Genomic DNA, 72,089 nt, shown 5'->3' on the forward strand with positions numbered 1-72,089 from the left:
TCATTAGTTGCAATGCTTGCAAGGCTTATAGTGATGTGCATTACCGAGTGGGCCCAGAGATACCTCTCCGACAATCGGAGTGACAAATCCTAATCTCAAAATACGCCAACCCAACCAGTACCTTTGGAGACACCTGTAGAGCACCTTTATAATAACCCAGTTACGTTGTGACGTTTGGTAGCACACAAAGTGTTCCTCCGGTAAACGGGAGTTGCATAATCTCATAGTTATAGGAACATGTATAAGTCATGAAGAAAGCAATAACAACAAACTAAACGATCATCGTGCTAAGCTAACAGATGGGTCAAGTCAATCACATCATTCTCTAATGATGTGATCCCGTTAATCAAATGACAACTCTTTGTCTATGGTTAGGAAACATAACCATCTTTGATCAAAGAGCTAGTCAAGTAGAGGCATACTAGTGACACTATGTGTGTCTATCTATTCACACATGTATTATGTTTCCGGTTAATACAATTCTAGCATGAATAATAAACATTTATCATGAAATAAGGAAATAAATAATAACTTTATTATTGCCTCTAGGGCATATTTCCTTCAAACACCTCGCTGATGCCCGATGCGCCTCAGCCTAGTCAAAGGCGTGGAAAGTATACTCCGGGAAAATACGCAAGGAAGGCACGTAAGGACCCGGTGATCGAGGCCGCCTCAGAGGAGGAGGAGGAAGAGGAGGTGGATGTGCCACTGCAGAGGAGAAGGCGCTTAGTGAAGGGGAAGGATGCTGCACCGGCTAAGAGGGGGAAAGGAAGGAAATAATGCATTTGTCTTCAACTTTGTGGTGAACTATGTATGAAACTAGATGCATTTGTGGTGAACTATGTATGAAACTAGATGCATTGGTGTATGAAAACTTGGTGTATGAAACTATGTATAAGTTGGTGTATGAAAACTCCAGCAGCAAAACTTGGTGTATGAAAACTCCAGCAGCAAAACTTGCCAGCACGACGCCCTGGGCTGGGGCGCCATGCCTGTTGCGAGCACGACGCCCTGGGTCAGGGCGCCATGCCTGTTGCTAGCACGGCGCCCCAGCCCAGGGCGCCATGGTCGGCGAAAATGGCTAAGTCTAGATGAAAATTGCTTCTGATGTTGGGGGCGCCATGAAATTTTTCTTGGCACCATGTATGATGCCCTAGCCTAGGGCACCATACTTACTAACATGGTGCCTTAAGCTAGGGCACCGTGACCTGCACTTCTCTGTTTTTTGCCAGTTATGTGGTTTCTGTTTTTTTGTAACTAACATGGTTTCAGTTTTCAACCACATAAGTTAGCGACATACATTCAAAAGGTTCACGACATACATCCATTCCACACATACATTACTTCATGACTTACATAGTTCAACCACCCAAAAGGTTCACGACATACATAAGTTCGACCACCCAAAAGATTCACGACATACATAAGTTTGACACATCATTAGTTTCACACCCCAAGCCAATAAGCGAAGCCTCGACCACCACCATCAGCACGGCCACGTCCTCGAGCACCACCGTCACCACGGCCACGTCCTCGAGCTCCACCGTCACCACGGCCATGTCCTCGAGCACCACCGTCACCACGGCCATGTCCTCGAGCACCATCATCACCATGGCCACGTCCTCGAGCTCCACCGTCACCACGGCCACATCCTCGAGCTCCACCGTCACCACGGCCACGTCCTCGAGCACCACCGTCACCACGGCCACGTCCTTGAGCTCCACCATCACCATGGCTGACACCACCATCACCATCTCGTTTTGATCTCTTTATTTTTCCCCTTGAGCTACAACCTCTACTATTGTGCCCCTCGTTGTTACATTCACTGCAACGGCTGATATCACGAGGCTCTGTGAAATTTTGGCTGCCCCATTCCTTACGGAATCCACCACCCCAATCATCCATGTCACCCAAGAAACGCTTTGTCTTCCGTCTTCCACGTGTCACCGCCTTCATTTCCAAATCAGGGTATAGTGGGGGTCCATGGTATTCCGGCCATTTAGATTGGTCTAGATAGGGATGAAACCACGCAGCCCATGTATTTTTGACCGCATTGATCAAATACTCCTCCAATCTTACATTGTTGGTCATGTTGACACTCACATTTCTAGTGTGAGATGCAGCCAACAAGTGAGAGCACGGGAGATGATACAATGTAGGCCTCTCGCATGAACACGCGCCCATCTTAAGATAAACCTTGAAGGATCCACCTCCATATGGCACGCCGTCACGCGACATTCCACCATGCTCATCAACTTGGTAAATCAATTCTATGTTATCAAAGGATTGGATTTTTTTTGAATCCGCCTTCCTTGCTTGGTATTCCATCCAATCGTCGATCTTCGGTGGATACTTGTACATCTTTTTGGCCTTGTTTTTCCCGGACATCAAGTTGGATGTTTCTTCACTATACTTTTGAAAATAGACATTAACTTCTGGAATGTATACTCTACTATTGCTGTCACCGGCAATGCACGGACACCCTTTAGCACCATGTTGAAACATTCAGCCATGTTGTTTGTCATGTCACTGTACCTCACTCCATCGTTGTCAAAAGCTCGTGCCCACTTTCCTTTATCGGCAAGATTCCTATTTAGGAAATCTTTGCCACCATTGTTTGCTTTGGCATACACTTTCTCCCATAATTTCTCAAAATGTCTAGTGGTGAATGCGAGACAACAATCATGAAGAAGGTCAGACAATTCCTTGTCTCCACATGCTCGGTAAAAGTTGGAAACAAAATGCCTCATGCACCACCTATGGTGCACGCGAGGATGTCCTGGAATGTCAATCTCCACTGCATTGAGTATCCCTGGGTGGCGGTCTGAGATGATGCAAACCTCTCTTTCAGGTCCAATTACCTTGCTCCTCACTAGATTAAGAAAGCTCTCCCAGTTGTCATTGTTCTCCGCCGACACCAAAGCAAACGCCAATGGAACCAATTTGTCACCACCATCATTAGCCACGGCGATCAACAATGTGCCCTTGAACTGGCCAGTCAGAAATGTGCCATCCACAGACATAATCGGCCTACAATGCTTGAAGGCCCTAATGCATGGCTCAAAAGTCCAGAATGCATGTCCAAATGTACGAACGTTTGCATCGTTGTATATCCTTGTTCTCACGCCATCTGGCTCCACCATATAGTACATGCCAGGATTTTCCGCCGCCATCGCTTTCAACACCATTGCGAGGCGGTTGTACGATTCTTCCCAACCACCATACAATATCTCAAAGGCAGCTTGTTTGGCCTTCCATGCCTTCCCATACTTCACCTCGTACCCAAAAACCTCCTTCACCATCTCCATCAAAGCCTGAATGGGATATGTCGGGAGTATCTTTATGGAGGCTGAAAATCGATATGCAATGAATTTGGAGGTCAATTAACGGTGCTCATCCTTTACATTAGCATCATCAATATCCTTGCCACTACATCGATGGTGAAACACGGAACTTGTAATCTTCCATTGTGGCCCGCCTTTGACACATCTTGCATGGATAACCCAAGGGCAATGATTCTTGTGTTCCTCACATTTGACCACATAACGCACTTTCAAGTTTGACTTATCCACAATGAATGGCCGATGAAACTTAACCGCGTAGTCCTTGGCCCACATTTGAAGTTCTGTCAAGCTTTCAAAGATTGTTCCTTCACTAACACCATACACACTTGCTTTGGTATCTCGCTTTGAAGTTAACCTTGGTGCAAGAATTTTACTTGTGCCACCATCAACAATCGCCTTGTCGGCTAGGCTTAGATCACAAAACAATGATGTCTTGTGACTACGGCCTATTACCTTCTTGAAAGCATTGGCTTCTTTAGCCGTCAAACCATCCTCATCTATTTCTTCATCCGGGCCTTCATCCTCCGAGTCCCACGCATAGGACCTACTATATGGAATCTCATGGTCCATGTCCTCTTCCATGCAATTTGCCTCAACATCTCCAACATAATGGTCATGAAGATAAGCCTCCGATTCATCACCCTCAAACTCACCACCATCCATGTGCAAGTCTTCATTATGAACTTGGTCATTCCCGCCGGGGCTCAAACATTGGGTCATTGGAGCTTGGCCATTGTTGTGGCATGCACATCCGGAGTGACATGTGTTGAATCTTGAACTGGGCTTCTAACATTATATGAAGATGCACACCGATTCAAATCAACGTGCAGCCGAGCACGAACAACCTTTGTGGCAAATAACTCAAATGATTTATCTTGTGAGGCCAACACACTCTCTTTATATGCTTCCAATGAAACTCGGAGTCAAGAGGCATTATCTTCCAACGAATATGTTGCCCATCCCCAACATTATACCTTTCGATTAAGTCTATTCCATCGCTTTCTTCCATCCAATTCAACCTTCTTCGAAGCTCAACCAAAACCTCCTCAAGGCTAGGACTTGTGGGAAACATCATCACTACTGGCTTCTTCTTCGGGTCACCATACTCCGCATCTCCCTTATCAAAGGAGATAAAGTCCACATGATGCACATTGACGATCCTCGCCATCTAGAATCATAAACAACAAAATGCATCAACAAAAATAGCAAAATTGGATGACCTAGGGTTTCCCCAAATCCTCACAATGTGGAGATTTCAACCAACAAAAAGAGGAGGAATGATGGAGAATACCTTGAGGGGTCGAAGGGAAGGATAAATCACCGATTTGGAGCTCCGATCCACGAAATTTTGTGGGCATTAGGTAGGGGATTGAGTGGGGCGGCCAGGGTGGAGAAGGGGGAAAGTGAGGGTATGTGGAGGGGACGACAGGGGAGACTCTGTTTTGTTCACGCAAGGGGCATGGCGCCCTGAGCAGGGGCGTCATGACCATCAGCACGGCACCCTGGCCTAGGGGCCATGGTGGCATGCCCTGCCAACGTGGCAAGTAAGCGCTGACCAGTATGGCGCCCTTGACCGAGGTGTTATGCTATCTAGCATGGCGCCCCGGGTGCGGGCGTCATGCGTGTAGGGCCATTTTGTGAAATATTTTCAAAAGAGGGCCATTTTGTGCTGAACTTCGGCCAAAGGGCCAGTTTTGAAATTTTTCACGAGGTTTGGCGGTTGTTGCTGCTCTCTTACCTGAGGTTGCTGGCCCGGTGGCGTCTGTTGGTGCTGAGTTTGATGAGGTAGGTGCTTTGACACCTGTTTCTAAGGCGCTGAAGCTCGTCCAGTCTCTCATCTTTGACCGCGACGCTATGTTGGCACGTATTAACAAGGTGGTCTTCGCGAAAAAGATTGGTCGCTTGCTCACCGGCTTGGATGCAGCTTGTCCTTGGTCTGCCAAGACGATTGCTTGCCTCCTAGCAGAGGAGGTTTCTACGGGCAAAATGAAGAAGGTGAAGAAGGCTATCAGGAGCATAGGCAAAAAGACTGACGTCATTAGGAAGGCGTCCGCGGCTGCTTAATGGAGGATGCTCAGTCTTTTTGTCATCCATCTTCGATTGACTCGCCTCTGTGGATTTGGTGGCGTTCGGTGGTTTCGTTGCGATGTCATTTTGTGAGGGTTTGTGGTTTTTGCATGTTATGTATGTTTGTTCGGTTTGATACGTCTCCAACGTATCTATAATTTTTGATTGCTCCATGCTATATTATCTACTGTTCTGGACAATATTGGGCTTTATTATCCACTTTTATATTATTTTTGGGACTAACCTATTAACCGGAGGCCCAGCCCAGAATTGTTGTTTTTTGCCTATTTTCGAGTTTCGAAGAAACGGAATATCAAACAGAGTCCAAACAGAATGAAACCTTCGGGGACGTGATTTTCTCACCGAATATGATCCAGGAGACTTGGACCCTACGTCAAGAAAGAAAGGAGGTGGCCACGAGGTAGGGGGGCGCGCCCTCCACCTTCGTGGGCCCCACGTTGCTCCACCGACGTACTTCTTCCTCCTATATATACCTACGTACCCCCCCCCAAACGATCAGATACGGAGCCAAGAACCTAATTCCACCGCCGCAACCTTCTGTACCCACGAGATCCCATCTTGGGGCCTGTTCCGGAGCTCCGCCGGAGAGGGCATCCACCACGGAAGGCTTCTACATCATCATAGCCCCTCCGATGAAGTGTGAGTAGTTTACCTCAGACCTTCGGGTCCATAGTTAGTAGCTAGATGGCTTGTTCTCTCTTTTTGGATCTCAATACAATGTTCTCCCCCTCTCTCGTGGAGATCTATTCGATGTAATCTTCTTTTTGCGGTGTGTTTGTTGAGACCGATGAATTGTGGGTTTATGATCAAGATTATCTATGAACAATATTTGAATCTTCTCTGAATTCTTTTATGTATGATTCGTTATCTTTGCAAGTCTCTTCGAATTATCATTTTGGTTTGGCCTACTAGATTGATCTTTCTTGCAATGGGAGAAGTGCTTAGCTTTGGGTTCAATCTTGCGGTGTCCTTTCCCAGTGACAGTAGGGGCAGCAAGGCACGTATTGTATTGTTGCCATCGAGGATAACAAGATGGGGTTTTTATCATATTGCATGAATTTATCCCTCTACATCATGTCATCTTGCTTAAGGCGTTACTCTGTTTTCTTGAACTTACTACTCTAGATGCATGCTGGATAGCAGTCGATGAGTGGAGTAATAGTAGTAGATGCAGGCAGGAGTCGGTCTACTTGTCTCGAACATGATGCCTATATACATGATCATACCTAGATATTCTCATAACTATGCTCAATTCTGTCAATTGCTCAACAGTAATTCATTCACCCACCGTAAAATACTTATGCTCTTGAGAGAAGCCACTAGTGAAATCTATGGCCCCTGAGTCTATCTTCATCAAATTAATCTTCCATCACTTTATTATTGCCTTTGCTTTTTTACTTTGCTTTTATTTTACTTTGCATCTTTATTATAAAAATACCAAAAATATTATCTATCATATCTATCAGATCTCACTCTCGTAAGTGACCGTGAAGGGATTGACAACCCCTTATCATGTTGGTTGCGAGGAGTTATTTGCTTTGTGCAGGTACGAGGGACTCGCGCGTAGCCTCCTACTGGATTGATACCTTGGTTCTCAAAAACTGAGGGAAATGCTTACGCTACTTTGCTGCATCATCCTTTCCTCTTCAAGGAAATCCAACACAGTGCTCAAGAGGTAGCAAGAAGAATTTCTGGCGCCGTTGCCGGGGAGTCTACGCAAAAGTCAGCATACCAAGTACCCATCACAATCCCTTATCTCCCACATTACATTATTTGCCATTTGCCTCTCGTTTTCCTCTCCCCCACTTCACCCTTGCTGTTTTATTCGCCCTCTCTTTTCCGTTCGCCTTTTTGTCGCTTGCCTTTTTGTTTGCTTGTGTGTTGGATTGCTTGCTTGTCACGATGGCTCAAGATAATACCAAATTATGTGACTTTACCAATACCAACAATAATGATTTCCTTAGCACTCCGATTACTCCTCTTACCAACACTGAATCTTGTGAAATCAATACCACTTTGTTGAATCTTGTTATGAAAGATCAATTTGCCGGCCTTCCTAGTGAAGATGCCGCTACTCATCTAAATAGCTTAGTGGATTTGTGTGATATGCAAAAGAAGAAAGATGTTGATAATGATATTGTTAAATTGAAGCTATTTCCTTTTTCGCTTAGAGATCGTGCTAAATCTTGGTTTTCGTGTTTGCCTAAAAATAGTATTGATTCTTGGAACAAGTGCAAAGATGCTTTTATCTCTAAGTATTTTCCTCCCGCTAAGATTATCTCTCTTAGAAACGATATTATGAATTTTAAGCAAGTTGATCATGAACATGTTGCACAATCTTGGGAGAGAATGAAATTAATGATACGTAATTGCCCTACTCATGGTTTGAATTTGTGGATGATTATACAAAACTTTTATGCCGGATTGAATTTTGCCTCTAGAAATCTTTTAGATTCGGCCACGGGAGGCACTTTTATGGAAATCACTTTAGGAGAAGCTACTAAACTCCTAGATAATATTATGGTTAATTATTCTCAATGGCACACTGAAAGATCTACTAATAAAAAAGTGCATGCGATAGAAGAAATTAATGTTTTGAGTGGAAAGATGGATGAACTTATGAAATTATTTGCTACTAAGAGTGTCTCTTCTGATCCTAATGATATGCCTTTGTCTACTTTAATTGAGAATAATAATGAATCTATGGATGTGAATTTTGTTGGTAGGAATAATTTTGGTAACAACGCGTATAGAGAAACTTTAATCCTAGGCCTTATCCTAGTAATCCCTCTAATAATTATGGTAATTCCTACAACAACTGTTATGGAAATTTTAGTAAGATACCTTCTGAATTTGAGACTAGTGTTAAAGAATTTATGAATTCGCAAAAGAATTTCAATGCTTTGCTTGAAGAGAAATTGCTTAAAGTTGATGAATTGGCTAGGAATGTTGATAGAATTTCTCTTGATGTTGATTATTTAAAGCTTAGATCTATTCCTCCTAAGCATGATATCAATGAGTCTCTCAAAGCCATGAGAATTTCCATTGATGAGTGCAAGGAAAGAACCGCTAGGATGCGTGCTACGAAAGATGCCTTTATTAAAGCGTGTTCTTCCAATTTCTATGAAAATAAAGATGAAGATCTAAAAGTTATTGATGTGTCCCCTATTAAATCTTTGTTTTGAAATATGAATCTTGATAATGATGGGATTGAATATGATCCACCATTACCTAGAAGGCGTTCCAAAAATTCGGAGTTTTTAGATCTGGATGTTAAAACTGATAAAAGTGGGATTGAAAAAAGTGAAGCCATAGATGTTATTAAACCCACTATTTTGGATTTCAAGGAATTTAATTATGAAAGTTGCTCTTTAATTGATTGTATTTCCTTGTTGCAATCCGTGCTATATTCTCCTCATGCTTATAGTCAAAATAAAGCCTTTACCAAACATATCGTTGATGCCTTGATGCAATCTTATGAAGAAAAACTTGAGTTGGAAATTTCTATCCCTAGAAAACTTTATGATGAGTGGGAACCTACTATTAAAATTAAAATTAAGGATCATGAGTTTTATGCTTTGTGTGATTTGGGTGCTAGTGTTTCTACTATTCCCAAAACTTTGTGCGATTTGCTAGATTTCTGTGATTTTGATGATTGCTCTCTAAACTTGCACCTTGCGGATTCCACTACTAAGAAACCTATGGGAAGAATTAATGATGTTCTTATTGTTGCAAATAGGAATTATGTGCCCGTAGATTTTATCGTTCTTGATATAGATTGCAATCCTTCATGCCCTATTATTCTTGGTAGACCTTTCCTTGGAACGGTTGGTGCAATTATTGATATGAAGGAAGGGAATATTAGATTCCAATTTCATTAAAGAAAGGCATGGAACACTTCCCTAGGAAGAAAATAAAATTACCATATGAATCTATCATGAGAGCCACTTATGGATTGCCTACCAAAGATAGCAATACCTAGATCTATCCTTGCTATTATGCCTAGCTAGGGGCGTTAAACGATAGCGCTTGTTGGGAGGCAACCCAATTTTCTTTTTAGTTTTTTGCTTTTTGCTTCTGTTTAGGAATAAATATTTGATCTAGCCTCTGGTTAGATGTGTTTTTATGTTTTAATTAGTGTTTGTGCCAAGTTAAACCTATAGGATCTTCTTGGATGATAGTTATTTGATCTTGCTGTAATTTCCAGAATCTTTCTGTTCACGGAAACAATTGTTAAAAATCACCAGAACGTGATAAAATACTGATTCCAATTTCCTCTGATCAATAAACAAATTGCCTAGGTCGTCCAAGTTTTGTAGATTTTTTGGAGTTCCAGAAGTTTGCGTTAGTTACAGATTACTACAGACTGTTCTGTTTTTGGCAGACTCTGTTTTTCGTGTGTTGTTTGCTTATTTTGATGAATCTATGGCTAGTAAAATAGTTTATAATCCATATAGAAGTTGGAATACAGTAGGTTTAACACCAATATAAATAAAGAATGAGTTCATTACAGTACCTTTAAGTGGTCCTTTGTTTTCTTTCGCTAACGGAGCTCACGAGATTTCTATTGAGTTTTGTGTTGTGAAGTTTTCAAGTTTTGGGTGAAATCTTTTGATGGATTATGGAACAAGGAGTGGCAAGAGCCTATGCTTGGGGATGCCCGTGGAACCCCCAAGATAATCTAAGGACACCAAAAAGCCAAAGCTTGGGGATGCCCCGGAAGGCATCCCCTCTTTCGTCTACTTTCATCGGTAACTTTACTTGGAGCTATATTTTTATTCACCACATGATATGTGTTTTGCTTGGAGCATCTTGTATTATTTTAGTATTTTTTTTGTTAGTTTACCACGATCATCATTGCTGTAGACACCTTTTGAGAGAGCCATACATGATTTGGAATTTGTTAGAATACTCTATGTGCTTCACTTATATCTTTTTAGCTATATAGTTTTGCTCTAGTGCTTCACTTATATATTTTAGAGCACGGTGGTGGATTTGTTTTATAGAAACTATTGATCTCTCATGCTTCACTTAGATTATTTTGAGAGTCTTAAATAGCATGGTAATTTTCTTAAAAAATTAATATGCTTGGTATTCAAGATTTGTAGAACTTTCTTTTGAGTGCGTTGAATACTAAGAAAAGTTTGATGCTTGATAATTGTTTTGAGATATGAAGATGGTGATATTAGAGTCATGCTAGTTGAGTAGTTTTGAATTTGAGAAATACTTGTGTTAAAGTTTGTGATTCCCGTAGCATGCACATATGGTGAACCGTTATGTGATGAAGTCGGAGCATGATTTATTTATTGATTGTCTTCCTTATGAGTGGCGGTTGGGGACGAGCGATGGTCTTTTCCTACCAATCTATCCCCCTAGGAGCATGCGCGTAATACTTTGCTTTGATAACTTGTAGATTTTTGCAATAAGTATATGAGTTCTTCATGATTAATGTTGAGTCCATGGATTATACGCACTTTCCTTCCTTCCACCTTTGCTAGCCTCTCTAATGAGCAAAAGGATGATGGAGACTATGATTCCCCCATAAGTCGGGATGAGACTCCGGAAGAAAAAAAAAGAGGCCATAAAAAAAGAGAAAAGGCCCAAATAAAAAAATGAGAGAAAAATAGAGAAGGGACAATGTTACTATCCTTTTACCACACTTGTGCTTCAAAGTAGCACCATGATCTTCATGATAAAGAGTCTCTCATTTTGTCACTTTTATATACTAGTGGGAATTTTTTTATTATAGAACTTGGCTTGTATATTCCAATGATGGGCTTCCTCAAAATGCCCTAGGTCTTCGTGAGCAAGCGAGTTGGATGCACACCCACTTAGGTTCTTTTGTTGAGCTTTCATATACTTTTAGCTTTAGTGCATCTGTTGCATGGCAATCCGTACTCACTCACATTGATATCTATTGATGGGAATCTCCATAGCTCGTTGATACGCCTAGTTGATGTGAGACTATCTTCTCCTTTTTTGTCTTCTCCACAACCACCATTCTATTCCACATATAGTGCTATATCCATGGCTCACGCTCATGTATTGCGTGAAGATCGAAAAAGTCTTGAGAATGTCAAAAGTATGAAACAATTGCTTGGCTTGTCATCGGGGTTGTGCATGATTTAAATACTTTGTGTGGTGAAGATAGAGCATAGCCAGACTATATGATTTTGTAGGGATAACTTTCTTTGGCCATGTTATTTTGAGAAGACATGATTGCTTTGTTAGTATGCTTGTAGTATTATTATTTTTATGTCAATATTAAACTTTTGTCTTGAATCTTTCGGATCTGAATATTCATACCACAATTAAGAAGAATTACATTGAAATTATGCCAAGTAGCACTCCACATCAAAAAATTTGTTCCTATCATTTACCTACTCGAGGACGAGCAGAAATTAAGCTTGGGGATGCCTGATACGTCTCCAACGTATCTATAATTTTTGATTGCTCCATGCTATATTATCTACTATTTTGGACAATATTGGGCTTTATTATCCACTTTTATATTATTTTTGGGACTAACCTATTAACCGGAGGCCCAGCCCAGAATTGCTGTTTTTTGCCTATTTCAGAGTTTCGAAGAAACGGAATATCAAACGGAGTCAAAACGGAATGAAACCTTCGGGAACATGATTTTCTCACCGAATATGATCCGGGAGACTTGGATCCTATGTCAGGAAAGAAAGGTGGTGGCCAGGAGGTAGGGGGTGCGCCCACCCCCAAGGGGCGCCCTCCACCCTCGGGGGCCCCACGTTGCTCCACCGACGTACTTCTTCCTCCTATATATACCTACGTACCCCCAAACGATCAGATACGGAGCCAAAAACCTAATTCCACCGCCGCAACCTTCTGTACCCACGAGATCCCATCTTAGGGCCTGTTCTGGAGCTCCGCCGGAGAGGGCATCCACCACGGAGGGCTTCTATATCATCATAGCCCCTTCGATGAAGTGTGAGTAGTTTACCTCAGACCTTCGGGTCCATAGTTAGTAGCTAGATGGCTTGTTCTCTCTTTTTGGATCTCAATACAATGTTCTCCCCCTCTCTTGTGGAGATCTATTCGATGTAATCTTCTTTTTGTGGTGTGTTTGTTGAGACCGATGAATTGTGGGTTTATGATCAAGTCTATCTATGAATAATATTTGAATCTTCTCTGAATTCTTTTATGTATGATTGGTTATCTTTGCAAGTCTCTTCGAATTATCAGTTTGGTTTGGCCTACTAGATTGGTTTTTCTTGCCATGGGAGATGTGCTTAGCTTTGGGTTCGATGTTGCGGTGTCCTTTCCCAGTGACAGAAGAGGCAGCAAGACACGTATTGCATCATTTCCATCGAGGATAACAAGATGGGATTTTTATCATATTGCATGAAACTATCCCTCTACATCATGGCATCTTGCTTAAAGCGTTACTCTGTTTTTAACTTAATACTCTAGATGCATGCTGGATAGCGGTCGATGAGTGGAGTAATAGTAGTAGATGCAGGCAGGAGTCGGTCTACTTGTCTCGGACGTGACGCCTATATACATGATCATACCTAGATATTCTCATAACTATGCTCAATTCTGTCAATTGCTCAACAGTAATTTGTTCACCCACCGTAGAATACTTATGCTCTTGAGAGAAGCCACTAGTGAAACCTATGGCCCCCGGGTCTACTCTCATCATATCAATCTCCATCACTTTAAACTTGCTTTGCTTTTTTACTTTGCTTTTTAATTTTCACTTTGCATCTCTATACCAAAAATACCGAAAATATTATCTATCATCTCTATCAGATCTCACTCTCGTAAGTGACCGTGAAGGGATTGACAACCCCTAATCGCGTTGGTTGCGAGTAGCTATCGTTTTGTGCAGGTACAAGGGACTTGAGCGTGGCCTCCTACTGGATTGATACCTTGGTTCTCAAAAACTAAGGGAAATACTTATGCTACTTTGCTGCATCATCCTCTCCTCTTTGGGGAAAACCAACGCAGTGCTCAAGAGGTAGCAAGAAGAATTTCTGACACCGTTGCTGGGGAGTCTACGCAAAAAGTCAACATACCAAGTACCCATCACAATCCCTATCTCTCGCATTACATTAGTTGCCATTTGCCTCTCGTTTTCCTCTCCCCCACTTCACCTTGCCGTTTCATTCGCCCTCTCTTTCCCAATCTCCTTCTCCTTCTCTTTTTCCGTTTGCCCTTTCTAGCTTGCCTTTTGTTTGCTCGTGTGTTGGATCGTTTGTTTGTCGCTATGTCTGAAATTGGGGAAGTTATCGCCGATATGGGCGATAACAATATCATAGAAAATTCTGATGCTCCTGCTAAAGAACCCCCTACCTATCATACAAAAAGATTTCGTGACGGTAGTGGTAATATTATTGGAAAAGGGGTTATTCAAGATTTCTTTACTTGTGCCGGTGCTTTGCCTTCTATGGGCAGTTCTATTCTTCATAGAACTAGTAGTGTTGCGGATGCTATTGCCATGCTTATAGTTGAACTTGAAAGACAATTTATGCACATGCATCCTTGCATACAACGAATCTTCTTAGAATTCTCTAATATTGAGCATTCTTCTGTTAAGCGTGCCGCCACTATCTTTTTGGCTCATGAGTTTAGATTTATAATAAAAGAGGCCAAAGAAATCTTTGCGCATTATAGGGTAGATGCTAGTCATCCTCCCATTGAAGCTATCATTTTTAATCAAGAAGACATGATGCGTTTACAATCTTTAGATCATATTGCTTATAATGAAAATCTTAGGAAAAAGGTTCCTGCCGATGTTCTAGTTGATAAAATTTCCGAGCTTAATGATGATTTTGCTATTCAGAATAATGGACTAGGTTTTCCTCTTGAACGAAGGCTTGTAGCTTTTTGCCAAAAGAATGCTCTTAATGATGAATTGATTGTGCAATACAAAGGGCCTAGGGAGGAACCCATACCTCCCGAGATTGATCTTGGGGACTTTTGTCCCATTAAATTTAGCCCTTTTGATTATTTTTGCTTGGATCAAAGAAAACTTGCTGCTGAACGTAGAGAATATGAGAGAAGTTTTCATGATTTGCCATACCACTATTATGGCAATACCTAGATCTATCCTCGCTTTTATTCCTAGCTACGGGCGTTAAACGATAGCGCTTGTTGGGAGGCAACCCAATTTTATTTTAGTTTTTTTGTTTTTGCTTCTGTTTAGGAATAAATAATCCATCTACCCTCTGTTTAGATGTGGTTTTGTGTTTTAATTAGTGTTTGTGCCAAGTTAGACCTATAGGATCTTCTTGGATGATAGTTATTTGATCTTGCTGTAATTTCCAGAATCTTTCTGTTCATGAAAACAATTGTTAAAAATCACCAGAACGTGATAAAATACTGATTCCAATTGCTGCTGATCAATACAAAAAAATTTCCAGGTCGTCCTATTTTGGTAGATTTTTTGGAGTTCCAGAAGTTTGCGTTAGTTACAGATTACTACAGACTGATCTGTTTTTGACAGATTCTGTTTTTCGTGTGTTGTTTACTTATTTTGATGAATCTATGGCTAGTAAAATAGTTTATAATCCATAGAGAAGTTGGAATACAGTAGGTTTAACACCAATATAAATAAAGAATGAGTTCATTACAGTACCTTGAAGTGGTTTTTTGTTTTCTTTCTCTAACGGAGCTCACGAGATTTCTATTGAGTTTTGTGTTGTGAAGTTTTCAAGTTTTGGGTAAAATCTTTTGATGGACACCAAAAATTCAAAGCTTGGGGATGCCCCGGAAGGCATCCCCTCTTTCGTCTACTTCCATCGGTAATTTTACTTGGAGCTATATTTTTATTCACCACATGATATGTGTTTTGCTTGGAGCGTCTTGTGTCTTTGTGTCTTTGTTTGTTAGTGTGCCACAATCATCCTTGCTGTACACACCTTTTGAGAGAGCCATATATGAATTAAAATTTGATAGAATACTCTATGTGCTTCACTTATATCTTTTGAGCGTTATAGTTTTGCTCTATGTGCTTCACTTAGATCTTTTAGAGCACGGTGGTGGATTTGTTTTAATGAAACTATTGATCTATCATGCTTCACTTAGATCATTTTGAGAGTCTTAATATCATGGTAAATTGCTTAATAATAATATGCTTGGTATTCAAGATATGTGAAACCTTCTTTTGAGTGCGTTGAATACTAAGAAAAGATTGAAGCATGATAATTGTTTTGAGATATGAAGATGGTGATATTAGAGTCATGCTAGTTGAGTAGTTGGGAATTTATAGAATACATGCGTTGAAGTTTGTGATTCACGTAGCATGCACGTATGGTGAACCGTTATGTGATGAAGTCGGAGCATGATTTATTTATTGATTGTCCTCCTTATGAGTGGCGGTCGGGGACGAGCGATGGTCTTTTCCTACCAATCTATCCCCCTAGGAGCATGCGCGTAATATTTTGCTTTGATAGCTTCTAAATTTTTGCAGTAAGTATATGAGTTCTTTATGACTAATGTTGAGTCCATGGATTATACGCACTTTTCCCTTCCTTCCACCATTGCTAGCCTCTTTAATACCGCGCACTTTTCGCCGGTATCATACACCCACCATATACCTTCCTCAAAACAGCCACCATACCTACCTATCATGGCATTTCCATAGCCATTCTGAGATATATTGCCACGCAACTTTCCACCGTTCCGTTTATTATGAGACGCTCCATCATTGTCATATTGCTAGCATGATCATGTAGTTGACATCGTATTTGTGGCAAAGCCACCATTCATAATTCTTTCATACATGTCACTCTTGATTCATTGCATATCCCAGTACACCGCCGGAGTCATTCATATAGAGTCATATTTGTTCTAAGTATCGAGTTGTAATTGTTGAGTTGTAAGAAAAATAAAAGTGTGATGATCATCATTTTTAGAGCATTGTCCCAAGTGAGGAAAGGATGATGGAGACTATGATTCCCCCATAAGTCAGGATGAGACTCCGGACGAAAAATAAAAAAAGAAAAAAAGAAAATAAAATAGGCCATAAAAAAAGGCCCAAATAAAAAAATGAGAGAAAAAGAGAGAAGGGACAATGTTACTATCCTTTTACCACACTTGTGCTTCAAAGTAGCACCATGATCTTCATGATAGAGAGTCTCCTATGATATCACTTTCATATACTAGTGGGAATTTTTCATTATAGAACTTGGCTTGTATATTCCAATGATGGGCTCCCTCAAATTTCCCTAGGTCTTCGTGAGCAAGCAAGTTGGATGCACACCCACTTAGTTTCTTTTGTTGAGCTTTCATATACTTATAGCTCTAGTGCATCCGTTGCATGGCAATCCCTACTCACTTACATTGATATCTATTAATGAGCATCTCCATAGCCCGTTGATACGCCTAGTTGATGTGAGACTATCTTCCCCTCTTTTTGTCTTCTCCACAACCACCATTCTATTCCACCTATAGTGCTATATCCATGGCTCACGCTCAGGTATTGTGTGAAGATTGAAAAAGTTTTGAAAATGTTAAAGTATGAAACAATTGCTTGGCTTGTCATCGGGGTTGTGCATGATTTAAATACTTTGTGTGGTGAAGATAGAGCATAGCCAGACTATATGATTTTTGTAGGGATAACTTTCTTTGGCCATGTTATTTTGAGAAGACATAATTGCTTTATTAGTATGCTTGAAGTATTATTATTTTTGTGTCAATATAAACTTTTGTCTTGAATCTTTCGAATCTGAATGTTCATACCACAACTAAGAAGATTTGCATTGAAATTATGCCAAGTAGCACTCCGCATCAAAAATTCTCTTTTTATCATTTACCTACTCAAGGACGAGCAGGAATTAAGCTTGGGGATGCCTGATACGTCTCCAATGTATCTATAATTTTTGATTGCTCCATGCTATATTATCTACTGTTTTGGACTATATTGGGCTTTATTTTCCACTTTTATATTATTTTTGGGACTAACCTATTAACCGGATGCCCATCCCAGAATTGTTGTTTTCGCCTATTTCAGAGTTTCGGAGAAACAGAATATCAAAAGGAGTCCAAACGGAATAAAATCTTCGGGAACATGATTTTCTCACCGAACGTGATCCAGGAGACTTGGGCCCTAGTCCAAGTGAGCCAAGAGGCGGTCACGAGGGTGGGGGCGCCCCCCCCCCTTAGGGCGCGCCCCCCTGCCTCGAGGGCCCCTCGGAGCTCCACCGACGTACTCCTTCCTCCTATATATACCTACGTTCCCCCAAACTACCAGATACGGAGCCAAAAACCTAATTCCACCGCCGCAACTTTCTGTATCCACGAGATCCCATCTTGGGGCCTGTTCCGGAGCTCCGCCGGAGAGGGCCGTCATCACGGAGGGCTTCTACATCATCATAGCCCCTCCGATGAAGTGTGAGTAGTTTACCTCAGACCTTCGGGTCCATAGTTAGTAGCTAGATGGCTTCTTCTCTCTTTTTGGATCTCAATACAATGTTCTCCCCCTCTTTTGTGGAGATCTATTCGATGTAATCTTCTTTTCGTGGTGTGTTTGTTGAGACCGATGAATTGTGGGTTTATAATCAAGTCTATCTATGAATAATATTTAATCTTCTCTGAATTCTTTTATGTATGATTGGTTATCTTTGCAAGTCTCTTCGAATTATCAGTTTGGTTTGGCCTACTAGATTGGTTTTTCTTGCCATGGGAGAAGTGCTTAGCTTTGGGTTCGATCTTGCGGTGTCCTTTCCCAGTGATAGAAGAGGCAGCAAGGCACGTATTGCATCGTTTCCATCGAGGATAACAATATGGGGTTTTTATCATATTGCATGAAACTATCCCTCTACATCATGTCATCTTGCTTAAAGCGTTACTCTGTTTTTAACTTAATACTCTAGATGCATGCTGGATAGCGGTCGATGAGTAGAGTAATAGTAGTAGATGCAGGCAGGAGTCGGTCTACTTGTCTCGGACGTGATGCCTATATACATGATCATACCTAGATATTCTCATAACTATGCTCAATTCTGTCAATTGCTCAACAGTAATTTGTTCACCCACCATAGAATACTTATGCTCTTGAGAGAAGCCACTAGTGAACCCTATGGCCCCCGGGTCTATTCTCATCATATCAATCTCCATCACTTTAATCTTGCTTTGCTTTTTACTTTTCACTTTGCATCTCTATACCAAAAGTACCAAAAATATTATCTATCATCTCTATCAGATCTCACTCTCGTAAGTTACCGTGAAGGGATTGACAACCCCTAATCGCGTTGGTTGCGAGTAGCTATCGTTTTGTGCAGGTACGAGGGACTTGAGCGTGGTCTCCTACTGGATTGATACCTTGGTTCTCAAAAACTGAGGGAAATACTAACACTACTTTGCTGCATCATCCTCTCCTCTTCGGGGAAAACCAACGCAGTGCTCAAGAGGTAGCAGCTGCCGCCACCCACTCGAGCTCCTCTCTATTGCAGGCTTACGGGCCTAATCTCTACTTTGCCATGGCTGTTGGGCCTATTGGGCCTTCTGTGGGCCTGAATCCTGGCCCATTGTAGGGTTTCTAGTCGTATTCAGGCCGTGGATGTCTAGTAGGTGGCATTTTTTACTTTTTTTCTTTTTTCTTTTTTATTTCTACTTAAAACTAAATACTTATAGTTTTTTAGTGATTTCTTTTTGCTTTTAGGTCACAAAAATTATAAACTTTCTGTTAGTGCCATTAGTTTTAAAATTTGAATTTTTTAAATGTATGTGAATCACTAGTTTTATGAATAAATTTACTATAAAAATAAATGCTATTAATGTTTTGAACAAAAAAATACTTTGTTAATATAAGTTGCATAAATTTTATATAATTTTAGTTTCAAAAATACTAGAGGTTTATATAAGCTTTTTAGTTCATTCCTTTTGCTATTATAGTTTTATAAAAGCTTTTTAGTTGATTCTTTTTGCTATTGAAGAATATTATAGTTTTATTTTAGTTCATCATAACAGAATATTTTAATTGATTTTAGTTTTTTAGTTGATCATAACAAATATTATAGTTTTATGCATTTTATTATTTTTCATACATTTACTACTTTTTTGAGCTATATGACCCGGAAATTGAGAAGCATTTCAAATGAACACCGAAAAGGTTGAAAATTGGCATGGTATCATCATTTCACCCACATAGCATGTGCAAGAAAGTTGAGAGGGTTACGGCAAAAACTAGATGCACTTCGTGTACAAAACGAACAATCTCTTTCGAAGTATCAGGGTTTTGGACGAAAGCTCATCTGTTATAAAGGGATTTCATTTTTTCCATGCATTTACTGATTATTTTGAGCTATAAGACCATGAAATTGAAAAGCACTACAAATGAACTCTGAAAAGCACTACAAATGGACAATCTGTTTCAACAGGCACTTCAAATGAACTACCAAAAGGTTGAGCGTTGGCATGGTATCATCATAATAGTTGTGGAGAGAAAGTCTTCACTTTTTTCGCTTGTGTGCTTCGCTTATTGCGCCGTAACCATGAATAATATTCATTGTTTATCAGGATGCTTGGGTCAGCCTTGACTTTGAAGGGAGAAATTTCATGAAACTTTTCATAATCTTCAGACATGTCTGTCTTGCCCTCCACTCCCACTATGTCGCTTTTTCCTGAAAGAACTATGTGGCGCTTTGGCTCATCATATGATGTATTCGCTTTCTTATCTTTTCTTTTTCTCGGTTTGGTAGACATGTCCTTCACATAGATAACATGTGCCACATCATTGTCTAGGACGAACGGTTTGTCAGTGTACCCAAGATTGTTCAGATCCACTGTTGTCATTCTGTACTGTGGGTCTACCTGTACCCCGTCTCCTGACAGATTAACCCATTTGCACTTAAACAAAGGGAACTTAAAATCATGTCCGTAGTCAAGTTCCCATATGTCCGTTATGTAACCGTGATAACCCACAAGTATAGGGGATCGCAACAGTTTTCGAGGGTAGAGTATTCAACCCAAATTTATTGATTCGACACAAAGGGAGCCAAAGAATATTCTCAAGTATTAGCAGTTGAGTTGTCAATTCAACCACACCTGGATAACTTAGTATCTGCAGCAAGGTATTTAGTAGCAAAGTAATATGACAGTAGTGGTAGCGGTAACAAAAGTAAAGATAGCAAAAGTAATATTTTTGGTGTTTTGTAGTGATTGTAACAGTAGCAACGGAAAAGTAAATAAGCGAGAACCAATATACGAAAAGCTCGTAGGCATTGGATCAGTGATGGAGAATTATGACAGATGTGGTTCATCATGTAACAAGCATAACATAGGGTGACATAGAACTAGCTCCAATTCGACAATGTAATGTAGGCATGTATTCCGAATATAGTCATACGTGCTTATGGAAAAGAACTTGCATGACATCTTTTGTCCTACCCTCCCGTGACAGCGGGGTCCTAATGGAAACTAAGGGATATTAAGGCCTCCTTTTAATAGAGAACCGGAACAAAGCATTAGCACATAGTGAATACATGAACTCCTCAAACTATGGTCATCACCGGGAGTGGTTCCGATTATTGTCACTTCGGGGTTGCCGGATCATAACACATAGTAGGTGACTATAGACTTGCAAGATAGGATCAAGAACACACATATATTCATGAAAACATAATAGGTTCAGATCTGAAATCATGGCACTCGGGCCCTAGTGACAAGCATTAAGCATAGCAAAGTCATAGCAACATCAATCTTAGAACATAGTGGATACTAGGGATCAAACCCTAACAAAACTAACTCGATTACATGATAGATCTCATCCAACCCATCACCGTCTAGCAAGCCTACGATGGAATTACTCACGCACGGCGGTGAGCATCATGAAATTGGTGATGGAGGATGGTTGATGATGACGACGGCGACAAATCCCCCTCTCCGGAGCCCCGAACGGACTCTAGATCAGCCCTCCCGAGAGGTTTTAGGGCTTGGCGGCGGCTCCGTATCGTAAAACGCGATTATTTCTTCTCCTTGATTTTTTTCTCCCCGAAAGCAAATATATAGAGTTGGAGTTGGCGTCGGAGGAGCCTCAGGGGGCCCACGAGCTAGGGGGCGCGCCCTAGGGGGGAGGGCGCGCCCCCACCCTCGTGGACAGGGTGTGGGCCCCCTGGTCTTCATATTTGGCAAGGATTTTTTATTATTTCCGAAAAGATGTTCCGTGAAGTTTCAGGTCATTCCGAGAACTTTTGTTTTTGCACATAAATTACACCATGGCAATTCTGCTGAAAACAGCGTCAATCCGGGTTAGTTCCATTCAAATCATGCAAGTTAGAGTCCAAAACAAGGGCGAAAGTGTTTGGAAAAGTAGATACGACAGAGACGTATCAACTCCCCCAAGCTTAAACCTTTGCTTGTCCTCAAGCAATTCAGTTGATAAACTGAAAGATAAAGAAAAACTTTTACAAACTCTGTTTGCTCTTGTTGTTGTAAATATGTAAAGCCAGCATTCAAGTTTTCAGCAAAGATTATGACTAACCACATTTGCAATAATTCTCAGGTCTCATATTTACTCATATCAATAGCATAATCAACTAGCGAGCCATAATGATAAATCTCGGATGACAGCACTTTCTCAAAACAACCATAATATGATATAACAAGATGGTATCTCGCTAGCCCTTTCTGAGACCGCAAAACATAAATGCAGAGCACCTTTAAAGATCAAGGACTGACTAGCAATTGTAATTCATGGTAAAAGAGATCCAATCATAGTCATACCCAATATAAATTAACAATAATGGAAGAAAATGACAGCTGCGCTCTCCAGCTAGTGCTTTTAATAAGAGGGTGACGACTCAACATCAAAGTAAATAGATAGGCCCTTCGCAGAGGGAAGCAGGGATTTGTAGAGGTGCCAGAGCTCGGTTTTGAAATAGAGATAAATAATATTTTGAGCGGCATACTTTCATTGTCAACATAACAACTAAGAGATGGCGATATCTTCCATGCTACACACATTATAGGCGGTTCCCAAACAGAATGGTAAAGTTTATACTCCCCCTCCACCAACAAGCATCAATCCATGGCTTGCTTGAAACAACGAGTGCCTCCAACTAACAAGAGTCCCAGGGGGAGTTTTGTTTGCAATTAATTTGATTTAGTTTGCATAAAGCATTGGACTGGGCATCCAGGTGACCAGCCATTTTCTCGTGAGTGAGGACGGAGTCCACTCCTCTTGAGAATAACCCGCCTAACATGGAAGATAAGGGCAGCCCTAGTTGATACATGAGCTATTCGAGCATACAAAACAGAATGTTTATTTGAAGGTTTAGAGTTTGGCACATACAAATTTACTTGGAACGGCAGGTAAATACCGCATATAGGAAGGTATGGTGGACTGATATGGAATAACTTTGGGGTTCAAGGGATTGGATGCACAAGCAGTATTCCCGCTTAGTACAAGTGAGGGCTAGCAAAAGACTGAGAAGCGACCAACTAGAGAGCAACAACAGCCATGAACATGCATTAAAATTAATAAACATTGGATGCAATCATGAGTAGGATATAATCCACCATGAACATAAATATCATGAAGGCTATGTTGATTTTGTTTCAACTACATGTGTGAACATGTGCCAAGTCAAGTCACTTAAATCATTCAAAGGAGGATACCACCCCATCATACCACATCACAACCATTTTAATAGCATGTTGGCACGCAAGGTAAACCATTATAACTCATAGATAATCAAGCATGGCATAAGCAACTATGATCTCTAATTGTCATTGCAAACATGTTTATTCATAATAAGCTGAATCAAGAACGATGAACTCATCATATTTACAAAAACAAGAGAGGTCGAGTTCATACCGGCTTTTCTCATCTCAGTCAGTCCATCATATATCATCATAATTGTCTTTCACTTGCACGACCGAACGAAGTGAATAATAATAAGAGTGCACGTGCATTGGACAAAGCTGGAATCTGCGAGCATTCAATAAACAGGAGAAGACAAGGCAATATGGGCTCTTAGTTAAATCAACAATAATGCATATAAGAGCCACTTCAACAATTTAATTATGCTCTTCTCCTATCGACCCCTAAAGAAAAGAAAAGAAATAAAACTATTTACACGGGAAAGCTCCCAACAAGCAAAAGAAGAACGAGAAACATTTTTTTGGGTTTTCTTTTTAATTATTACTACTACAGCAAGAAAGTAAACTAGCTAGGAGCTATTACTATTTTTTTGTTTTTCTTAAGGTTTATCAAACACACAAGAAGAAAGCAAGAAAAAGAAAATAAACTAGCATGAATATTACAGTGAAAGAGTATGAGCACCGACATCTAGCAATGAGTGTGTGTGTAAACATAAATGTAATGTCGGTGGGAAATATGTACTCCCCCAAGCTTAGGCTTTTGGCCTAAGTGGGTTCATTGCCAGGGATGGCCTGGCTGATATCCGTAGGTGTAGCTAGGGTCATACTGTGATGAAGAGGCTATCGCCTCCTGAGCTGCAGCGTGGCGTCGAGCTGCCTTTGCCCTCCTCTCGTACTCGTCTGCCTCCTCTCTGGTAATAATATATCTTCCTTTTGCCTGAGGATCAAAGAAGGCAGGAGCAGGGAGAGTAATATGGACAGCACGCCGTTTGTCAAAGATTAGTCGATACTGAAGAGGTGATTCATTCCTCTCAACAAACTGGTGATAGACCATAGAATTAAAATCTAAATAAGTAGGAGTCAACTCCATATCATACTCACGAACGTCCACATCAGGAAAATCAGCTAAGTGGGTTGCATAAATTCCTCCAAAGAAATATCCATTAAATCTATTACGATGCAACCTACGTGCAACAATAGCTCCCAAATTATAAGATTGGTCTCCTAATACAGCACTCCTAAGAATACTGAGGTCAGGCACACACATATGGCATGCTTCATCCTTACCATTTATGCACCTACCTATGAAGAGAGCAAAATAATGTATAGCAGGAAAGTGAATGCTCCCTATGGTAGCTTGTGCTATATCTCTAGATTCCCCTACAGTTATATCAGCAAGAAAGCCTCTAAATTCAGATTTACGGGGATCACTAACACTACCCCATTGTGGAAGTTTGCAAGCAGAAGTAAAATCCTCTAAGTCCATGGTATAAGATTTTTCATAAAGATCAAACATGACTGTTGGAGAATTATGTGAAGATGAAAATTCAAACCTCCTCACAAATGAACTAGTGAGATGATGGTACTGCGGGCATTTGTTTGCCTCAAAGCTCACAAGATCGGCGCTACGCAAATATGCGTTAAATTCCTCTTTGATTCCCGCTCGATCCATAAAATTTTCTGAAGGCCACTCACAAGGCCGCACTGGGGCGTCTCTTGGTGACTCGTCATCAGCATCACGCATTGCAAGCCTGGGTCCTTGCTTCGTTGAAGAACCACCTTGGAACATTTTCCTAAGCATATTTCTTCCTCTGAAAAATTTCTGAAATTTTTAGTAACTTCAAACAAAAGTGAACCAAGCTCAACAAAATTGATAGCAACTACTCCTACAAGAGCCTAGAGACTACATCAAGCATTAGAACTACTTGGAACCATATAAATTTGACATGCAAGCTCAAGAACATGGTCACCTAGGCAGCACAAATTTGCAATGAATAAAGCACTAGAACAAAAACTAATTGGACCAATGGAGGAGTCACATACCAAGGAACAATCTCCCCAAGCAGTTTTGTGAGAGGTGCTTTGAGCAAGGAGATCGAAAATCATAGCAAAGTGAGCTATAACTCGTGCTTGAGCTAGATATTCGTGTTTGTGGGAGGAAGAAGAACTGTATGGGTGCAAGAATAAGTGGAGGAGGGCCACCGTGGGCCCATGAGGCAGGGGGCACACCCTGAGGGGTAGGGCGCGCCCTCCACCCTCGTGCCCAGGTGGTTGACCCCCCTGCTGTGTTCTCAGTTCCATAAATCCTCAAATATTCCAGAAAAAATCATATTAAATTGGCAGTGCATTTGGAGGACTTTTATTTTCGGGGTATTTTTATATTGCACGGATAAATCAGAAAGCAGACATAAAAATACTATTTTTCTTTATTTCATCTAAATAACAGAAAGTAGACAGAGGGTATAGAAGGTTGTGCCTTCCAGTTTCATCCATCTCATGCTCATCAAAAGGAATCCACTAACAAGGTTGATCAAGTCTTTTTAACAAACTCATTCCGAATAACATGGAACCGGAGAAATTTCGAATAACACTATGTTACCTCAACGGGGATATGCACATCCCCAATAATAAGAATATCATATTTCTTTTTGACAGTAGGAAGAGGAAATTCAAAACCTCCAATAATAATCGATGGAATTTTTCCAATAGAGTTGATACTATGAACTTGAGGTTGTTTCCTCGGAAAGTGTACCGTATGCTCATTACCATTAACATGAAAAGTGACATTGCCTTTGTTGCAATCAATAACAGCACCTGCAATATTCAGAAAAGGTCTTCCAAGAATAATAGACATACTATCGTCCTCGGGAATATCAAGAATAACAAAGTACGTTAAAATAGTAACGTTTGCAACCACAACAGGCACATCCTCACAAATACCAACAGGTATAGCAGTTGATTTATCAGCCATTTGCAAAGATATTTCAGTAGGTGTCAACTTATTCAAGTCAAGTCTATGATACATGAAGGAAATATGCCCTAGAGGCAATAATAAAGATATTATTTATTTCCTTATTTCATGATAAATGTTTATTATTCATGCTAGAATTGTATTAACCGGAAACATAATACATGTGTGAATACATAGGCAAACAGAGTGTCACTAGTATGCCCCTACTTGACTAGCTCGTCGATCAAAGATGGTTATGTTTCCTAACCATAGACATGAGTTGTCATTTGATTAACGGGATCACATCATTAGGAGAATGATGTGATTGACTTGACCCATTCCGTTAGCTTAGCACTTGATCGTTTAGTATGTTGCTATTGCTTTCTTCATGACTTATACATGTTCCTATGACTATGAGATTATGCAACTCCCGTTTACCGGAGGAACACTTTGTGTGTTACCAAACGTCACAACTTAACTGGGTGATTATAAAGGTGCTCTACAGGTGTCTCCGAAGGTACTTGTTGGGTTGGCGTATTTCGAGATTAGGATTTGTCACTCCGATTGTCGGAGAGGTGTCTCTGGGCCCACTCGGTAATGCACATCACTTAAGCCTTGCAAGCATTGCAACTAATGAGTTAGTTGCGGGATGATGTATTACGGAACGAGTAAAGAGACTTGCCAGTAACGAGATTGAACTAGGTATTGAGATACCGACGATCGAATCTCGGGCAAGTAACATACCGACGACAAAGGGAACAACATATGTTGTTATGCGGTCTAACCGATAAAGATCTTCGTAGAATATGTGGGAGACAATATGAGCATCCAGGTTCCGCTATTGGTTATTGACCGGAGACGTGTCTCGGTCATGTCTACATAGTTCTTGAACCCGTAGGGTCCGCACGCTTAAAGTTTCGATGACGGTTATATTATGAGTTTATGTGATTGGATGTACCGTAGGTAGTTCGAAGTCCCGGATGAGATCGGGGACATGACGAGGAGTCTCGAAATGGTCGAGACGTAAAGATCGATATATTGGACAACTATATTCGGACATCGGAAAGGTTCCGAGTGATTCGGGTATTTTACGGAGTACCGGGGAGTTACGGGAATTCGTCGGGAGAAGTAATGGGCCTTATTGGGCCATACGGGAATAGAGGAGGCAGGCCAAAGGGAAGGAGGCGCGCAGCCCCCCATGGGTCCGAATTGGACAAGGGGTGCAGCCCCCTTTTCCTTCTCCCTCTCCTCCTCTTTCCCTCTTCTCCTACTCCTACTTGGAAGGGGGGAATCCTACTCCCGGTGGGAGTAGGACTCCCTAGGGCGCGCCATAGAGAGGGCCGGCCCTCCCCCTCCTCCACTCCTTTATATACGGGGGCAGGGGGCACCCCAAAGACATAACAATTGATCGTTTGATTTTTAGCCGTCTGCGGTGCCCCCCTCCACCATAGCCCACCTCGATAATACTGTAGCGGTGCTTAGGCGAAGCCCTGCATCGGTAGAACATCATTATCGTCACCAAGCCATCGTGCTGATGAAACTCTCCCTCAACACTCGGCTGGATCGGAGTTTGAGGGACTTCATCGGGCTGAACGTGTGCTGAACTCGGAGGTGTCGTGTGATGACCCACAAGTATAGGGGATCTATCGTAGTCCTTTCGATAAGTAAGAGTGTCGAACCCAATGAGGAGCAGAAGGAAATGATAAGCGGTTTTCAGCAAGGTATTCTCTGCAAGCACTGAAATAAGTGGTAACAGATAGTTTTGTGACAAGATAAATTATAACGAGCAACGAGTAACAAAAGTAAATAAAGTGCAGCAAGGTGGCCCAATCCTTTTTGTAGCAAAGGACAAGCCGGAACAAACTCTTATATAAGGAAAAGTGCTCCCGAGGACACATGGGAATATCGCCAAGCTAGTTTTCATCGCGTTCATATGATTCGCGTTCGGTACTTTGATAATTTGGTATGTGGGTGGACCGGTGCTTGGGTGCTGTTCTTACTTGAACAAGCATCCCAGTTATGATTAACCTCTATTGCAAGCATCCGCAACTACAACAAAAGTATTAAGGTAAACCTAACCATAGCATGAAACATGTGGATCCAAATCAGCCCCTTACGAAGCAACGCATAAACTAGGGTTTAAGCTTCTGTCACTCTAGCAACCCATCATCTACTTATTACTTCCCAATGCCTTCCTCTAGGCCCAAATAATGGTGAAGTGTTATGTAGTCGACGTTCACATAACACCACTAGAGGCTAGACAACATATATCTTATCAAAATATCGAACGAATACCAAATTCACACGACTACTAATAGCAAGACTTCTCCCTTGTCCTCGGGAACAAACGTAACTACTCACAAAGCATATTCATGTTCATAATCAGAGGGGTAATAATATGCATAAAGGATCTGAACATATGATCTTCCACCAAATAAACCAACTAGCATCAACTACAAGGAGTAATCAACACTACTAGCAACCTACTAGCACCAATCCCGGACTTGGAGACAAGAATTGGATACAAGAGATGAACTAGGGTTTGGAGATGAGATGGTGCTGGTGAAGATATTGATGGAGATTGCCCTCATCCCATGAGAGGAGCGTTGGTGATGACGATGGCGATGATTTCCCCCTCCCGGAGGGAAGTATCCCTGGCAGAACAGCTCTGCCGGAGCCCTAGATTGGTTCCGCCAAGGTTCCGCCTCATGGCGGCGGAGTCTCGTCCCGAAAGGTTCCTTCTGGTTTTTTCTTGACGAAAGACTTCATATAGGAGAAGATGGACGTCGGAGGGCCACCAGGGGGCCCATGAGGTAGGGGGCGCCCTAGGAGGGGGGGCGCCCCCCACCCTCGTGAGTAGGGTGTGGGCCCCCTGGCCTTCATCTTTGGCGAGGATTTTTCTTTATTTCTTTTAAGATATTCCGTGGAGTTTCAGGACTTTTGGAGTTGCACAGAATAGGTCTCTAATATTTGATCCTTTTCCATCCCAGAATTCCAGCTACCGGCATTCTCCCTCTTCATGTAAACCTTGTAAAATAAGAGAGAATAGCCATAAGTATTGTGACATAACGTGAAATAACAGCCCATAATGCAATAATTATCGATATAAAAGCATGATGCAAAATGGACGTATCATCGTGCGTTCGGTACTTGATCGGTCGGATCGTGAAGACGTACGACTACATCAACCGCGTTGTGCTAACGCTTCCGCTTTCGGTCTACGAGGGTACGTGGACAACACTCTCCCCTATCGTTGCTATGCATCACCATGATCTTGCGTGTGCGTAGGAAATTTTTGAAATTACTACGTTCCCCAACAATATAAAGAGAGGCATAACACTAACGCCGGCTCCAAGATCACATAAAGCAGTTTTAACATAATTTCTTTTAATGGAGCATGGTATAGTAGGTACTCCTGGATCTGCAAGTTTCTTTGGTATTCCACCCTTAAAAGTATAATTAGCAAGCATGGTGGAAATTTCAGCTTCCGGTATCTTTCTTTTATTAGTGACAATATCTTTCATATATTTAGCATAAGGATTCATTTTGAGCATATCAGTCAATCGCATACGCAAAAAGATAGGTCTAATCATTTCAGCAAAGCGCTCAAAATCCTCATCATCCTTTTTCTTGGATGGTTTGGGAGGAAAAGGCATGGGTTTCTGAATCCATGGTTCTCTTTCTTTACCATGTTTCCTAGCAACAAAGTCTCTCTTATCATAACGTTGATTCTTTGATTGTGGGTTATCAAGATCAACAGCAGGTTCAATTTCTACATCATTATCATTACTAGGTTGAGCATTATCATGAACATCATCATTAACATTTTCATTAGGTTCATGTTCATTACCAGATTGTGTTTCAGTATCAGACATAGATATATCATTTGGATTCTCAGGTGGTTCAGCAATAGGTTCACTAGAAGTTTGCAAAGTCCTATCATTTTTCTTTTTCTTCTTTTTAGAAGGACTGGGTATATCAATATTATTTCTCTAAGAATCTTGCTCAATTCTCTTAGGGTGGCCTTCAGGATACAAAGGTTCCTGAGTCATTCTACCAGTTCTAGTAGCCACTCTAACAGGATGATCATTTTGTTTACTATTCATTTCATTGAGCAAATCATTTTGAGCCTGAAGTACTTGTTCTACTTGAGTCGTGACCATGGAAGCATGTTTGCTAACGAGTTTAAGTTCACCTCTAATATTAGCCATATAATCACCCAAGTGTTTAAGCAAATTTGAATTGTATTTCAATTGTCTACCAAAATAAGCATTAAAATTTTCTTGTTTGATAATAAAATTATCAAACTCTTCTAAGCATTGTCTAGCAGACTTATAGTGAGGAATATCACCTTCATCAAATCTATAGAGAGAATTTACCTTTACTACCTGTGTCGGGTTATCAAGACCAGAAGGTTCTTCAATAGCTAATGGATTAGAATAATATGTTTCTTCAACAGGCGGTAGATTAAAACCATGTATTTCTTCAATAGGAGGTAAATTCTTAACGTCTTCAGCTTTAATATCTTTTTCTTTCATAGATTTCTTTGCCTCTTGCATATCTTCAGGACTGAGAAATAGAACACCTCTCTTCTTCGGAGTTGGTTTAGGAATAGGCTCATTAATTGGAGCAGGAGCTGGCTCAGAAAGTGTCCAATTATTTTCATTTGTCAACATATTATTCAATAGAATTTCAGCTTCATCCGGTGTTCTTTCCCTGAAAACAGAACCAGCACAACTATCCAGGTAATCTCTATAAGCATCGGTTAGTCCACTATAAAAGATATCAAATATTTCATTTTTTCTTAAGAGGATGATCAGGCAAAGCATTAAGTAACTTGAGAAGCCTCCCCCAAGCTTGTGGGAGACTCTCTTCTTCAATTTGCACAAAGTTGTATATTTCCCTCAAAGCAGCTTGTTTCTTATGAGCAGGGAAATATTTAGCAGAGAAGTAAAAAATCATATCCTGGGGACTACGCACACAACCAGGATCAAGAGAATTAAACCATATCTTAGCATCACCCTTTAATGAGAACGGAAATGTTTTAAGGATATAAAAGTAGCGAGATCTCTCATCATTAGTGAACAGGGTGGCTATATCATTCAATTTAGTAAGATGTGCCACAACAGTTTCAGATTCATAACCATAGGATCGGATTCAACCAAAGTAATTATATCAGGATCAACAGAGAATCAATAATTCTTATCGGCAACACAAATAGGTGAAGTAGCAAAAGCAGGGTCAGGTTTCATTCTATCTTTAAGAGATTGCTTATTCCATTCAGTCAATAATCTCTTGAGTTCATATCTATCTTTGCAAGCTAAAATAGCTCCAGAATCTTCTATATCAAAAACATAACCCTTAGGAATAACAGGCATATCTTCATCATCACTTTCATCAATATAATCAGTTTCAATAATTTCTTTCTCTCTAGCCCTAACAATTTGTTCATCAAGAAATTCACCAAGTGGCATAGTAGTATCAAGCATAGAAGTAGTTTCATCATAAGTATCATGCATAGTAGAAGTGGCATCATCAATAACATGTGACATATCAGAACGAATAGTAGAAGCAAGTTTAGGTGTCGCAAGCTTACTCAAAACAGAAGGTGAATCAAGTGCAGAGCTAGAGGGCAGTTCCTTACCTCCCCTCGTAGTTGAGGGATAAATTGTTGTCTTAGCGTCTTTCAAGTTCTTCATAGTGTCCAGCAGATATAAATCCCAAGTGACTCAAAGAATAGAGCTATGCTCCCCGGCAACAGCGCCAGAAAATAGTCTTGATAACCCACAAGTATAGGGGATCGCAACAGTTTTCGAGGGTAGAGTATTCAACCCAAATTTATTGATTCGACACAAGGGGAGCCAAAGAAATTCTCAAGTATTAGCAGTTGAGTTGTCAATTCACCTAGATAACTTAGTATCTGCAGCAAGGTATTTAGTAGCAAAGTAATATGATAGTAGTGGTAACGGTAACAAAAGTAAAGATAGCAAAAGTAATATTTTTTTGGTGTTTTGTAGTGATTGTAACAGTACCAACGGAAAAGTAAATAAGCGAGAACCAATATAGGAAAAGCTCGTAGGCATTGGATCGGTGATGGAGAATTATGCCGGATGCGGTTCATCATGTAACAAGCATAACATAGGGTGACATAGAACTAGCTCCAATTCGTCAATGTAATGTAGGCATGTATTCCGAATATAGTCATACGTGCTTATGGAAAAGAACTTGCATGACATATTTTGTCCTACCCTCCCGTGGCAGCGGGGTCCTAATGGAAACTAAGGGATATTAAGACCTCCTTTTAATAGAGAACCGGAACAAAGCATTAGCACATAGTGAATACATGAACTCCTCAAACTATGGTCATCATCGGGAGTGGTCCCGATTATTGTCACTTCGGGGTTGTCGGATCATAACACATAGTTGGTGACTATAGACTTGCAAGATATGATCAAGAACACACATATATTCATGAAAACATAATAGGTTCAGATCTGAAATCATGGCACTCGGGCCCTAGTGACAAGCATTAAGCATAGCAAAGTCATAGCAACATCAATCTCAAAACATAGTGGATACTAGGGATCAAACCCTAACAAAACTAACTCGATTACATGATAGATCTCATCCAACCCATCACCGTCCAGCAAGCCTACAATGGAATTACTCACGCACGGCGGTGAGCATCATGAAATTGGTGATGGAGGATGGTTGATGATGACGACGGCGACGAATCCCCCTCTCCGGAGCCCCGAACGGACTCTAGATCAGCCCTCCCGAGAGGTTTTAGGGCTTGGCAGCGGCTTCGTATCGTAAAACGCGATTATTTCTTCTCCTTCATTTTTTTCTCCCCGAAAGCAAATATATAGAGTTGGAGTTGGCGTCGGAGGACCCTCAGGGGGCCCACGAGGTAGGGGTGCGCCCTAGGGGGGAGGGCGCGCCCCCACCCTCGTGGACAGGGTGTGGGCCCCCTGGTCTTCATATTTGGCAAGGATTTTTTATTATTTCCGAAAAGATGTTCTGTGAAGTTTCAGGTCATTCCGAGAACTTTTGTTTCTGCACATAAATAACACCATGGCAATTCTGCTGAAAGCAACGTCAGTCCGGGTTAGTTCCATTCAAATCATGCAAGTTAGAGTCCAAAACAAGGGCAAAAGTGTTTGTAAAAAGTAGATACGACGGAGACGTATCAAACCATAGTATGTGTCCTTTCCCCTCTCGGTTGCTGCATCAAAGCGGACACCGCTATTTTGATTGATGCTCTTTTGATCTTGGGCGATCGTGTAAAATGTATTCCCATTTATCTCGTATCCTTTGTAAGTCAATACAGTCGAAGATGGTCCCCTGGACAACGAGTACAACGAGTACAACTCATCACAAACAGTGGTGTCACCTCTGAGACGTGTTTCCAACCAACTGTTGAAAGTCCTGATGTGTTCACATGTAATCCAGTCGTCACACTGCTCCGGGTGTTTGGAGCGCAGACTGTTCTTGTGTTCATCGACATACGGGGTCACCAAGGTAGAGTTCTGTAGAACTGTGTAGTGTGCTTGAGACCAAGAATGCCCGTCCCTGCATATTATTGAGTCCGCTCCTAGCGTGCCTTTCCAGTCAGTCTCCCATCATACCGCGATTTAGGGAGACCTATCTTCTTAAGGCCAGGAATGAAGTCAACACAAAACCCAATGACATCCTCTGTTTGATGGCCCATGGAGATGCTTCCTTCTGGCCTAGCACGGTTACGGACATATTTCTTTAGGACTCCCATGAACCTCTCAAAGGGGAACATATTGTGTAGAAATACAGGGCCCAGAATGACAATCTCGTCGACTAGATGAACTAGGACGTGCGTCATGATATTGAAGAAGGATGGTGGGAACACCAGCTCGAAACTGACAAGACATTGCGCCACATCACTCCTTAGCCTTGGTATGATTTCTGGATCGATCACCTTCTGAGAGATTGCATTGAGGAATGCACATAGCTTCACAATGGCTAATCGGACGTTTTCTGGTAGAAGCCCCCTCAATGCAACCAGAAGCGGTTGCGTCATAATCACGTGGCAGTCATGAGACTTTAGGTTCTGGAACTTTTTCTCTGGAATATTTATTATTCCCTTTATATTCGACGAGAAGCCAGTCGGGACCTTCATACTGAGCAGGCATTCAAAAAAGATTTCCTTCTCTTCTTTGGTAAGAGCGTAGCTGGCAGGACCTTCATACTGCTTTGGAGGCATGTCATCTTTTTTGTGCAAACGTTGCAGGTCCTCCCGTGCCTCAGGTGTATCTTTTGTCTTGCCATACACGCCCAAGAAGCCTAACAGGTTCACGCAAAGGTTCTTCGTCACGTGCATCACGTCGATTGAAGAGTGTACCTCTAGCTCTTTCCAGTAGGGTAGGTCCCAAAATATAGATTTCTTCTTCCACATGGGTGCGCGTCCCTCAGCGTCATTCGGAACAGCTAGTCCGCCGGGACCCTTTCCAAATATTACTTGTAAATGAGAGACCATAGCAAGTACGTGATCACCGGTACGCATGGCGGGCTTCTTCCGGTGATCTGCCTCGCCTTTGAAATGCTTGCCTTTCTTTCGACATTGATGGTTGGTCGGGAGAAATCGACGATGGACCAGGTACACATTCTTCCTGCATCTGTTCAGGTATATACTTTCGGTGTCAGCTAAACAGTATGTGCATGCATGGTATCCCTTGTTTTTCTGTCCTGAAAGGTTACTGAGAGCGGGGCAATCATTGATGGTCACGAACAGCAACGCCTTTAGGTCAAATTCTTCCCTCATGTGCTCATCCCACGCACGTACACCTGTTCCATTCCACAGTTGTAAGAGTTCTTCAACTAATGGCTTTAGGTACACATCAATGTCGTTGCCGGGTTGCTAGGGCCTTGGATGAGAATTGGCATCATAATGAACTTCCGCTTCATGCACATCCAAGGAGAAAGGTTATACATACATAGAGTCACGGGCCAGGTGCTGTGATTTCTGCTCTGCTCCCCGAAAGGATTAATGCCATCCACGCTTAAAGCAAACCATGCGTTCCTTGGGTCACTTGCAAACTCAGCCCAGAACTTTCTCTCGATTTTTCTCCACTGCGACCCATCAGGGGGTGCTCTCAACTTCCTGTCTTTCTTACGGTCCTCACTGTGCCATCGCATCAACTTGGCATGCTCTTTGTTTCTGAACAGTCGTTTCAACCGTGGTATTATAGGAGCATACCACATCACCTTCGCAGGAACCCTCTTCCTGCGGAGCTCGCCCTCAACATCACCAGGGTCATCTCGTTTGATCTTATACCGCGATGCACCGCATACCGGGCATGCGTTCAAATCCTTGTACACACCGCGATAGAGGATGCAGTCATTAGGGCATGCATGTATCTTCTCCACCTCCAATCCTAGAGGGAATACGACCTTCTTTGCTGCGTACGTACTGTCGGGCAATTCGTTATCCTTTGGAAGCTTCGTCTTCAATATGTTCAGTAGCTTCTCAAATCCTTTGTCAGGCACAACATTCTCTGCCTTCCACTGTAGCAATTCCAGTACGGTACCGAGCTTTGTGTTGCCATCTTCGCAATTGGGGTACAACCGTTTTTTGTGATCCTCTAACATGCGATCGAACTTCAGCTTCTCCTTTTCACTTTCGCACTTTTCCCTTGCATCAACAATGACCCGGCGGAGATCATCATCGGGCACATCGTCTGGTTCCTCTGGATCTTCAGCTTCCTCTTGATCTTCAGCTTCCCCTGTTGCTACATCACCGTATTCAGGAGGCACATAGTTGTCATCGTCCTCCTCTTCTTCGCTGTCTTCCATCATAACCCCTATTCTTCGTGCTTCGTCCAAACATTATAGTGTGGCATGAAACCCTTATAAAGCAAGTGGGTGTGAAGGATTTTCTTGTCAGAGTAAGACCTCGTATTCCCACAATTAGGGCATGGACAACACATAAAACCATTCTGCTTGTTTGCCTCAGCCACTTCAAGAAAATTATGCACGCCCTTAATGTACTCAGAGGTGTGTCTGTCACCGTACATCCATTGTCGGTTCATCTGCGTGCATTATATATAATTATGTGTGTCAAAAGTAAGAAAATTAGACAAGTATCTATCTAAAGTAAGATTTTTTTTCTTTCAGAAAGAAGATAAGAACAAGAGGCTCACCACGGTGGTGCCAGCGACGAGATCGGCGTGGGCGATCGACGGTGGTGAAGACGAGGACGGGGCGTGACAGACCGCTAAACCTAGACAAATCTCGGAAAAAATGAAGCTTGGGGGTTGAGCTTCGAGAGGAGAAAGCTTAACTAGTGTGGCTCGGGCATTTCAAGCTTGGGGGTCGAGCTTCGAGAGGAGAAAGCTTAATTAGTGTGGCTCGGGCATTTCATCGAACACCTCATGTGCATAGGAGGTGAGCTAGAGCACCCAATGCCCTCCCCTCGTCAGCCAGCAAAAAACAGAGCACTGTGGAGTGCTCCGCTCGCCGGCATGGGGTATATATAGGCAACTCATTTGTCCCGGTTCGTGGCTAGAACCGGGACTAAAGGCCTTCCTTCTGTCCCGGTTCCTGCCACGAACCAGGACCAATGGTTGTGGGCCAGGAGCGAGGCCCATTGGTCGCGGTTCGTGCTAAGAACCGAGACAAATGGGCCCAGACGAACCGGGACCAATGCCCACGAGGCCTCGGCCGGCCCCCTGGGCTCACGAACCGGGACAAATGACTTCATTGGTCCCGGTTCGTGGTAGAACCGGGACTAATGGGCTGGCCAGACCCGAACAAAAGCCCGTTTTTCTACTAGTGGTTGATCGTGGTGTCATGGAGTTTCTTTCTTAGCGAGTAGTCCGCATGTGGTCTATATGTATCGGTTTTCGTCCGGTTTTCCATTAATTAACTGGGCAATTCTCTTCTTCTTAATTAATCGATGAAGCAAATCTTTTGCCTTCGTTTTAAAAAAAAAAGAAAAAAAAATTCCCTATTCTCACCGAAGGGAAAAAAGGTTACAGATTGATTACTTCTCGGCTTGTCGTACCCGCAATCTTCTCGGCTTTATTCCATCTCTTCCCCAATTACCAACAAATCAGCCTGAGACTCAGCGTTGCCAAGGTCGACAACGCCCCACAGATATGTATGAGGACGTCTAATTGAGATTTCCGGCTGCAGGGCACAATTAGTGGAAGAAGGTATAGCGATTTTCCAGATTGTAATCAACCTCTTCTTCAACGCAAATCCCCTCTTCTTATAGTCTTGTGAGATCGTTCATCCATTCATAAAGATCATCCTCATACATATCTCTTTCTCACTCTAATTTCATGTTTTCATTGGGATTCGAAAAGAGCAACTCAGATGTATGTTTGTGAGTTGTAAGCAGCAACAAAATTTTGCAATTTCTAATTTTCTAGCCATCCAGGTATCTTGTTCCATACCTTTCTTAGCGTTTTTTATTAGCAGTGTTCTTAATTTCTTGTATCATATGTTTGATTAGCAGTGCTAATTAGCAAGATTGCTAGTATCCATCTGGTAATTAGAATGAAAACTGGCATATGACTTGACTGAGTCCTCGAAAGGAGTATAGACATTTGAGCAGTTTGTTAGAACACACACGAGTACCTCTACTGCTAGGAATTCAGAAGAACTAGCTTTAGTTACTGCTGAGGATTACACGAGTATAGACATCTGGTAATTTTTATCACATAGTTCATCACAGAAAATCAATACAAATCAAATAGTTCAACAAATAAAAACACATATTTCATCACACGTCGAGTTAGGCGTTGCCCTTGAGCCTTCATAGGTGCTTCACCAGATCCTGCTGTAATTGTTGATGCACCTGTGGGTTTCAGATCTTCTGGCGCATATTGAGGAAGGCAGTTCAGATTGCCGATAGCTGGTGATCAACTTGGGCAAGAGGACCCTGCCTGTAATATGGTTCAGTGTCAAACACTGGCTCTTCCTGCTCACTCTCAGTGATCATGTTGTGCAAGATGACACAGAAAATCATGATCTCCCATATTTGATGCTCTTCGTCGACGAAGTAGTCGGAGTAGAGCAAGCAATAGCCTTCCAGTCGATGCCTTTGCTTTGCCTTCAACCGGCCCGGCGCCGAGCCACCTCGCCGTGGCTTTGCATTGCTCGCGATCAGGCTGGCCAGGGCGGCGAGGACCATGAGATGCTATTCGTCATGTGCGTCGGCATCGGCATCCTCCTCCAGCAGCGCTGCGAGCACCTCCTCGTCGTCTGAGTCCATCGCTGAGCAAATAAATCACCAAACACCCGGCGGGCGTGGTAGGCGTGCAACCGTCGGTATTCCAGCCCTGCGTGGCCGGAGCGCCGGAAAGCTCGCCCAAGAACGGGGTGGAGGATGCCGCGGCGAAACCCTCTATTTTTCCGGCGAAGGAATGGCCTATGTAGCGGCAGTGGGTGGGTGGGTGGCGACGGGATCGGCAAGGTGGTGGGAGGGCGTGCGGGGGGGTGAATCTGGACATGCAAGGTGCGTTTTCGCCTGACAGTGGTGTCCCAGATGCGGTTTTTCCTTCCGCCAGAGCCCCCAAGCGCCCCAGTTGCGCTCGGTCGGTCTGGGATCGTCGGGCCAAAAAACGGGCCGAGCCGACGGATTTCAGCGTCCTGGGGGCGCGACTAGGGGGTTTTTTTCGGCGCCGACGCGAAAAAAACTGCCTTGGGTTTGTTGGGGGCGCGAGTGGAGATGCTCTTAGGGCCTCTTTTTGTTGTCTTGCTCCAGGCCCCTGAAATCTCAGGATCGGCCCTAGGCCAGCCTTGCGCACAGCTCCGCCTCACTCTCCACAGCTCCACTGCTGGCATTGACGCACTGCCGAGGATAACTGAGCGCGAGTGCTGCTAGAGGGAGAAAAGTCTTGTCAGCCTATCGACGGCCTCCTTGCTACGGACGCATGCCGCGGTACTCTTTGGCCCACCCCCGCAGTCCCTCTGTAGGGCATCATGATATGACCTCAAGAGTGCGTGTCTATAATTTCAAAATGTTTCACAAAGTTTGTGGAGCATCTTCAAGGAATTCTGAATGCACTTCGTGGCTTAAAAATAGCAAATGGACCGTAAATTTTTTGAAATTTTAACATGGAAAAATGTAAAAGGTGTATATCGAGTGTAGAAAAGGTTGATGGTCAAGTAGTGAAAACATTCATCGCGTCGCCTACAAAACTGATCCATTCCCTCTCAAACTAGCCACAATTCTTCCTCAAAGTTGGTTTGGTTTATAAGTAGTTTGCATAGCAACTTATGTTGAACCTTCTCAAAACTTCAACATAACCTCTAGGTGTCATATCATGACATCATGTCAAGTTTCGTATTTTTCAGACTTTGTTCACATTTTTTATAATGGAAAAATCAATAAGCTCTGGTGTGGTGGTGAAGTCTTGGCAACCTGATGTTTGGAATTACTTTTCAATTATATGATAAAGCTTGAAAATAGACTCAATAACATAAAGAAGTTTTTTAACCCATCTGTACCTATTATTTTGTATTTTTTTGTACTTGCAATTCAAATATCAACTATATATGTTAAATGTCTAGAAATGCACTTAGTGATTTATATATATCAAATGAACCCTAAAATGCTAAATTTTGACATAAAATAAGTAATGATGTATGATAAGTGTAGAACAGGTTTCAAAGCAAACAAATGAAAAAAAAAATCTAGACATTCACTAGAAAATTTTCAAACTAACATATATTACTTGCATATTATTGATATTTCCTTTTATGTAAATATGGTAAACAAAAAATAAAATTTACTCTATTGAATACATCTATTAATTTACAAAAATGTAAAAAAGAACCATTTGATTTAGACTTATAAATCAAAAAATAGTAATATTTAAATGATACAGAGATTACCAGTGCTTGTGCACATATACGCACATACCACTAGTAAATGTCCAGTTTACTTTTTTTTTAGGGAAAATGTCCAGTTTACTTGTGGCATGTGTATATATGATTTTTGCCCACATGACACAGGTAATTTCTACAAGGCTAGCTGTTGGGCCCCTTTTACTATGTGCCCATTAGATGTTGTGCCATTTTTTACAATACCGCTAGTATTTCGATCAGATACTAGTGACATGTTCCTTAGGCACGCCCACTAATAACTTCTGCTTATAAAGGTTTCTGCACTAGTGCCACTAGCAAAAGGAGAGAGCAACACATAATACTAGAGGGCGCAATAGAGGCAAACTTAGGAGGTCATAGAATGATATCTCCAATAGTACCAACACCAAAACCATTGACACGGAATACTACAAGGTGCCAGCTGCAATATTACCAGCCCCAAGCCATCCATCACTCACTGGGAGCAGGGCGGATATAGTGAGTGTGTCGTGGGTGCCATGACAACCCCTCCAACATTGTAAAATTTATCTTACCATATAGGAGTACTTAACACTAAATACCCATTAAGTTTTTGCTATTTTAGACTATTTCTTAAGATTATGATGACATTTTGTATAAACTTTGAACCGTGGCACCCCCAATCTTGCGATTCTAGGTCTGCCACTGCCCAGAAGGGTGATCATTTCCCATGGCTAAGCAAAAATGAGGAGAAAACTCCGGTCCATCTAGCATGCGCAGAAAATGATGATTTACATTGGTACAAAAATCTTTTGGAGATGTGCCTAAATTAAAATAGAGGGAATAATATACATTTATATGGCCTGAAATAATTTTTTTCATTAAATGCTTGAGCTTAATTTATATCAAATTTCCACAAAGTATGAAATGTGAGGATGTAGTTATATTTTTTACAGGAGGATATGAGAATCTAGTTATTACCGACGTCAAAAAACTAATTTTAGAACTCAATAGAAATGTAATCTAGCAAAAATACAAAGGTGAACATGGTTTCATGCGCACCCATATGAACAGTAAAGTCATAAAAACTGCAAATTTTAAGAAATTCTGAAATTTCGTGGTATCAAGCTTAGTTGACCATTCTACTCACGTGTGAAGTTTTGTGATGTATTGACATCCATGGTATTCTTAGTGAAGGGAATATAATTGTGACCATACCATTCATCAAACAGTGTTTTTGAATATAGCTTCGATTTTGTCATTTTTGTCCAGATTACCATGGTTGTGATTTCTTCATACGCAGGTATAGGTTGACTATGTATATTACAAAAATAAATTCAGTTTTTAAATATTTTTTCAGCATTCTTTTCGAATTTACTTTATAAGGGTTGCGCGTGGAACCATGTTCACCAGATACGCGTCCTAATCTAGTGGTTTATCTGGCCGAAAATGCGGGCTCAGTCAGGCCTTGTGTTACTCTCCACTGGGCCGAATGTGTTTGTTACAACAGCCCGGTAGCTAGGCCTTGAGCGGCCCGTGTTGCTCCCTCTACGGCGAAGCGGATAAGGCCACCCACCGCTCCCGCCACGGAGAGCCGAAAGCTTCGCCTTTCCCCCCTCCGCTCCGCCTCCAATGGCGTCGGCGTGCCCGCGCCCGCTCTTCCTCTCCTTCCCCAAGTCCCCGTCACCGCCGCTCGCCGTCCCCGCCAAGCACCACCCGTCCGCCACCGCCCCCTCCTCCGTCTCCCTCTCCCTCTCCACCCGCGCGCGCGCCGCCCCTTCCAGCGCTCCGTCCCCTTCGCCGCCGCCGTCGCCGTCCACTCCCGCGGACGGGGTCGGCCCCGCCGCGCCGACGCGGGGCGACGTGTACCTGGGGCGGCAGCTCGCGGCCGCGGCCGCGGCACGCGGCCCCGCGCGCGCGCCGGAGGAAGACGCCGAGAGGCGCCGCCGCCGCAAGGAGAAGCGGAGGGCCCTCGCCAAGAAGACGCCCTCCGGCGTCGCCTGCTGCTACGGCTGCGGCGCCCCGCTGCACACCGGCGAGGCGGGGTCCCCCGGCCACGTCGAGCCCGCCACCTACGACCTGGTAAGCGGCCATCCACGCGCTCAGTCCGCCGCCATTCTCAGCGTGTAGGTTCACCGGCTTATCGGAGCACGGACTGACATGACACGATGTGAGCAGAAGAAGAGGCACAACCAGCTGAAAACCGTGCTATGCGGGAGGTGCAAGCTGCTGTCGCACGGGCACATGGTGACCGCCGTCGGCGGCCACGGCGGTTACCCGGGGGGCAAGCAGTTTGTTTCGGCCGAAGAGCTAAGGGAGAAGCTGTCGTACCTCCGCCACGAGAAAGCATTGATAGTGAAACTGGTAAACAACTCGGGCTATTGTGCCCCAATCGATTGATGCATAATTGCTTTTCTTGCTTGTGCTCATTTTGGCTGGTGTATGAATGTAGGTTGACATAGTCGACTTCAACGGAAGTTTCCTGGCACGCATACGCGATTTCGCCGGCGCTAATCCCATCGTGCTTGTGATAACAAAGGTGAATTTCGTGCATCGTCAAGTTCTCAGTACTGTTACTGCTGTCAGATAACTGAAGCTAGCTGCTCTGTAGGTTGATCTCCTTCCTAGAGACACAGATTTGAATTGCATCGGCGATTGGGTCGTGGAGTCTGTTGTTAGGAAGAAACTCAAGTGAGAATTTTTTTTTGCCCGGTCGCTGAGTTTTCCGTTCTATTTCGTCAGATCTTCACCTAACTGATAATTTATTATCTTGCTTTGTGTGCTTAGTGTCCTTAGCGTCCATTTGACAAGCTCAAAGTCATTGGTCGGCATCACTGGTGTTATATCAGAGATTCAGCAGGAAAAGAAGGTCAGTTTGTTATCCACTTACTGTCTACCTATTTGTGTTGGCTGTTGACTTCTCATGCGCAATCCTGACTACATTTTCATGTCTCTTATCAGGCCCGGGATGTATATATACTGGTAAGCATTATTCCCCCATTATGACCGGGGCATAAACATCACATTGTGTTGTCCTGTTTTACAAATTGTGTTTCAAAATGCAATTCATGCCTGTCATTTCTCAAAAATAATAAGTGTATAAGAAATATCCAAAATCATGTCATGGTCCTTTGCATGTTTGAAGGGCTGATCGTCCTCGCCAAATAAATAAGAAAGTAGGGTGATGGTCATATCTACTTCATTTGCTTTTTCATTATGCTAATAAAGACGATCTGAACAGTACGAGTAACATGCCTGCTTATTGCGTACTGTAGTTATATCTGACAATCTGATGCGTTCATACATTGTTACAGGGTTCAGCAAATGTTGGGAAATCTGCGTTTATTAGTGCTATGCTAAGTAGGCCCTTAAATTCTTCTACCACCCTTTTTGTGATTATGTGATCTTTTTTTGTTCATCCATATCTTCATCGTGCTAATAGTTGGAGATTCCTGTTGTAGAAACAATGGCATATAAAGATCCAGTGGCAGCTGCAGCTCAAAAATACAAGCCAATACAATCTGCTGTTCCTGGAACAACCTTAGGTCCTATTCAGATTGAAGCATTTTTAGGAGGAGGGGTATGCTTCTACTTGTTTTCACATTCAGATATGTATACTACTTTACATGTGAACCTAGTGTATCATCATTATTGATGTGATGTAGCTGTCAGATAATCCAATATAATCTCTCCTGTACCCTGCTTATATGCTAAACAAAATGCTGCTCACTTAGAGAATTAGGTAATTAGATGCCTTAAATCGCCATACATAATATATATTTTTAGCATGTTCTAAAAAGTGCATTTAAATGACACGGATAAGCGCCTATATTTTGTATCTCCTGTGGTTTCCAGTTTGGACCTTAATATTCTTTAATCTATGCATGACAGAAATTATACGACACACCTGGAGTCCATCTTCACCATAGACAGGCAGCAGTTATCCACGCTGATGATCTGCCTTCTCTTGCACCACAAAGTCGCCTAAAGGGGCGATGTTTTCCTGTATGTATACCCTGATCTGTAAAATCCATGCTACTTTCTCAAAATTTCCACACTAATTTCTTTCTTCAGACCATAATGTTATGTTCAGGCTAATGATACAGATGTTGGATTGAGCGGGAATACGTTGTTCTGGGGGGGACTTGTCCGTATAGATGTTGTTAAGGTACCTAAATGCTCTCAAAATTTCAGTACTGATATTTTTCCATCTTTCTCAGCGTCACTCGTAAAATTAGCAGCCACTAAATGATAACCAATAAATTGCCAGGCTCTTCCACGCACACGGCTAACATTCTATGGACCAAAGAAGCTAAGTATTAATATGGTCCCCACCACAGAAGCAGATGAATTTTACAAGGTATGTGGCTGTTCCACGAGTTTGATTTTCTTCTACTTAGAAGTAATAATCTATTTCTTCTTTCAAAATTTATTTACAAAACTTGATTGCATTTGTGAAATGGAGTTATTTCTTTATTTAAGCTTTATTCATCTCAAAGAAAGAGTCCCACGGCATGTAACCTCATCTGCTAAAAACTAGATTTTGGTGCTGTGACATCTGTGGAGGTATTTTGGACATGGATTTAATGTGTGCTTTCATTTCAGACAAAATTGAACCTGTTGTCCTCTTCTTTTCACTTTCCAGAGAGAAGTGGGAGTTACGTTGACTCCCCCAACCGGTCAGGAGAGAGCTGAAGGATGGTGTGGGCTTCAGGGCGTTCGTGAATTGCAGATAAAATATGAAGAGCTTGATAGGTAATGTTTGCAACTAACATTGGGGTCTTAGCTTTGCAGCAGTCTTTTGCTGGCCAGTACCAGAGTTACTGCTCTGGTATTTGGTAATATATGTTATCTTCATGACAGGCAACCATATATAACAGTCTCTATATAGGAGCATTTTTGTTTATTTGAACATTTTACATCCTGATTGATTTATTGGCACCTTCTTTCCTGTGCAGGCCTGCTAGTGACATTGCGATATCTGGACTCGGGTGGATCGCGGTTGAACCACTTGGTGTGCCATCTAGCGACCCTGATAGTAGCATCGAGGAAGAAAATGGTGGCAGTGGCGAGTTGCATTTAAGAGTACATGTACCCAAACCAGTCGAGGTCTTCGTCCGCGCCCCACTGCCAGTCGGTAAAGCGGCGTTGCAGTGGTACCGGTACCAGGAGCTGACGGAGGTAGAAGAGGAGCTGAGACCCAAGTGGCATTACTGATGCTGCGGTTGCCAAATGCCTATTTTTGGTCTTTTGTGTATGCTGCTGGAGCAGCTCTGCGTGATCCAGTCACGCCCCCGACATTATGTTTCTTGGATGATCTGATAGGGATGGATTCATAGTTCTAGCTTAGGATCAGCTGATGAGAATGATTCAGGAAACCTCCAATGAAATGTTGGAGCCCATCCCACCTTCTTCTGGCTTCTCGTGGAGCTGGTAATGGCGTGGTTGCGGTCCGGCAGTCCCAAGTGGTGTTGTCCCCGGCGGCGGCCGGAACGTATCCTGGCGAAAGCTGCAATTTGGACCTGATTGCTTTCTTAGATCTCAGTCAGGGGTCCTTCCTGCAATTTACAGGGACTATGTTGTGATTTCCTCTCTTTTGAGTCCTCTTATGAGCTATGTACTGGCACCACTGTATGTTTAATGCAAGCTCTCTAGGTACTTCCGGACCCATCTTTTGTTAAAAAAAAGATTCTTAACTTGTGCACATAATATGTGTGGGCTATTGAACCTAACGAGGGTCCCATTTTCCATATAAATTTCTCCTCTCCTCGAGAATCACACCACCTTGCCCTATGCAACCTCACCCACCCTCGGTCAACCTCTTTCCCGCCAACCCCTTCTCATTATGGCCCCCCTAACTCCCCATCGCCGCTCAAAACATTATATATACCCGCCTTACTTCACGGGCCCCATATTAACACACACGAATCCGCCATCACCCCCACCCCCCACCTCGTATCCATATCACTCTACTCATCCTTCTTCGGGGTGGCGTGTCGGGTAGCTCAAACCATCAGATGGCCCTTCCTTCCACCCCCATCATCAACGGTGTAGCCTCGCTCCTTCATTTCGCCACCATTCTAATCAGTTAGGAGAGGGAGAGAGAAAGGGAAAGGAAACGATCCCGAACAACCCTAATCTATAATCTCCCGGAAAGAAAGCATCGCCAGAAAACAAAAACAGCGTATCAGCCCCGCCATTAGAGTCAGAGCAAACAACATCCATGGCCAAAAGACATACAAGGGCTCTATCATAAACCTAATTTCCATATAAACTCAGGTAGTAGTAGTATAAGGTTATGCATAAAAGACCTATTTTTCTCCCCAAGAAAATGCCACTTCCTAGACTGTTCTAGAATCTACAAGGAGCGGCGCCCAAGGCAAGGCAAAAGGCAGAGACCACCGCAAGGACGAGTCTTCACACTCGTCGCCGCAGTCAAAACAAAATCCATCGGGCTTTCTCCCCTCCCCCTGAATCCCACCGCCGTGCCCTAGCGCCGCCGCCGTGCCGCCTCCGCCTCGCCCTTCGACCCCTCCTCCTCCCCCCCCGCCGCCCACGCCGTCCCCGCTCGGCCCCGTCGCGCCCGCCCCTCCTGCCGTGCTGCGCCGACCCCCCTCCCCGGCCGTCCGCGATCTTGGCCGACGGTTTCCGAGGTACGCGCGCCCTGCCCTGCCACCCACCCACCCACCCACCCATGGTCGAACCCTAGACGGACTTCATCCGGCGGCACGCCGCCTAGATCCGCCGCCAGCCGGCGCCCCGAAATGCCGGGCGGCGGTTCCTCCGGGGCCCCGCCGGAGCAAAAGGCCCGATTTTTCCCTCGGTGGTTCCTCCGCGGGGATCTTGTGCCGGGGGCGGAGTCGGTAACCCTAGGGAGAGCTCCGAGCAGGGCGAGAGGCGCCCCCCGCCTTGCCAGTTTACATGCCCTGTACTTTGTATGGCGCCTGAGTGATCCTTAATCGGTTTTCTGTGTGTGGCTGCAGGGATGGCTGACGACGGTGCCAGTGGTGCCGGGAGTTCGACGGCGAGGGATGGCGCAGATGGCCCGGAATCCGCCACCATCGAGATCAACATCAAGACCCTCGAGTCGCAAGTGCACAAGCTCCGCGTCGACAAGAATGTAATTATGCCCTGGCTTTTCTAGTTTGGTTCCGCCGTGCCCGTCTGTTGGCTGCTGAACTACCTGCAAGTGCTAACAATGCTATTGTTCTGTTTAGGCTCAACTCCCTGTTAATTGTCAATCCCTGTATTTAGAGCCGGAATAGCGCATATTATTGTGTGCAGTGTTTTCTGTTGAACTAATTGCCAATATTTTTTCTCAGGAGACTGTTCTGAACCTAAAGGAGAAGATAGTAGATGTCGCCGGGATTCCTGTGGAGCAGCAGCGGCTGATTTTTAGAGGAAGAGTCTTAAAGGATGATCATCTCTTGTCGGAATACCGTATCCTTTTGTTTGTTCGTTTCCTGTCAAGGCTACAAAGTTTAATTATTGAACCATCTGTATCTCCACATCAGTTATTACCTTGATGAGTCATACCGAAGTTTTTGTCGTATTGAAGTTGCCTAGAAATACGAACCAGAACTTCAAATCATTGTAAGCTTTTGGTATGCATTTATTTATTAAGTCGAGTTGTTCACTAGTAACCGCCGGAACTGTAGATTTTACTGAAGATTACGTGCAATAATAGGAGGTTGTCGTTAGTTGGTTTCTGTCATTCACAGCATGATTACGTGCAATATTCGTATACCTGTTCATCTGACACTTTAATGGATGCTTTTTAAGTTGTTCTCCTGCCACATTTATCCATGGATTGTATTGATTGCTCTCTGGTCACAACTCTTGTCATATATATGTATCCTTGACAATCTAAAGATTTGGAAGATGGATATACATTGCATTTGGTGGCTCGGCGCACGGCTGAGGGCCAACATTCATCTGAGACTCCTGAAGCAAACCCCAATGCTAATGGTAAGTCAGATATGTCATTGCTCTGATACCTACATCATCAATCCTGAGCACAACAAATATTTTGATATGCTGTCATGATTTAGTATACATACATGGTGCGCCTTACCCTGCGTCAGCATTATGGGAGCTCAAATTAAGTCTGCATCCACCTCCCAAATTTCATGTTCTCCATTTGCACACAAACTGCAGTATATGCAATGCACATTCCATAATGAACGTTGTTTAACACAAGGAGGATTAAAATAGTTCTAGCTAGCTGTGGATGTAAAGAGCCAGTGGAGTTTTCAGGCTATTTAAACTGAAAGAGGTCTTGATTAATCCTCTGGTATATTTGTTGCTTTAGTCTATGCAGAGGCACTGTTGACTAGTCAGGGTTATATGCTTGTGCAGATCGTTTCTGCTATCTGATTATATTTTCTGTACCTTTGCTCATTTTAGATGTAATTGGTTGTTCCTGAATTCAATTCATTTGTCATGATCTTTAGTATAGTATGTTTGGAAGACAGTATACTGTGACTTGGCCTTATGAACCTTTTACATTTTTGTCGTGGTTGCAGTTAATAATGCTGGAAATGGAGCAATACTGGGAGATTACATGTCCAGGGTATGCATCTACCATTTTTGTAATGGTTAACATTGATTATATTAACTTATTTATTTGAAAAGTTGCCGCTCTGCCTACCATTTAGCAATGGTTGAACATCGATTATAATTCTTAAATAGTTGTTATTTATTCTCTTCTAGGAAACTATAGATGTTATGGTTTCCGAGGGGGTGATAAATGACATTCCTGCGGTATATGCTTTGCTCTAGCATTCTGTATAATTTTCTGTCAGATGATCGCTTGCTTCACTTGCCCATTGGTATAATTCCTCCCTTCTGTTATGTTCAGACTGTTCGGGATATTCTTGGTAACTTTCTTGGGATGCCTGGTGGTGTGGCAAATGCTACGTTCTCGGTAATGAGGTTTCCTCAATAGGCCTATCTAGGGTTGCTGATATATACATTAATGTTTAACTTCTCTGTGGTTGCTTAATTAGGTGCCATTAAACCAGCCCCCACCAGATGGGGCCAATAATGGAAGAGCTCAGCCAGGCCAGGCACCACCTGGGTTCTCAATTTTCAATCATCAAATTCATGTGTCACAGCTTCCACCTTCCGGCGCTATTCCTCGCAACATGGTTAATATACTGTTATCATTTTCTTCCTCATCTTTTGCCATCTGTATTTCATTCATCTAACTTTAACATTGATCATAGGTTATTCCTGATTCCATGACGACCCTTTTGGAGTATATCAATCGCATGGACCAAGTATTGCAGAACAATGGTATGGTAATTCTTTTTGCAGCTGGTTTATTTGTTGTTTGTCAATAGCACTAATATCTATGCAATTCTTTTTTGATATATGAAAATGAAGGTGTTCCACCATCCACGGACTCCAATGCTCAGGAACCACCAACACCAGCGACAGATGATGCTTACTTGAACCAAAGCTTTCCAAGTCCTGAGGTGCTGGCTTCAGTTGTTGAAAGGGCCCAACAACTTCTTGGCGGCAGTGCTTCTTCCGCGCTTTCTGTATGTTACTTTTCCCTCTTGTAGTTTGTATTCTGCGCTTCTGACCTTTGCAATGGATGACCTTTGACAGAGATACTATATTTCCTAACTATTTTCCCTTCTATTGTAGTCTCCAAGCCAATGCTCTCTAAGCAAGTGTTACAATTTGAGTACTTTTATAGACAATGCTATGGAAATCTATATATAAAATGAACATTTGAAAATTTCCCTTCCTCACTCTCTTAACACAACGCTCATAGGACTGTTGATGCTTTTTCTGGTGTTAGAATTTCATGATTTGTTTTTTGGCAACTGATTGTGCATATGCTATGATGCAGTTTTGTGTCTGTTAAATTGTTTCTCTCTCAAATAATTTTTTAGACAACCGAAGAGATAAATGCGAACATTTGTGCGGACTTCTTTGTGACCTACATTCTTCTGATTTTTGTTTCAGCATCTTGCACAACGTATTCAGACAGATGCTGCCACTGCTGATCCATCTGTGCGAAGCCAGATCCAGAATGAGTCGGCACAGTTGGGAGTAGCGATGCAGCATTTGGGGTCTATGCTTTTTGAGCTTGGACGGACAATGATGACGCTTAGAATGGGACCATCTCCTGTATGCATATTTCTATAAATTTCACTATCACACAAGTGATTCACATGGTTTAAGTATTCTGAAAGCTTGTTGATTTTGCAGATTAATGCTTTTGTAAATGCTGGGCCTGCTGTTTATATAACCCCCACAGGACCAAGTCCAATCATGGTTCAGGTGATGTGTTGTGATACTTCTTGGTGTTGGTTTTGATGTGTTCTGCAACTCCAGTAACAATAACACGTTATTTCATCGCGCAGCCGTCTTTCCAGAGTGCCCCTCATTTTGGAGTTTCTAGCATACCGCCAGTTTTTGGTGTCTCTGGTCCATTTGGTATTGTTGATCCTTCTCGAGCAAATGGTGTCAATATTCATGGTGGTAAGATCTCCCACTGCAAGTACTATTTAAATTTTTTGCTTTATGGATTTTTTTAATATATAAGTGGGTTAAGTTAATGGGCAAACAGGTGACCTTCTTATGGTGTATTATCTATGTTTATTCCCCCCCCCCCCCCCCCATTGAGAACATCAAACAGCATCTAAATTGTATCTGGTTATTAATTTGTCTGAGTTTATAGGTGTTAGGTGCATCATAAATGGTGTCCTCATATGAGGAAGTAGATATGTTTCTAAACCTTGTGATTGACAGATACGTGGACATACAACAAATGTTTTTTTTTAAATTATATTGGCTTCCAAATGTCATTTGTGTTCTTGACACTTGATGCACTCGGTGGGGAGCACATGCAGCATGGGGATCACATTGAGATACTCTGTTCTGTGTCTGCTGTTCTGTGTTGTGTCTCTTGGATGACAATTAGATAGTATAAGATGAAATGTGAGCTTTAATTTTTAAGTTGCAATGAGTGCTTGTCACATTTTGATATCCCCTGAGCTTCCCCTGACTCTTCTTTTGTCCTGTATACTAGGTGCTTCTGCAACAAGTGGTCCATCTGTTGGTTCAACCACTGCTTCTGCAACCACTGCCAATGGGGAAAGCCAAAATGCAGAAAGAACTCAAGGAGGCAACCCGTCGGCTACACGTGGATTGCCACCACACACAGTTGTTGCAGCTATTCCGGCCTTTCCAGGGAGGTCCTCAGTTGGTGTTATCCTTCCTGTTCAAATGAGAAGCCAAGTGGCAGTACCTAACCAGTCAACTGGTCCTCAAGGTTCTCAGACTGCAGTGGGCAATGGATCTCAACCAAATCCGGCATATGTTATTCCACAAGCTTCTTCAGGCAGTGCTATTTCTTCTATGATAGCACAGATATCTGCACAGGTAGCCAATGCATTGGCCGCAAATCCACAAGCATTGGCTTCACTTACATCATCTGTGCTGAACCCAGCAGCCCAGGGGCCTCACCCCCCAACCACAAACAATGGAGCTGGCACTGTGAGCTCTGTTACATCAGGAAATACACAAGTACAAAATGAGCTGCCGGGTTCTCATCATGGACAAACTTCTCTGAACGTGCAATCTCATGCAACTGGCGCAGGTACTTCTTTTTGAAGTAATCTGAATTCTTTTCCCTCTAGGCAAAATTGTACCAAATCGTTCACCATTCCTGTTTCTGTTGTTATTGCTCTATTTAGGTACTGTGCCTTCAAATACATCCGATCCCAGTTTGACACCACAGGACATCAGTACTGTGAGTGTCTCGGATGTTGATAGCAGTCAACAACACTCTGGGGAGTTGGCAGCAGCCAGCTTAGGAGGACAGATGACAGGCACACACACAGGTGATGTTCCTTTGGACATGCCAGCAGAAAATTCTGAACTGAAGAGCAAGCCGTCAGATGGAGAAACTGGAGAGTCTGCTAAACCTACTGCTAGTGGTGGGTCTGGACCACTTGGCCTTGGTGGTGGCCTGCAGCCCAAGGTAAAATACTAATAAGTTCCTGGTTCTTAGTCCTACAGTCTCACAAATTTTATTGCTCAAAAGTTTGCATTTTGTCCTAGTGCTTGTAATTTGTTGTTGTTAGCTGTAATGTCATTGATTTTCATTTGAGAGAACAATGTCATTGATTATGTTAACTACACTTGCAGAGACGTAGCAGAGTAACAAAGCCATCTGGGACTAGCAGTGATTCTGGGGAAGCTGTTAACACCTCTTCTGTCCCTAGAAGCCAGGAAGCTGTTCTGAGGGGACAGCAGGCTCTGCAAGCTCTTGTTTCAAGAGGTGCTAATGCGAGCAGCGGCAGTGTTACGGCTTCTCAAGCTCCATCTTCAACTCCTCGATCTGCTGCTAGAATGCCTCTGAGAAGACCGGGTGGTGAAGGGCAAGTTGACCTCGGCAGTATGCTGTCAAGTGTTCTCAACAACCCGATGTTTGGCAATCTGATGTCAAATGTAGCTGCTCAGACAGGAATGGAATCACCAGCTGATGTGAGGAACATCATGGAGGACTTGACACAGAACCGTGCAGTGATGGACACCTTGAGCAGTATGGTGCAAAATGTGGATGCGCCACAAAGGGGCCAAGGTGGTTTTGACTTGGCCAGTATGATGCAGCAGATGATGCCTGTTGTGTCACAAGTTCTTGGTGGAGCTTCACCTCCTCGTGCTGGTACAGATGTGCAGCCGCGACAGAATGACAGGGAAGTAAGCGACGCTGCAGGTGGGAGAAGCTCTCAGGTATGCCATCCTGTTTAACAAAAGACTAAAGTTGGTAGGTCATTTTGTATTTACCTGAATATGCCATGTTTGGACACCAGCCATCAGTTCGGAGAGTTGAAAAATGTTTGTTGGAACAAGAAAATTTTATGTTGCCTGAATGTGTGAAACCCATTTTCTGATCAGCGTGAAATACTGGAATCCTTGATCTTGTACATACAACATCGCTCATGTTTGTTGTTTCTTGGACAGATGGATCTTCAAGAAGCATGTCAACGCATCGAGCAACATGATGCCCCTGAGGATATCTTTGGTGCTGTCCTTGAGACTGCTGCTCAGGCTTATGGCGACGACGAGAGCATCGAGGTCATGCTTGAAGAGCTTGCCAATGACCCGGAGCTTGCTGATGTATGTTCCCTACAACCTCTAGTTTTTCGAACAAGTCCAATTGTAGTTTATTACAGAATGTTTTAGTGAACCATATACTAGAATGCAATTGTCGGTGAATGCTAGACTTGAGATTATATTGTACGCATAATATGTAGTCCGTTTTGCACACGAGTTTGTTACGAGGGGGATTCTTCCCCCTGTGTGGTTCCACCATTAGTTGGTAACAAAAGCTGCTGATTTTGTCAGGAGTACATGAAGCTTCTGCTGGAGCAAGTCGGCGAGAGGGTGGAGTCCGAATCCGAGGCCAAGCAGTCGTGAAGCGTGGCGTGATAGTCGGTCGGTCGGTGGGTGGGTGGTACATTTCAGGCGGCGTGGTTGACAATGTGGTGAAAACATACAAAACTCATGACTTGTGGATGTAATTGTGTCTCTTTGTCTGTGGATGTAGTTGTCTGTTGTTACCGAATTTTGCTAGTGACATGCACATAGCTAGCTTTGGGGAACCGTATTCCTGGATCAGTCTGTCTGTGGTACCGAAGACATTTAATTGCTCGGCATTGTGATTTATGATGAACTCAGATTCCACCTGTTATGCTTCTGATTATATGTGAAAATTCATTAGTAGGATGATGCATGTTTGAGCAAGACAGAGACGAACAGATAGGAGCACATGCCAGCGGAGAAGCACCACTCTGTTCGTGTGTATGAAATAGGGGCACACGGAGGTCGCTCATCATAGTACCAAGATCTCTTCCTTCCTCCCTCCTATAGCTTGCCTCAGAGGTTGTAACCAAGGATTTTGGGGGCTACCAGATTCGCCCATGCCAAAAGCACTCCTCGAGGAAGATTGTGTGCTTGTCTTCTCGGATCCGTGGCACCTCAGAAACCTGAATTGTACTGACAATTCTTCAAGCCCTGTCAAGTGTTTGATGCCGGTAGGTGCGGCCCCACTCTACTCTTGTCCACTACATTAGACATGATCTTGAGCCTCTGGAGCTTGGGTTGGGAGACACAGCGGTCTCAAAGGGCCGGTACAAAGCGTTGTTCAATTGGAGCTTAAATCTTTTTAAAACCGAGAACGCTCCTCAACCATACATGGTTCATTTCTACAATTCATCTTCAGATTTTCAGGTCGAGGTTAGTGAGGCCAGGAACGTGTGTTTCTTTTACAATTTTAGCGATTGAATAAGTTGCTTCCTTTGCCCTGCTATGTAATTTGTGCTGTTCATCTTCTCACACCTCTCAGCTCAGTTCTGTTGCAGCTTAGTACTAGTGTGTTCTTCCCGCAATCACCATCCTGAACGTCTTTTGATAGTTTGATCAATTAATAATTGAACATAACATATATTTTTATTTGGTGCAAAAAAATGTATAGGACATTTTTAACATTACAGGTCAGCCAATTCCTCAAGAAAAAAAAAACTCGGCCATGCACTTCGAATCTGTTAAATTAAAAGTACATGTGACAAAAGAACAACAAAGTATAGTTTTCCGTTGCCGATTCTCCGATACTCGGCGGGTTGTGGCATCATGGATATTTAGGACAAAACCTAGATAATCCAACAAGTAGCGCCAGAACTATAAACCTGTGATGTCAAGTATCTCTAAATTTTCTTATAGTATTTCCTAAATTACATATAAAATTGTTGGTGAATGCTAGACTTGAGATGATATTATACACGTAATATGTAGTCTGCTGGGTACATGGGTTTGTTATGTTTTTGTTATGTGGGTGATTATGCATGGTTATTTATTTGGAACATGTTTCTTTCCCCTTTGTCGTTCCACTATTAGTTGGTAACAAAAGCTGCTGATTTTGTCAGGAGTACATGAAGCTTCTGCTGGAGCAACTCAGCGAGAGGGTGGAGTCCGAATCCGAGGCCAAGCAGTCGTGAATCTTGGCCCAGGAGTCGGTCGGTCAAGCGGGCGGTACATTTCAGGCGGCGTGGTTGACAATGTGGTGAAAACATACAGAACTCATGACTTGTGGATGTAATTGTCTCTCTGTCTGTGGATGTAGTTGTTGTCTGTTGTTACCGAATTTTGCTAGTGACATGCACATAGCTAGCTTTGGGGAACCATAGTCCTGGATCAGTCAGTCAGTCTGTGGTACCGACGACATTTAATTGTTGGTCATTGTGATTTAAGCTGAACTCGGATTCTCCGCTGTTGAGTGTCGTCTTCTATTAGCCACCTGTTGTGGTTCTGATTATATGTTAAAATCCATTAGTAGGATAATCACTCAGGTTCGGTTGGTGTATCAAATAGGAGCACACGGAGTGTCACAAATATCTCTCCTTCCTTCCTCCACTTGCTCCTCCCTCCTATAGCTTGCCTCAGAGGTTGCAACCATGGATTTTGGCGACGACCAGATTCGATTCACTCATGTTGAAAGCACTCCTGGAGGAGGATTGTGTGCTTGTCTTCCCGGACCCGTGGCACCTCAGAAACCCGATTTCTACCGACAATTCTTCAAACTCCTCGAGGAAGATTGTGTGCTTGTCTTCCCGGATCTGTGGCCTCAAAAACCCGATTCCTCGATCGTCTGTCTGTGGTACCAACAAGATTTAATTGTTCGGCATTGCGACTTACTCTGAACTCAGATTCCACCTGTTATGCTTCTGATTATATGTGAAAATCCATTAGGTAAACATGGAAGTCGCTCACCATAGGACCAAGATCTCTTCCTTCCTTCCTCCACTTGCTCCTACCTCCTATAGCTTGCCCCTCAGAGGTTGCAACCATGGATTTTGGCGACGACCAGACTCACGCACGTCGAAAGCACTCCTTGAGTAAGATTGTGTGCTCGTCTTCTCGGATCCGTGGCACCTCAGAAACCCGATTTTGTACCGGCAGTTCTTCAAGCCCTGTCAAGTGTTCGATGCTGGTAGGTGCGGCCCCACTCTGCTCTGGTCCACTAGCATTAGGCATTATCTTGAGCCTCTGGAGCTTGGGTTGGGTGACACTCTGGTTTCAAGGGCAGGCACAAAGCGTTGTTTGTATCAATTGGAGCTTAAATCTCTTTAGAACCGAGGACCCTCCTCAATCATAGATGGTTCATTTTTACAATGGACCAAATTTTTACAACGTTCCTTTTACAATTTTAGCAATTGATTAAGTTGCTTCTTTTGCCCTGCTATGTAATTTGTGCTGCTCATCTTCTCAAACCCCCTCTGCTCAGTTCTGATGCAGCTTAGTACTAGTGTGTTCTTCCCGCAATCACCATCCAAAACGTCTTTTTGATCAATTATAATTGAGCATAAGATATATTTTTATTTGGTGCAACAAATGTATAGGGCATTTTTTCATTGCAATTTTTGTTGATAGCTCAATTCCTGAAGAACAAAACCTAGATAATCCAACAAGTAGCGCCAGAAATGTATAATTGATAATGTGTAGGACATTTTTAACATTACCGCTTGGTGAGCTATCAATTTTTGCGCTAGAAATGTTCTACTTGTTGGATTATCTAGGTTTTGTCCTATACATTACATACTCACAAATGTATAATTGATAATGTGTAGGACATTGTTAACATTACCGCTTGGTGAGCTATCAATTTTTGCGCTAGAAATGTTCTACTTGTTGGATTATCTAGGTTTTGTCCTATACATTACATGCTCACAAATGTATAATTGATAATGTGTAGGACATTTTTAACATTACACTTCAGCCAATTCCTGAAGAACAAAAAAAAAATACTAGGCCATGGACTTCCAATACACGGCGAAGTCGGGCACCACGGACATTTAGGACAAAACCTAGATAAATCCAACAAGTAGCGCCAGAACTATAAACCTCCGATGCAAGTATCTGTAAATATCACGTAATTGTATACATGAAATGATGAAATTTTACTTGTATTTGTTGGGTTTGGCCGAAAACCATCTATCTAACTGACTACACACCCTTAACGTGGATTTGACACCGAATCCAAGCCGCAGGAGGATCAAGGCCAAGATCAGCATGACAGTGGCAATGATCAAGCCCTTCCTGTCCCGCTTCACCGTCCTGGCGTGTGAGATCTGAGCGTCGGCTTGGGCCTTGATGGCGGCGAACTCCTCGGGCTTATCGGCGGCGAACTTTCTCGCCATGGAAAGCATCTCCTCCCGCCTGGTTTGGTTCAGCTGCCGAGCGGCGAGTTTGAGGTCCTGTGGCCTCTCATGCATCCCGGCGAGGTCGTCGGGGGACATACGCCGCGTCTGCTCCTCCGCCAGGTGAGTCATCTCCGGGTTCATCGTAGCGCCGCCGAGCAATCCCGGTGTGATCGACGCCAAGAGGAAATAGGGAATTTACTCTCTAAGTAATTTTGGTGGTTGAATTCCCACAATGTGTCGCTAGTATTTATATTGGAAAACTATTGGTGGGAGAGGCGGATACGCGTGCAGAAGACGGATACGAGAGCCCAATTAATCCGAGTATGCGTACGTTTTTTCTTCTTAGGCAAATCCGAGTATCCATACGTGACAAAAAGTAGACGGAAACCTGACAAAAATATGCCGACACATGCAGATGACATCACAACTGTTTGTGGAACACCGTAGACTTCTTTCCCTGTTTGTCTTTTTTTTGGGTCCAGCCCAGCATGTTGTTATATTTTCAACACATTACATACGCAAACACTCATATATACGCGCATACACTCATCCCTATAAACGCACACACGCACACCTTACCCATATGAGTACCTTCAAGAGACTGAGCCGGCATATCATCTTAAGATTTTAGAAAGTCACCATAGGCACCTTGTTGTCGACGGGAACATCTCCTCCCACTGAACGCGCATCGCCGGGAATCCTGAAATAAATCCAGAATAAATGCGAGCATCAAGACTTGAACCCTGGTGGGCTTGGGATACCACTGTTCACCTAACCATCCAACCACAGTTTGGTTCATAGCACGTTGTTGCGAAGTTTTTCCTTTTTTCGTACATCCATTTATTCAAAACGTTTTATCTCCTAAACCGTGCATCCAAATCTTGAATCGTTTTCACCATTGGATTGCTCGCGTTGAGATCTTCAAAATTAGATCCCATGTTGATAGGTTTTGACGAACTTTGTTTTCGCGAAAAATCAGATGAAAAAACCGAACCGGGAGCACTTTTTTTCCTTTCCGAAAGAGGCACAGCCGTGCCTCTCGCGAAAGCAAAATCGTGCCTCTCGCGAAAGAAAAATCATGCCTCTCGCGGAAGGAAAAAAAAATAAAAACACATTTTTTTTTCGTTTCTGAGAGGCACGGACATGCTTCTTGCGGAAGAAAAAAAACAAAAAATGTGTGTTTTTTTCGTTTTCGAGAGGCATGGTTGTGCCTCGCGAAAGCAAAGCCATGCTTCTCACCAAAGCAAAACCGTGCCTCTCGCAGAAAAGAAAACACGTTTTTTGTCCGTTTCCGAGAGGCATGGTTGTGCCTCTCGCAAAGCCAAAACCATGCCTCTCGCGGAAGCAAAAAAGAAGAAGCGTTTTTTCATGCAAATTTTTTTCCTAACAATTTTGTTTTTGGTCCAAAAGCCAAGGAAGACCGATGAAAAACCAAAAAGTCGAAAAAACAAAAAAGAAGTTCAAAAAGCCAAAAACGTGTGTGGAAAAATAAAAAAATAACAAAATCCAGAGAGAGTGCCCAGAACGCGACACGTGGCGACGACCGAGAGCATGCCAAGTGGCGCGCTCTCAAGTCATTCCCAAGTGATTGTTGTGAGGCTCCTAAATGAGTGCTCGTCAACTAGTTACTCTCACGTTGTTGCCTTATCCAGCAACATCCGCGCATGGACAACTTCCGAGCGGAGATAAAGCCTTGTCGTTGCTGTTGGGCCTTGTAGTTGTTGTTGGGCCCAGCAGGTTCTAGTTGTTTTTTGTTGCTCTTGTTTGATTTGGTCTGTCTTTGCTTGTCTGGACTCTTGAATTCTGTGCAACAAAAAAAGAAAAGAAAAAGAGTAATGAAAACAAAAGCAATGAGAAAACTAAATGCGGGTGTGTTGTGTCTGTTTTATAAACCCATCCTACTATTCGAGTTTCTTTAGTTCAATGAAATAATACAATTTTCAAATTATATTTTTCTGGTCACATACAATATTTTTAAAAGTTACGAGGTTCCTTGAGATGAGATGATGGCTCTGATGTGTCATTTTTACAAAAGTCCCACTACGGTCAGTTCTTGTGGTTCAATTAGAGAATGCAATTTTCAGATAATATGTGATATGGTGATATGCTTTTATTTATTTATTTCATGTGTTCCTTGTCACCAGCATTTGCGCATGAATTGGTTACATGCCTGGAAAGCTAAGCAAATAAGAATGAGATGAATTACATGTTTGCAAAACTAACCAAATATGAATGAGACGAATTTTCTGAACGCAATTTGTGCCGAAGATTTACTATGAAACAGACGCTCTATCCCAAAATCGTCACTCTCCTATTTTTCTTTTATTTTCACTAGTTTACTGGCATCATTCTTCACCAGAAGGCGCGGAAGTTCTCGATGAATAGCCACAACTAGCAGTAACTATATTTGGTTCTAGACCGCCTCAGTCCACAATTCTTTTGCTTTCAGTCTGATAATAAACGTAATTCCTCACCGTGTTAGTTAGCATTACCATATCAATGCTGGAATCCCTTCTCTCCATGCCCGAGAAATACTTAACTTCCTTTTTGCAGAATTCACATACTATGCAACACATGCGAAAAATATCTTTGTACATGTTTTTTTTCTCACGGTTATATGTGCGTTACACATGCACGCTTACTAGTTAGTTAAATAAGCAATCGGATCTTTCTTGGTTTTTTGGCAATTTCTAGTCTATTTCTCCTTTTTTCTGATGAGTTCATTAAATACTTTTAATATTATAGTTGTGAAAAATGTACTTTAAATATATAATAGATGGGAGAAGAGAAGCAGCGGTAGGATGCAAGTCGAGAGAGAGAGAGAGAGAGAGAGAGAGAGAGAGAGAGAGAGGTGTTAAACATTGATAGCATAACCCCCTCGCCTCTCCTCCAAGCAAACATGCAGCTAGGGTTTCTGCCTCCTGTCAGCGGCGGCGCCGATCTGCTTGTCTTCTGTGGTCATTGGGACATGGGGGCGTGGTGGATCCCGTTCCTTGCCCGGCTTTGTTTTTATATGTTTCTTTGAGTTTTGCTAGCTAGGGTTTGTGTCCTGCTCAGGAGGACTACACGACCTTGGTCCTTGTAGATGGAATAAGGTTTTTCCAGCCTAGCCCATGTCCAGGTGGTGCATTTAGCTTCATCAGAGAACGTGTGGAGGTGTGTATCCAGCGGATCTCGTAGGATTTGATCGGTAGTTTTCTTTGGTCGATCCGGTCTTCGTTCGTTTACGTCAGTGTATCTTCAGATTGGATCCTTCCGATCTACGCTTCTCTTGATCGTGGCGATTCATGTTTTAGTTCCCTGGTCATATGGGGTCTTAGCACGAGGACTTTTTGATTGTCTACTACAACAAGTTTTGCCCTGCTCCAACGAGGGAGAGGTGATGATGACGGTGCACCTTTGGCTCGCTTTTGTCCTTGTAGTCGTCACTAGATAGTCTACGCATCCGGATGTAATTTTTATTATTAGTGTTGTACTTCCTTGATTTATGATGAATAGATCAAAAGTTTTCCCACAATATAAACCGTTGACATTATAAGGTACAATCAAGTTGTACTGCCAAGCTGGTTGCAAGCAATCTTTGCTCGCTGCCTGGAATGTAGTAATCAATTCCATCTAGATTCTCCATGCTGGCCCATAGGACCAATAGAATTGTGTCATGTCTTACACTTGACGAAGTCATAGACATGTTCATTAGTTTGGTCAGTGCAACTAACTAACATTCAACGGTTTGAATAGATTAAGATGGATCAGTAATTAATTATAGTGCAGGAGGATCTTGAATTTACTTGAGGAAACTGTTCCATGACAACATGGCTCGCGTTAGTAGAATCAAGCATGGCTCATCCATGCAATTTCTGTGGTGAGAAATGACATAACTAATTCTGCATAGTACTACTATTCTTCACAACATGAACTCTCCTGCCTTTCGTTTCGAAGATAATGAATTTCTAGCCAGCAATCCCAACGCATATAGCTTACTGACAAGCTAAAAGATTTGTGGTAAGTTACAACTCTGTATTTCCTTGTCAATCAAATTGTGCTCATGCCAAACCTAGTACCGAACGGACTCCTCTATTAGTATGTGAGCACAATGTGTTGCTACTTATTTAAACATTCTGTTGTATTGAAAAGAGTTAACACATTTTCCATATGCTTCAGCCATGAAATCGTAATGGCACAATACGCTAAACGTATTGCGGGTCACTCTGCTAGTTCAAATTAATGTGATGATCTTGATACTCACCCCAAGCCAACTCTTGAAACGGTCATGCATGACGCAAGTTGCACATATATGTGTGAAGTACTACGTTCCGACGACTTGCAACGTGTATGTAGGCAAGTGGTTACACATCATAGAGGTGGTGGCTGTCTATAAATAGCAGTGTTTGCTCTACTACCATATGTGCACCAGTACGTACGTCCACACATCATACATGTATACCTTGTCCTCTTCTTCTCTTGTAGCAATGGCGAAGGCTTCATCAAGTGCATCTATGGTCGCCGTGCTGGCGGCCGTGCTGGTGGTGGGCATGGGATTGCCGCCGGCGGCGGGGGAGACAACGGAGGCGGAGGCGGAGACGACGGCCTGCAAGGACTGCCCCACGTACTGCAGCGCGAGGTGCAGCCGCGGCATACCCTCCTTGGCGTCCTCGGAGAACTGGTATGCATGCAAGGGCCCATGTGGCTCGGCACCGGACTGCGTGGAGAGCTGCAAGTCCGCGCAGTGCACGAGCCGCTGCAGACGCTCATGTCGCCACGTCGACTACGAGGCTACGTGCAGGCAAAAGTGCTGCCTTTCACGCCAGCAGTGCGACGAACAGATCAACAGCATCATCCAGATCTGCACTGCCGGGTGCACCACCGGCTGCAACACAACCTGCGTCAACACCTGACCGACCGACCGGCCGATTCATTTGTTTTCCACGTCAAATAACTCGAGGAGTGCTTGTATGCATGCATGCATGTACCTCATCTTTGTTGTCGACGTACTTTGCTTGTGTTTTTCTTTCTTGCGAGAAGGTACTCCCTCCATTGAGGTGTATAAGGCTGATGCCAATGCATGGGTACCTAGATGAGGTGCTAAGCACATTAAATAGCTTAGCAACTATACTTCTCAATGCATAGGTGCTTAGCTTATGGTTGCTAAGCTTGCTTCATTTAATGATTTAGTAACTAAAGCTCTTCATGTACTGATGGGCTTCCTTCCTTTAAATGTTTTGCCTAGGTTCACGCGCTTAGCATTGTTTCTTTCTGGGGTCACCACACTCATCTCTCTCCTCTTAAATAACTCGCCACATCAGATTTTTTGCCTTAACACCTGTACAAGGTGGAGCATTGGGAGGGGTCTAAGTCATCTTAGGTCGTGCATCGCGACCAAGGCGGTGGGGAAAACGAGAAAACTTGATATATTTTTGCTAGTTAATAGCATTGCATGCAATGAATTAACCACTGCATGTCATGTTTGAAAGTCTCAAGTCATTGAAAGCATGCACAACCCACATCTCTTATTGGTTGATATGTCACGAAACAAGAAACGAGGAGGGAGTTAATGTACCGTGCCTAAATGTTTTGAGATTATTTGGTTTTCATAAGATGAGTTACACACCTAGACGGAGGGAGTACTTTGCTTGCGCGCGAGTACTTCCTCCGTCCAGGTGTATAAGTCATCTTAGATTGTGCATCGCGATCAAGGCAGAGAGAACAAGGAGAGAACTTAGTGTTTATTTGCTATTAATAGCATTGCATGCAATGAACTGGCCACTGCATGTCGTGTTTGGTAGTTCAAAGTCATTGAAAGCATACATGCCCCACATCTTTTATTGGTTGATTCTTTTATTTATTTCAAGAAACAAGAAACGAGATAGGTGTCTAAGTGTTTCAAAATTATTTAGTTTTCGTAAAGTGACTTGTACACGTAGACGAAGGGAATAGATGTTTTGAGCTGGTCGTCTTACATCCATTATAATAAATTATTATTATTGTTGCCTATATTCAGGGATGCAGAGACCGGTAGATTTTGACCCTCTTTTCTTTTTAAAGAAAAACAAATACATATATCTCTTCCATTTCAATTTACTAGTTATGACATAACATTACTAGAAAAAAGACTATAGGTAGATGCTTAGTAGTAGCATGGGGTAATTACCCCATGCTACTATTAAGTAGCAGTAGCGAGGGGTAAGAACAAGCGTTACAGGTACTACATAACAGTAGCGTTGGCTGTCCCAACAGGCGCCGCTGCTAAGTGGGCTCCACAGTGTCCCCATGGGTTGGTCACAGTAGCAGCGTGGGTCGCCGGACAACGCTACTGTGAAGCCCGTTAACAGTAGCGCGCTTCTATACCCCCGCTGCTACTGTGGCCAGCCCAGGCCCAGCTCCCCGGCCCACTTAGCAGCAACGTGGGCTCTGACCCCGTGCTACAACTCATAGGCTTATCTGTAGCGTGGGCCCGTACCCCGTTAGCAGTCTTAATTGCATGTCTTGCATGCCAAAATATTTTATGTTTGAACTGCAATTTTAGCAAGTGATTAATTAAGTTTATTATTTCCCCTGCTATGTAATTTGTGCCGCTCATGTTCTCATATCTCTCAGCTCAGTTATGTTGCAATTCTCTGTCATCTACTCCCTCCGTTCCAAATTACTCGTCGCAGAAATGGATGTATCTAAAAATTTTAGATACATCCATTTCTGCTACGAGTAATTTGGAACGGAGGGAGTATTTCATTTTTAATACATGTCTACTTTTCGCATACATGTTGTACATTTGGAACATTTTTAAAATACATCTTGAATTTTTTTCAGATGCATGTTAAATATTTTTTGAAATGTATGATGTTTTTACAAAATACCGAATATACTATTCAAATGCATGTTTTGGTATTTCAAATACACGTCAATCATTTGTTTTCAAATACACTGAACGATTTTTGGCTTGGTATGAAATAATATTTTAAACAACAACAAATATTTGTTTACATTGTATAAATATTATTTTTTAATTGTCAAGAACAAAATTTTAAAATGTGCTAATATTTTTTTAAATTTCATATTCATTTTGAATTGTACAAAACAATTTTAAAATTACACGAATATTTCTTAATTGTTTAATAATTTTAGAAAATTCACAAATATTGTTATTGAGATGGTTAACATTTTTTAGATACAATTGGCATTTTCAAATGTAATCAACATATTTTCTTGCTTTGACACTGCATGTAAATATTTTAAAAGAGTGATGAGTCTTCAAAAATTGAAGTAAATATGGTTTCCATTTAAGAAATGCAGCTTCCTGGTTCATAGCCAGGAAGCAGCAATTCTTAGGCAGTCACCATCCAAAATCTACTTTTTTTATAATTCGATCAATCAATAAAGAACATGTGGTATTTATATTTTTGTGCAAGATAACGTAGGACATCCATGACATCACACGTTCTTTCATCCATGACATGTGGGATCAGTATGACAATGGCAATGATCATGCCCTTCCTGGCCATGAGCCAGTTCTTTGTATTTTTTGCTGCTTCTACTCCACGCTGTGCTCAGCCCATCCATGTCATCGTTCTGTCTAGACCTTCTGGAGATATTGAAGACATAACTTGTTGAGCTTTGTCAGCATCCTCCTTGGACAACTTCGTGGCGACTTCCATCACATCAGGACCTCTAGAACTGCCGGATGTCGACTGGTCCATCCTTTGGTTGTTTACTACTATTTCAGTATGGCTCTCTTCAACAAGTTCTTCTACAACCTCTTCAACAATAATTCCTGTTGGCATATTTCCTTCAGCTGCAAGTTTTCCCTGTGTTTCTCTCAGTACCTCAGCGATGGTTTCATCCTCGGGAGAGATTTCATGGGCTTTACTCTAGTCAGCGACGGCAGCCTAAACATTCCTTAGTCCTCTGTACGCCTGACCCCTCCGGTAGCACGCCTTGACGACGACATTGCTCGAATCATCACAACCTAGAAGAACCTCCGAACCTTCGTTCATGCATTCCTCGAACCTGCCCAATTTCAGGTAACAGGACATCAGATTAAGGCCGCATTGCACACTTAATGTCCGCGCGGCCGCGATGGCACGTTCATCAAGCCATCCCTGGCGAGCTCGTACTTGGCAGCAGCGTCGGTGTACAACCCACGACTGTAGAGGGGTGATGAAATATACCCTCGGTATTTTTTATGTGAATAGCACGATAACTCACACATCGTAGACCTTATAACTAATTTACCCTAGTATTGGTAAATTTGGTGACCGGGCAGGGGAGGGTGGTTGATGAAATATACATTTGGTAACTTTTTGTGTGAATACCATGATAACTCACACATCGAAGACTTGATAACTTATGTGCCCCAGTCTTGGTAACTTTGGCGATGGTGGTGAGGGTTGGGGGAGGGTTGTTGATGAAATATACCTCCGGTATTTTTTTTGTCAATAACATGGTAACTCACACATCATAGACCTGATAACTTAGGTATAAACAACGCGGTAACTTTAGACACGAATAAAAAGTTATTGAAATATACCCCGGTTACTTATGTGCAAATAGCAGGGTAATGTATGCATCCGGAGCTGATAACATAGGTATAAATACCACGAAAAATTTGACCCAGGGGAAAGAAGTCGTTGAAAACATATCTTCGATCACTTATGCATAAATAACATGTTAATATACATATAACATAAATGATAACTTTTGACCAAGAAGTGATTTAAACATGTCAACATGAGATCTAGTTTCGAAGTTCTTATCGCGATAGATTTTTTATGTGAAAACGACTTTTTCAATCAAAAATGATAGTTTGATCTATAAAACATTTTACATTTTCTAATAGCGATAATTTACAATGACATCAGGTTTCCTGTGGTCTAATGCTTTTGCATCAGGAGAGAATATTGGAGGAGCCATTTTTATGCCTTGGTAATTTCCATGTAAACAGGATGGTAACTGGCGTACCACATAGGTGATACTTATTTAGCCTAGGTCTGATAACTTTTGACCCGAAAAAAGTCATCGAAACATACCAACACTGGATCTAGTTTTGGACGTCTCATCTCAACGAATCTTTTATGTGAAAATGGTTTTTTAATCGGACCAACGGTTTGAGCTACAAAATATTTTGAAGTTTCGTTGCCAATGGAATCTTTGCTGACATAATATTTTCTTCTTATCTATATGTATGCATTCTTAACTGGGTTCAATACGTGCGAACTAATAAGATGTGCATGTGAGATTGCACCGCAGCGCTGCATGCGAGATTGCACCGAGATGTGGAAGTATATGGGCGATCGCACCTGTTGCTAACTTTCAGTCGACTGGAAGTTAGTATGATATTATATGATTGTTTACACCTTCTAGGTTGTCTTGAAGGCTGGAATGCTTTTGGTGTTTAACGGATACTACTCTAGATAGTTTAGTTATACTAACGCAAGCATCATGTCCTCTGTTGCAAGTAGGTACTTGTTTGTTATTGATGTCAAATAGTATATACCAATATGAGAACTGATTAAATGTGATATGGTGCTTTCTCTAAAAGAGAAAGTAAAACTGTGCTTGCCCAGAAAGAGAAAATGCGCGGCTGCCCTTCCTCAAAAAAAGTGAAAAAGCACAACCATGCTTCCGGGTTAGTCTTTTTTTTCTTCTTCAGTTTTTAGTCTTTTTTTAATTTCCCGTTTCTTTGGTTTCCAGCTTCTTTATTCCCTGTTTTTCTTGATTTTTTTTTCTTTTGAAAGCTATTAACGTGTGATCTAGTGTCAAAGATCTAGTAGAGAAAAATCGAACCATGAATATTATTCATGATTTGGACACACGGTTCAACAGATAAATCGTTTTAAATAAACGAGTATCGTCAAAGCACAAGTTTTGCTTCTCGCACAAGTCCAACCTCTTTATTAAAAGCATAAGCATACAAAGTACACACATTTCACTCATTAGCGTACATAGCAGTAGCTGGTACTAAACACACATTCCATTTATTAACATACATAGCAGTAGCAGGTGCTACACACATTCCACTCATTAGCATACATTGCAGTCCTTCTCCACATCAACGAGCATCGCTAAGTGTCCTTCCTTGAATTTGTGCATCCTTGGACCATACATTTCTAGGATGTCTTCTAAATATTAGAAGGGGGCTATCACTAGTAGAAAACAGGGCTATGGTCCAGGCCGGCTCAGCCCATTAGTCCCGGTTCAGTGTAGAACCGGGACTAATGTGGGCATTGGTCCCAGTTCGTGAGCCCAGGGGGCCGGCCGTACCACATGGGCCATTGGTCCCGGTTCGTCTGGACCTTTTGATCCCGGTTGGTGGGACGAACCGGGACCAATAGGCCTCGCTCCTGGCCCACCACCATTGGTCCCGGTTGGTGGCCTGAGCCGGGACCAAAGGCTCCCCTTTAGTCCCGGTTCTTGCCACAAACCGGGACCAATGAGGTGCCTACATATACCCTCGCCCGCGAGCAGAGCACTCCAGTGCTCTGTTTTTCTCTGGCCGGCGAGGGGAGGGGTTTGTGGTGCTCTAGCTCACCTCCTATGCACATGAGGTGTTCTATGGAATGCCCGAGCCACACTACTTAAACTTTCTCCTCTCGAAGCTCGACCTCCAAGCTCCATTTTCCTCGAGATTTGTCTAGATTTAGCGGTCCGTCACGCCCCGTCCCCGTCTTCACCGCCGTCGATCACCCGCGCTGATCTCATCACCGACACCACCGTGGTGAGCCTCTTGTTCTTATCTTCTTTCTGATAGGAAAAATACTCTTACTTGTCTGTTTAGATAGATACTTGTATCATTTTCTTACATTTATTATTGCATCTTATATAGTGCGATGGTTTTGGTATCCGTCCCCGTCGGCCCTCGTCCTGTCTATGATTCAGATTTGATATGTATATTATCTTCATAACTATTGGTTCATTTATTGTTTATGAAAATTATGCCGACCAACGTGACATCGATTTTATTTATCTAGGATTTATGTGAATCGGAAATGCCAACCGACCCTATTGTCGAGAGGTTAAATTTAGTTGAAGAAGAAAACAATTTGTTGAAGGAAAAAATAAAAAAAATTGAGGAGGAGAAGATGATATTGGAGTTGCATGTTGCGGATGTCGTCGATGATCACAAGATCAAGATGGATGCAATGCGCTTGAAGATTAGAAAGATTAGAAAATATGCCATTCATACCGAGGCTTGGTATCATTATGCCGTTGGATCAATTGTTACCTTGGTTGCGATTATGATCGCATTTGTTTTCGCATTGAAATGTTTTACATAGTTTCAATGTATGGTTTAATTAATTAGATGCTCTGGAGAGCTATATGTTGTTAGATGAGAACTATGTATGCACTTTGGTTTTAATGTGATGATGAACTTCTATTAATTTGGACACTTAATTATATATAATGCACGCAGATGAACCGGCAATGGATGTACAGTGACAGACACACCCGCGAGTACATTAAGGGCGTGCATGAGTTTCTCGATGCGGCTGAGGCAAACAAGCAGAATGGTTTTATGTGTTGTCCATGCACTGAATGTGGGAATACGAGGTCTTACTCTAACCGGAAAATCCTTCACTCCCACCTGCTTTACAAGGGTTTCATGCCACACTATAATGTTTGGACGAAGGCACGGAGAAATAGGGGTTATGATGGAAGACGGCGAAGAAGAAGAGTACGATGACAACTATGTGCCCCCTGAATACGGTGATGCTGCAACGGGGGGAGCTGGTGAAGATCAAGAGGAACCAGACGATGTGCCCAATGATGCTGCCACGGGTGAAGCTGCTGAAGATAAAGAGGAACCAGACGATGTGCCCGATGATGATGATCTCCGCCGGGTCATTGTCGATGCAAGGACGCAATGCATTAGTCAAAAGGAGAAGCTGAAGTTCGATCGCATGTTAGAGGATCACAAAAAAGGGTTATACCCCAATTGCGAAGATGGCAACACAAAGCTCGGTACCGTACTGGAATTGCTGCAGTGGAAGGCAGAGAATGCTGTGGCTGACAAAGGATTTAAGAAGCTACTGAAAATATTGAAGAAGAAGCTTCCAAACGATAACGAATTGCCCGACAGTACATACGCAGCAAAGAAGGTCGTATGCCCTCTAGGATTGGAGGTGGAGAAGATACATGCATGCCCTAATGACTGCATCCTCTACCGCGGTGCCTACAAGGATCTGAACGAATGCCCGGTATGCGGTGCGTTGCGGTATAAGATCAGACGAGATGACCCTGGTGATGTTGACGGCGAGCCCCTCAGGAAGAGGGTTCCTGCGAAGGTGATGTGGTATGCTCCTATAATACCACGGTTGAAACGTCTGTTCAGAAACGAAGAGCATGCCAAGTTGATGCGATGGCACAGTGAGAACCGAAAGAAAGATGGGAAGTTGAGAGCACCCGCTGACGGGTCGCAGTGGAGAAAAATCGAAAGAAAGTACTGGGATGAGTTTGCAAAGGACCCAAGGAATGTATGGTTTGCTTTAAGCGCGGATGGCATTAATCCTTTCGGGGAGCAGAGCAGCAATCACAGCACCTGGCCCGTGACTCTATGTATGTATAACCTTCTTGGATGTGCATGAAGCGGAAGTTCATTATGATGCCAGTTCTCATCCAAGGCCCTAAGCAACCCGGCAACGAAATTGATGTGTACCTAAGGCCATTAGTTGAAGAACTTTTACAGCTGTGGAATGGAAACGATGTACGTACGTGGGATGAGCACAGACAGGAGGAATTTAACCTTAAGGCGTTGCTGTTCGTGACCATCAACGATTGGCCCGCTCTCAGTAACCTTTCAGGACAGACAAACAAAGGATACCACGCATGCACGCACTGTTTAGATGACACTGAAAGTATATACCTGGACAAATGCAAGAAGAATGTGTACCTGGGCCATTGTCGATTTCTTCCGACCAACCATCAATGTCGAAAGAAAGGCAAGCATTTCAAAGGCGAGGCAGATCACCGGAAGAAGCCCGCCATGCGCACCGGTGATCACGTGCTTGCTATGGTCAATGATTACACTACGTAATCTTTGGAAAGGGTCCCGGTGGACTAGCTGTTCCGAATGACGCTGAGGGACACGCACCCATGTGGAAGAAGAAATCTATATTTTGGGACCTACCCTACTGGAAAGACCTAGAGGTCCGCTCCTCAATCGACGTGATGCACGTGACGAAGAACCTTTGCGTGAACCTGCTAGGCTTCTTGGGCGTGTATGGGAAGACAAAAGATACACCTGAGGCACGAGAGGACCTGCAACGTTTGCACGAAAGAGACGGCATGCCTCCGAAGCAGTATAAAGGTCCTGCCAACTACGCTCTTACGAAAGAAGAGAAAGAAATCTTCTTTGAATGCCTGCTCAGTATGAAGGTCACGACTGGCTTCTCGTCGAATATAAAGGGAATAATAAATATGCCAGAGAAAAAGTTTCAGAACCTAAAGTCTCATGACTGCCACGTGATTATGACGCAACTGCTTCCGGTTGCATTGAGGGGGCTTCTACCGGAAAACGTCCGATTAGCCATTGTGAAGCTATGTGCATTCCTCAATGCAATCTCTCAGAAGGTGATCGATCCAGAAATCATACCAAGGCTAAGGAGTGATGTGGCGCAATGTCTTGTCAGTTTCGAGCTGGTGTTCCCACCATCCTTCTTCAATATCATGACGCACGTCCTAGTTCATCTAGTCGACGAGATTGTCATCCTGGGGCCCATATTTCTACACAATATGTTCCCCTTTGAGAGGTTCATGGGAGTCCTAAAGAAATATGTCCGTAACCGCGCTAGGCCAGAAGGAAGCATCTCCATGGGCCATCAAACAGAGGATGTTATCGGGTTTTGTGTTGACTTCATTCCTGGCCTTAACAAGATAGGTCTCCCTAAATCGCAGTATGAGGGGAGACTGACTGGAAAAGGCACTCTGGGAAGAGACTCAATAATATGCAGGGACGGATATTCTTGGTCTCAAGCACACTACACAGTTCTACAGAACTCTACCTTGGTGACCCCGTATGTCGATGAACACAAGAACAGTCTGCGCTCCAAACACCCGGAGCAGTGCGACGACTGGATTACATGTGAACACATCAGGACTTTCAGCAGTTGGTTGGAAACACGTCTCAGAGGTGACAACACTGTTTGTGATGAGTTGTACTTGTTGTCCAGGGGACCATCTTTGACTGTATTGACTTACAAAGGATACGAGATAAATGGAAATACATTTTACACGATCGCCCAAGATCAAAAGAGCACCAACCAAAACAACGGTGTCCGCTTTGATGCAGCAACCGAGAGCGGAAAGGACACATATTATGGTTACATAGTGGACATATGGGAACTTGACTACGGACCTGATTTTAAGGTCCCTTTGTTTAAGTGCAAATGGGTCAATCTGTTAGGCGGCGGGGTACAGGTAGACCCACAGTACGGAATGACAACAGTGGATCTGAAAAATCTTGGGTACACTGACGAACCGTTCGTCCTAGCCAATGATGTGGCACAGGTTATCTATGTGAAGGACATGTCTACCAAACCGAGAAAAAGAAAAGATAAGGAAGCGAATACATCATACGATGAGCCAAAGCGCCACATAGTTCTTTCAGGAAAAAGGGACATCCTGGGAGTGGACGGCAAGACAGACATGTCTGAAGATTATGAAAAGTTTCATGAAATTCCTCCCTTCAATGTCAAGGCTGACCCAAGCATCCTGATAAACAATGAAGATTATCCATGATTACGGCGCAATAAGCAAATGACACAAGCAAAGAAAAGTGAAGACTTTCTCCCGCAATAAGCAAATGCTATGTGGGTGAAATTATGATACCATCCCAACTTTCAACTTTTTCAGAGTTCATTTGAAATGCTTTCATGTCTTATGGTTTGAAACTTTGATACTTCGAAAGTGATTGTCCATTTTGTACACGAAGTGCATCAAGTTTTTGTCGTAACCCTCTCTACTTTTTGGAACATGCTATGTGGGTGAAATGATGATACCATGCCAACTTTCAACCTTTTCAGAGTTCATTTTGAAATGCTTTCCAATTTCAGAGTCATTTAGCTCAAAGAATGAATTAATAGCAAACAGAATGAA

At 42.8% G+C, this 72,089-nt stretch overlaps 2 protein-coding genes across 3 annotated transcripts; both read left to right on the forward strand.

Annotated features, from left to right (window-relative positions):
• Positions 1-41,374: 41,374 nt before the first annotated feature.
• On the forward strand, positions 41,375-45,451 carry LOC125513964 (putative nitric oxide synthase). The gene is made up of 13 exons (XM_048679200.1): positions 41,375-41,865; positions 41,962-42,147; positions 42,236-42,322; positions 42,395-42,474; positions 42,571-42,652; positions 42,745-42,765; positions 43,098-43,143; positions 43,245-43,363; positions 43,675-43,788; positions 43,877-43,951; positions 44,054-44,143; positions 44,429-44,538; positions 44,742-45,451. Exons 1-13 carry the CDS (start codon positions 41,416-41,418, stop codon positions 44,998-45,000), a joined length of 1,719 nt encoding a protein of 572 aa, XP_048535157.1. The 5' UTR covers positions 41,375-41,415; the 3' UTR covers positions 45,001-45,451.
• Positions 45,452-46,144: 693 nt separating this feature from the next.
• Positions 46,145-53,535, forward strand: LOC125517301 (ubiquitin-like domain-containing protein CIP73). Of its 2 annotated transcripts, XM_048682495.1 has the most exons (18): positions 46,145-46,436; positions 46,767-46,903; positions 47,106-47,223; positions 47,656-47,751; positions 48,309-48,355; positions 48,496-48,546; positions 48,644-48,709; positions 48,792-48,932; positions 49,011-49,080; positions 49,171-49,328; positions 49,762-49,926; positions 50,008-50,079; positions 50,163-50,280; positions 50,831-51,400; positions 51,498-51,784; positions 51,952-52,539; positions 52,771-52,926; positions 53,155-53,535. In XM_048682495.1, the coding sequence occupies exons 2-18, from the start codon at positions 46,769-46,771 to the stop codon at positions 53,224-53,226; spliced, it is 2,910 nt and encodes a 969-aa protein (XP_048538452.1). In that variant the 5' UTR covers positions 46,145-46,436; positions 46,767-46,768; the 3' UTR covers positions 53,227-53,535. The 2 variants fall into 2 exon arrangements, with proteins under 2 accessions (XP_048538452.1, XP_048538451.1); XM_048682494.1 differs by lacking the exon at positions 48,496-48,546 and having other exon boundaries at positions 46,169-46,436.
• Positions 53,536-72,089: the final 18,554 nt, after the last annotated feature.

The sequence above is a fragment of the Triticum urartu genome, chromosome 6, assembly GCF_003073215.2.
Source record: "Triticum urartu cultivar G1812 chromosome 6, Tu2.1, whole genome shotgun sequence".
NCBI lineage: Eukaryota > Viridiplantae > Streptophyta > Magnoliopsida > Poales > Poaceae > Triticum > Triticum urartu.

Coding starts and splice junctions, on each gene's coding strand:
- LOC125517301 (XM_048682495.1), top strand. CDS start 46,769: ATGGCTGACGACGGTGCCAGTGGTGCCGGGAGTTCGACGGCGAGGGAT. Junction 46,904..47,105: donor AGCTCCGCGTCGACAAGAAT/GTAATTATGCCC, acceptor ATTTTTTCTCAG/GAGACTGTTCTGAACCTAAA. Junction 48,547..48,643: donor TGATAAATGACATTCCTGCG/GTATATGCTTTG, acceptor TGTTATGTTCAG/ACTGTTCGGGATATTCTTGG.
- LOC125513964 (XM_048679200.1), top strand. CDS start 41,416: ATGGCGTCGGCGTGCCCGCGCCCGCTCTTCCTCTCCTTCCCCAAGTCC. Junction 41,866..41,961: donor AGCCCGCCACCTACGACCTG/GTAAGCGGCCAT, acceptor CGATGTGAGCAG/AAGAAGAGGCACAACCAGCT. Junction 44,144..44,428: donor AAGCAGATGAATTTTACAAG/GTATGTGGCTGT, acceptor TTCACTTTCCAG/AGAGAAGTGGGAGTTACGTT.